General features: G+C 36.2%; 3 protein-coding genes across 4 annotated transcripts in view; 2 read left to right on the plus strand and 1 right to left on the minus strand.

The window, feature by feature from the left end:
• Positions 1 to 3,956, plus strand: part of LOC114314140 (uncharacterized) — a 13,656-nt gene extending 9,700 nt beyond the window's left edge. Inside the window, exons 5-6 of one of the 2 annotated variants that reach the window (XR_014327747.1) lie at positions 1,814 to 3,048; positions 3,469 to 3,956. Coding sequence is in view for 1 of the 2 variants with exons in the window: in XM_082866702.1 (XP_082722828.1) it covers positions 3,001 to 3,044 (44 nt within the window). In the remaining variant the exon portion in view is untranslated. The remainder of the gene's footprint in view (positions 1 to 1,813; positions 3,049 to 3,468) is intronic. The other variant, XM_082866702.1, reaches the window with a different exon arrangement.
• A 32,208-nt stretch (positions 3,957 to 36,164) lies between these two features.
• Positions 36,165 to 42,041, plus strand: LOC114314141 (rhamnogalacturonan I rhamnosyltransferase 1). Its single transcript, XM_028260593.2, has 8 exons — positions 36,165 to 37,187; positions 38,578 to 38,645; positions 38,766 to 38,854; positions 38,990 to 39,155; positions 39,243 to 39,532; positions 39,619 to 39,823; positions 39,919 to 40,076; positions 41,143 to 42,041. Exons 1-8 carry the CDS (start codon positions 36,929 to 36,931, stop codon positions 41,393 to 41,395), a joined length of 1,488 nt encoding a protein of 495 aa, XP_028116394.2. The 5' UTR covers positions 36,165 to 36,928; the 3' UTR covers positions 41,396 to 42,041.
• A 1,457-nt stretch (positions 42,042 to 43,498) lies between these two features.
• Positions 43,499 to 55,793, minus strand: LOC114314143 (transcription factor BIM2). The gene is made up of 10 exons (XM_028260594.2): positions 55,550 to 55,793; positions 55,031 to 55,423; positions 50,807 to 51,184; positions 50,604 to 50,718; positions 45,864 to 45,933; positions 45,667 to 45,759; positions 44,584 to 44,912; positions 44,134 to 44,266; positions 43,911 to 44,014; positions 43,499 to 43,762 (listed from the first exon to the last, which is right to left on the minus strand). Coding segments are annotated over exons 2-10 (1,260 nt in total). The 5' UTR covers positions 55,068 to 55,423; positions 55,550 to 55,793; the 3' UTR covers positions 43,499 to 43,761.
• Positions 55,794 to 58,700: the final 2,907 nt, after the last annotated feature.

The following is a 58,700-nucleotide window of genomic DNA, read 5'->3' on the forward strand; positions in this document are numbered from 1 at the left end:
CAGTTTACAGGCATGGTTTAATTATTACCCCAAATCTTTTATTATAATAGTCCGTCAGGATAAATTATAACTGATGACAAACTGTCTTCTTAATAAATCGGGGAATATTTTGAACATACCGTCTGCGAACATACTGGGTCTTAAAAGGTGCACGACTACAGTAACTACGCCTATATCCACTGGCCGCCAGTGTCCTTGACCTCCGGTACGCAAGGGGGGTCCGGTAATGGCTGCTTCCTATTCTTTCCATTTTTTATAAATAACTCCAAATCTTTTATACGAACACTTCTACAGGATCTGTTACCTCTGCTAACCCTTCTGTTCAGACACCTTAGCTTTGATATTTTTGCCCTCTGATCTTCGTACACCGGAACAAACTTCACCGGAGCTCTCCGCAGGCTCTCTTCCCACAGTCCTAGTTGCCACGTCAAAAAGCGATCTACACACATTTGAGTGAACTGCCCGTAATTCTCGGGATACTCTTTTAAGGAGTACAACATTGTATACCAAATAAATCGACAAAATTGGCAGAAAGAAAAGGAAGGACGAAACAAGGTACCAGAAAATCACCTCAGTGTAATAACTCTCCAACTGCAAAAGCATATCTCTCTTATCTCTCTCCACCGACAAATATCTGAGGCTGGACCCAGATATACAGACAGTCGTAAATACAGAGATTCGGAATTTAAAATTTGAATTCCCGCCCATTACTGTTCATTTACGCGGAATTCTGTGCACCTTTGCTTTATATCCAAGCAAAACCACCACGATCGTGACACGTGTGTGTACAGGAGATGGCCACGTCTACTCACACCACTCACACCAAATAGTGATTACTATTTGGTGTGAGTACGAATTTAATCTCCGCCTTACACGTCACCATCCGTACGTCCATCAACGGATGAAATTACCTAACGGGTACAATTTCAACAGGGGGCGCTAGTAATATTATATATAGCGCCCCCCCAGCTGGTGTGACCTCCCCCTATATAAAGCCTCGACAAACAACATTCACACATGTGTAAGTTAAGTGTTAATCACTAAATAAGCTAAATAATGCATCGTCAAGCCTCTTTCTGTTTTTATGCCAAGAATGTTTTCCCCACCTACCCACAATGCCCATGCCCAAAAGAACAATTCTTAGAACTCCTCCAATCTCTCCTCCAACTAGCCTGTCAGCCATACTATATACTTGTCGCAAGGGAGCTCCATGAAGATGGAAACCCTCACCTTCATGCCATGGTTCAATGCACGAAGAAGATCCAAACCTCCAACCCGATATTTTTCGATCTCACTGGAACCAATGGGAGGATCTACCATCCAAATATAGAAAAACTCCACTCGCCAACAGCAAGTCGACAGTATATACAGAAAGGGCGCGAGTTCGTCGAATGGGGAGAATTTTCATCTAAAGGGAGAAGTCCTTCAAAAAACAGAGACAAACTCTGAAAGAGAATACTTGGCGAAGCAGAAACGGAGGAACAATTCTTTGCTCTCTGTAAAGAAAGATATCCCACCGATTACGTCACAAAATACCCCCAATTAAAAACATTTTTCAGGGATCATTACAAAAGAGAGAGGCCTCCCCATATACTAGCCCTTTTAATTCATTTCCTTTCTTAAATGAAGAAGTAAAAAAATGTGCAGAAAATAATATTTTGTTTGTAAGTCGAAATTACGTTCAGTACGAGTTATGTCAAAATTGCTGTCTCTCCGTTTGGAGGGAAGACGATTTCCTTAGATTAGGGATACACAAAAATAATATAAACAATTTATATACTGACGAAGAATTCTCGTCCTCCTCTGATAACAGGAACCAGAGCAGAGGGCCATCCGCCCAATCTCCCTCTACCGCGAAGGACCCTCAAGAACTGGCAAAACCGCCTGGGCCAGAAGTCTCGGACGACACAATTACTTCTCTGGCAGAATAAGCTCCAAGGACTACGACCAAGACGCCGTCTACAACGTGATAGACGACATCAAATACTCGACAGTCCCTACCGAATTAATGATGAATTTAGTAGGCTGCCAGAGAGATTTCCATGTATTTGTTAAGTTCCAACCAGATCTCACTATTAGATGAGGAATTCCTTGTATTTTATTAACAAATGGGGACGATAGTTGGTTAGATGCAATGTCTCCAAAAATGAGAGAATGGTTTGATGTTAATGTAACCACTGTCATAATTAATGAAAAATTTTATTAATTTTATTTATGAAACCACTCAAAGTTTTATTTACTGACTACATTTCCCTTATCATCAACTATTACATCTTGAGTCACATCACTATTTTTTACACTGATGATTACATTTCGTAAAACATTAGAAAATTCTGCTGCATCCATAACAACTGATCCTCTACGATCAACTTCCTCTTTGCTAACACCAACCTCTGAAATCGACGGACCAGGATCAACATCAGTAGTGTCATCACCACCTTTGCGTACATCAATCTCTGACAAACTCAGACGACTTCTGCGTTCATGAATAACTGAATCACTTTTCCCAAAACCTCCTAACAACAAATCTCTTCGCCTCTCCAGTGCTGGTTGTTGCAGGTATTTGGGGGTTTACCTAGTAGGTGTGGGTCCAAAGTGGCCTAGCCGTGGTTCCTCGTCATTGTACAAAATCAAGAGTCTATCTAATCAGTCTTCATACTTTTTAACTGCTGTCAAGGGACGACTAAAAACAAACCTAATCGAAATAATGCAATGATCAACTATAATGTCATGGAGTCTTAATTCGTGTTCCAATCCAATTAATGACCGTCCTCTCAGTCTGTACTTTTAATTCATGGGTCACCTTCTACTGATTGTGCAAGGTTTGGTACACCCCATTTGTATTTCACGCTTGCAGTTGGGATTTTTGTTTCCTACACATCTACTTGTTTTATTTTCAATGTACTTTAAATAGCGAGGCAAGCTACAAATGAACAATTTTCTATTGTTTTATGAATGTTCTTAAGCTTCAGCATGTTGATAGCCTTTCTGGTCTTTCAGATGATGGAGACGGGAATTTAGATGATGATTTTGACAAGATCTAGTTTGGTAAGCACTATCTGTAGTCCTTTTTATCTTTTATTCATGTTGTTACACTCCAATTGGTTGTATCAATATCTTTTCATGAACCATATAAAATGGCCCCTATGGCAGTCAAATGACTTAATTTTCATTTATATTTTGACTTGTATATAGGAAATTAGGCTAAATAGCTATCCAATTGCCATCAGATCAAATTTGAAAATAACCCAATCTAATCTTGTAAGGATGTGATTATGAGCAAATATGTGTTGCCAAACATGGCCGCAGGAACATATTCATTACTTTCTGTCAAATTCAATGTGTTATTTTTCAATTGAACTCATATATATACAAATATGATCTGAATTTATGTCATCTATGAGTGATGGATTCTGTGTGTGGTGGCATTGGTATTGACTTCGTACTCACATTTGCTCAAATCTGCAGGAAGATGGAAAGAGAAATGGCTGAAGGTCACCCTAGTGGCTGCACACAATATTCAATGCTAAGATTTCCAAGAGTATAAAGCACTGCCGTCAGTGGAGAAGATGATTAACATGGATGACCAATGATGATCCAACTCTCCACACTTTCATTTATTTTAATATACCTCATTTAATAGCCCACCTTCCTTTTTTCTTTGGGGGAAAATGTGGGGTTTGGTGCTGTTAAGCTCAATGACCATCCGAAGTTAGGTTTTTAGTTTTTAATATTATTATTATTATTATTATTTTCTGTTTTCTTCTGGTTTTTATTTTTGTTATTTTATCAATACAACAAATTTTTTTTTTTTTTTTCTAAAGACCTAAATCATGTACATTAAATTTTTTGTCCTTGTTTTTCGAACACGGATGTACTTCAGTATTAACATATGCTCAAAACTGTAGAGATGTGCTCTTTGTTTTGCAGAAGCAGAGCTATATTTCTTCAGAAAATTGTCATTTTCGTAGAGCAGTTTTGGTTGCTTAAATTTGGAGAGTCCGGGTAACATTTCTGGTAAAGCTATATTATTTTAGAAAACAAACCCTTGTCCCCGTATGATTAATGGCTTATTGCTTGATTAGTTTTGGGCAAAGTACTACACCTCCCCTTGAAGTGAAGTTTAGTTAAATTACGGATTCCTCTTGAGATTTTAAAAATTATATTTCGTCTCCCGAAGTTTGTATTCGCATAACTATTTAATTTCTACGGTTAACTAAACATTAAGAATAGTTAATTGACATCACCAAAATATAAATTAATAGACGATGTTGTTCCTGTTGAAATCTCTTTAATAAATTAACAAAATTTACAAAAAAATCACATTAGATGGAAAAAAAAAATTAAGTTTTTGAAATCATGTTTGATTTGTTATTTAGAAAAAAAATTTAGAATTTAAAAAAAAATAAAAACTAATTTAATAAAAATAAATATGAAAAAATATATTTAATTTGTAAAAATTATTTCTAGCCATTCAAAAGATAAAATTATATAAAAATAATAATAGTGTTTTATTTTTTATTCTTAACCAAATTAATTTTTAATTTTTTTTAAAAAAAAATTAAAATTAATTTCTAAAAATCAAACTAAACACATTCTAAGAATTTTTTGACAAGTCATATCTTATGTTTTTTAACTTATTTAATTATTTGTTAATTTATGATATTTTCATCATCTGACACTATAACAAATAAGAGTTTTAGAAACTAATTTTTTTGATCTCTAAAAGTGAAATTTTGTTGCAAAAAATATTTAGGGATTAATTTTTATCGTTGTGAGGAAAGTTGCTAAAAGGTCGCTCTGAAAAGTCAAAAATAAGGCTTTTAACGATAAAATTTTGAAAACGTCAATAATAAATAGACTTTTAGGGACAAAATAATTTTCTCTCAAAATAGTTTATTTTTTTAGACAAAAAATTTGATACCAAAAAGATAATAATTAATCACTAATGTTTAATTTTTATTGCTAAAAATATAATAACGACACTTTTCATAACAAAATATTTGATCCCCTGAAAATAATTTTGTCCCTAGATTTTGGTCTCTAAAACCTTAATTTTTTTGTAGTGTGACAAGTGTTTTTCCATTTTAATTTTGCATTTCATAACTTATTTAAAAATGATAATTTAGCCAAATCTCATGGAGGAATCTAGAATTTAGCTAAACCTTGGGGGAATCTGTAATTTAGTTAAACCTCAAGGGGTGTAGGTAATTTGTCCTTATTTGCCAAAAAGGCATTTTAGTCAATTTATGATATCCGTTAACAGCGCTAATTGTAATGGGACGGAATGTAATTTTTAAAACCTTAAGAAAAACCTGTAATTTCGTTAAATCTCAAAGGAGGTGTCGGTAATTTACCCATTAGTTTTTGACAAAACTGATAACAATTTTTTAGACAGAGGTACGTTTCTCCAGATAATCGCTACTTTATCACGATAACAATTTTTCAGCCAGAGGTATGTTTCTCTAGACAATCGTGACTTCCTGACAATCTTGGTAATAATGAGTAATGTTAAGAATATTAAAATAAATGATTAAATGTCTCACATGTGTGTGGGATTCGTAATTTTGTTGACGTTTGTGGATCCCATATTCAGTAAGACATTTAGTCATTTATTTGGTAAAAAATTTAGAACTTATAGCATTTTTCTAATTTCTTAGATGGCACCAAGTTGTATTAACGTGGCATTATTTTGTCAATTTTTTGGCAGGAAAATGGGAACAATAGATATTCTAATAGAAAAATGGTAGAAATCCTAAACGTTTTACTAAATATTTCACATGAGTATGATCACACTCATGTGAGATATTTGGTAACACATTTGGGGTCTCTGACATTATTCATTTTAATAAACAAATTTGCAAACATAACTCAAGAGCTATAGTGAGAATTTATAATACTTTTATGTTGCGTTTGATTAGAAGATTTGAAAGAAATTTAAAAAAAGAAATGAAAAATGTGTGTAAAATTAAGTGAAATATAAATATATTTTATTCATATTTTATTTATTGTTTTTCTTTTTAAATTTTTTTTAAAATTTTTCAACCAAACACAGCGTAAAGAACAAAGTGTAATTTACACCAAAATGTAGTGCTGGCAGAATTTCATTTATCCTGACAAAATGTGAGCACCATTAAAATTAAATGAAGTAGTCAACATTGCGCCATGTTCTCAATTCTGGGAAAAAAAATTTGTTTGCATTATTGCGAATGGTCATGTCGCAAACAGATACGGGCCATCTATTTGTGTGGATTTTGTGGAAATCTGTACAAATGGATGGTCATGGCATTGCCCCATGTGGCTGGTAATAATTTTTCGGAAGGTTGCTAGCCATTTTACCTATCAAAGTACGGGAAAAAGTTTTACTTTGTATTTTAACTTGTTACCTTTCACAATTGCATTCTTCAATAATGCACTATATTTTAGGCTTTTTGCTAGTCACTGTCAACAATTATCCCTTTTTTTTTCATGTACACCATCTACCAAAAGAGAAAAAAATGAGGAGAGAAAGAAAGATGGAGAATAATGAATTATTAATGTTACTATTTCTGATGCTTAGCTAGTATAAATTAACTCTTTAATTAATCAAGAAGTGGAGAGTCAAAATGACTGGTGTATTGGAAATGCAGCAAGGATAATAAAGGGCCAAATTGAGTATTACAGAAAAATTATTTAGTGATCTTGTGACAAATGTAGGAAAATATTTTCAAAAAAAAAAATTAATGAAATAAATAATAAAATAAAAGACAAGACAAGAAATTCTTTATAGAATTTCTGTAAAATTTGGAACAGTTTGTGACTGAAGTTAGTATTTGAACATTATCTCTTTAAGACAAAATTTGCCCTTGCCTCAAGTGCTTGTAATTAATGGATGTACTGTCTTAAGGATACAACGATCACTACACGTAGAAATTGCACAACTTTCTGTGTGTACAACAAATTAATTTGTGTTATGCACTTTCTTTTTTATACTCTATTACGACATATGTATGAATCTTAAAATTCTCTCTTTTAACTATGAATGTCATGGGGTGAGATGGTATTTATAGAAGTGGTTGAAATCATTTTAAAGGGTCATGACTCTTGGATCGAACCTTTTTGTGTGAAGAGGCATCATGAAGAATTGCACCCTTCCATTTGAATGGAGTCAATTCTCATTCACTTTTAAAATTTTCCAACAACAAACACATGCGGTGTCCTAATTTATTTTTTATTAGTTTAATTAAATAGTGGGATTCATCGTTTTTATATTGCATTTTGAAAGACAACTGAACAAATATCAGAAGATAAATAATTTCATATTATTTTAAGACAAACAAATAATCTCTCGTGTTATAACCCTTGACCTTGTGACCCAAAACAAATTGATGATGTACATGATGAAGACTTGTAGATCAATTGACATTACTTTTAATACTATCATAAGAAAGATTGAAATTCAATTAATTGAAATCTTATAAATTGATCAGGTCTCAAGCTCCTTTCTCCTTTTTCCTTAGTTTTTTTAAAATTATTTATTGTTAAAATAGTTATTATTATGGGATTTCAAAGGTTAAGTTAAATTAGACGATTTAAATGACAATTTATACTCCAATATATATATATATATATATATGCATTAGAAAATGATAGCATGGGATTTTTAGGCTGAATTTTGTCTACACTTTGAATATTTTCTGGATTTTTAGATTGATTTTGTCTACACATTTGAATAGGCTTTGTATCTATCTGTAACAATGAATCTGTTGGTTTGTATAAGAGCAAGTTGTCATATACGTGTGCGTGTTGTCCCTGCTGCTCTTCTGTCTCTTTTTGCATGTCACGCCACCTTAAGTCACCCCCACCACCACCATCCCCGTGCATAATTCCAATCAATAATTTCTCAATAATTACAAGCATATATACATGGACTTCCTATCTTACATCAATCATGTTAAATTCTTCAGGTTTTTTTTTTTTTTTTTTTTGTTAAAACAATTTTAGCATAATTATATTGGCTTTTTTTAAGTTTAATGTACATAACAATTAATCCCTATTTTATGAATAATTTGTTAGTCATATGGAAGAAAAATGTTGTCATATTTTTTTAATATTTAAATGTATATTTTTTTTCTTATTTATCTTTGTGTTTTTGTACTATTTGTATAGTTTTAATCAAAAATATTTTGAATGTGACTCATATTATACCAAGTGTTTTATATCTTTTATTTAAATTCCAAACATATGTTGGATATTTTTTTCTGAACAGGTAGCATTTTTGTTAGACCGGTGCATAGATTTATTTAGGGGTAATTACAAAAAAAAAATTCTATAGAATTTTAGTCCTGTAACAAAATAAATTTTTAATTTTGTCAATTTACACTTTTATTTTTTTATTTTTTATTTTTCAATCTAAATCATTCTCATATTTTAGTTAAGTAAAAGAAGAAATATCATTTTGCCCTCAAAACTGTCACGCGTTTCTCAATTTGATTCCCAGATTTCGATTAATATCAATTTTACACATAAATTTTTAAAATTTTGATCAATTTGGCTCATGTCGTCACATTCCATCTACAATTGGACGGATTATACTGATGTGGTACCAAAGTTTATTTGGAATTTCATTTTATCTCCCAAACTGTATCTTAAAAATCAATTTGTCCCCCAAACATAAAAAAAATAATAATAAATTTAAATATTTAATAAATAAATTTTTATCTCAATAATGAAAAAATTAAATTTTAAATAATATATACTTTGTAAAAAAAATAATATAAAAAAAAATTTACCCATAAATCCTATATTGGGAAAAGTTTATCCATTCGGTCCTCATAGTTTTTTATGTACCAATTAGTCCTTTTTTTTAGAAAATTACATTTGGGTGATTTTAGTGCCATTTGAGTTGACACAAATACCCTTTTGTGATCCATTTTGTGATTCATTTTTACTTTTTTTTTTTTTTTTTTCTTTTTGAATTGGGTTGGAATGGATATCGAATATTGACGTTTTGCACGATTATTGGGTCAATAACTTTGGTTGTTTTGGGGGGAGGGAGTGGTGAGTTCTTGCTTTTGGGTGGTGTGATCTGTTTTTTTCGACAGGTTATTTGTTTGGAAGTGGTGTTGTTCCAATCAATTCTGTAACAAGTGCATGCTACATTGTACGATGCCGACTCTCTTCTATGGTGATTGTCTCCGCTTACTACCTGTAACAACGGACTTATAACATCAAACACACTTCTCCGTAACGTTAAACTATCAAACATAATGTTATGATAACTCAATAACCAAACCCTCCCTAGCTAAAAATAACAAGTTAAGCATTAAAACATGGATGGACACATAGTTTTAATTTATAAATGTCACATATAACACACTTCAAACATGTACTTCATACCCACATAACAAAAACTACTCTAAACCATTGTCGAATTTCACCAAACGACAACATAAGCACATCACCACACTATTTGAAACCCCAATTCCCGTGGTGGGTTTTTGATGTTAATGCTCAGGCTATGTTCGCTATGTTCACAAATCATAAATTATTAAAATGGAATGTCCAACACCACCAAACCAAATCACAAATGCATCATTATATTGTCCGAACATTTGTAGACATCACGTTTTTTAAGTGGTGCGATGCTTACGTTATGTGACATTGCCACTTGTTCAGTATATACCACCAACAAAACTCACGTTGTGACCCAAACATGAAGACCATGTTAACATCATTAAGCTAAACACATTGAGCATTCACATTAACTTATATATTAAAACAGAACATTATACAAACATATAAATGAAACCTATAAATGACAGCTTCATGTTAACATTGACTTAATCCAGACTAAAACTAACAAGTATTTCATTCCAACAATAACATTTGCAAGCTATCAAACCGACAACCATAACCAAAAACTCTACCACAATCCGTCCACAAACATCTATCAACATAGACATACCCAAACCTACCATCATTATCTCTAAACATAGCATAAACCTAGAGCCAATTATACATTCCACATTAACATCTGACCCACAAACATTGTGAGATACAAACATCATTTACACATACATAACAGACCCACATCCACATTCCCGCCCCAAACATCAAACACACCAACAAAAACACATAGATCGACCACAAATTACACACCAAAAGTCACGAATGAACACTAACCCCAAATTCCATTTTACAATCGACGAAATCACAAGAATACATACATTCATTTATCATTGTCATTCGTCCTCAACACCAACACCACGGTCGCTGGACCTTTTCACGATTAAATCCGATGTTACTGAACTCACTACTTGACGTCGCCGATCGTTTTTCGCCCCAATTTTTGCACCATTGTGAACCGATGTTACATCTGAGAATGTTTCTAAGCTTTGGTTAGTGTAGGGTTTGTGAATCACAAATTTGAGAATGTGGAGTTGCTAAATCAACGGCAGGAAATATGTCATTTCCATTTACATTTCACCCAAAACCACGATGTTGTTGATCAATGTTACACCAATCACCAGAATCTTTCCATTTCTGGATACTGAAATTCAAATCACAACATATAAGGCCATCTCCAACCGTTCATCAAATCCAATATTAAATTCAAATTTGATGAAAAAAAGCTATTTTTTGTGCTCCAACGGTTGCACCAAAACAATATCAAATTGAGAAAATATCAAACGTTTCGCCAAACTGAGGACGGCTTGCTCCTTTCACCAATACACTGTGCATAGCCGTTAAAGCAGAAATTTGTGAAAATTTTACACTATGAGGTCGACCACTCAGTTGACCACCTGGTCGAACACCCGGTTGACCAACCGGTCGACCGGTTCATGCAAAAATTGGCCTGCGAACTGGTTCAAATGGTTCAAATTATTGGTTCAAACAGTTCAAAAAAAATTTGAACCGGTTGACCGGTTGGTCGACCGGCCGGATGTCCCTTTCCTTTTTTGATGCACACTACAGTAACCATAACCATTGGAGTTACACGTATCAGATCAAGAAAATCAACTTTTTTTTACTTAGATTTGGTGAAAATTTTGCTAAACCGTTAGAGATGCTCTAAGCCCCAAATTTGTAATTTCACACTGGGTGAAATGCCACATTTATCCCTTAACATTGCAGAACCCCATACTTATTAGTGTCCTTTTGTGTCAAACACACTATAATGGGACATTTTGGTCTATAAATAAAAAAAAACACAAGACTAAATAAGTCATAAATTCTCAAGATTTATTGGTGTATCATCCTAAAAAAATATAAAAATTCTCATTTAGAATTATCTTGAGACTATGAAACATGGGTACTTCGATAAATATGTTGTACCCGTACCGGTACTTATCGAATTTTTTTTAAAAAAATTCCTACGCAATTTTGAAATTACTGTTAGTCGATCAATTCTATTAAAATTAATTTAGGTGATAAACTAGCTACAATTGCACGTGTACACACACATACAGTAATCAAGAAATTTTCAGCTCAATATATTTCTCCAGGATCGACTAGAGACAATTTGAGACCTATGAAGTACAGGTACGTGTATGAGTACTGGTACTGTTACAATACGAGTAAATCAATACGGTAAAATCCAAAAAAATAGGATATGAATACTTAATACATTTGTAAAAAAATATTTATTTTTAATTTGGAGTAATACAAAAATTGATTAAATGGTTTAATTTGTTAAGATCTAACATATCATTGACATTTAATGCCAAAAGTACATGTATAAGATAAACCAAAATTAAATGTCATTATATTAAATAACTTACAAACTATATCTCAATTTTAAAATTATGCTAAGTATAAAACTAAAAATGAAAAAGAAATCTAATAAAAGGAATTTTATTTATGTAGTAAAAGAAAATATTATTTCGATTAAGTTACAACACAGTTTGGATTTATACTAAGTATGTCTGGATACGCCAAAAATTAAGAAAAACTTTTAGTATGTGTTTTGTGTACCCGATATGTATGTAAAAATATCATACGTCGGTAAGTACCCGGTACGGGTATGACATGTTTGTTGAATTATATCCATACTTTATAGTCTCAAGATAATTCTTAATGAGAATTGTTATATTTTTTTATAAAATATATATTATTTAAAATTTAATTTTTTTCACTATTGAGATAAAAAAAAATATATTAAATATTTAAATTATTTTTTATTTTTTGGTAATATTTGGGGGCAAATTGATTTTTAAGGTATAATTTGGGGGTAAAATGAAATTCCAAATGAATTTTAGTGCCACATCAGCACAATTCGTCCAATTGTAGATGGAATGTGACAGCATGGGTCAAATTGATCAAAATTATGAAAGTTTGGATGTAAAATTGATATTAATCGAAGTCTGGGAGTCATTGAAAAACGAGTGAAAGTTTGGAGGGCAAAATGATATTTCCTCTAAGTAAAATAACAAAAAAAATAGTATTTTAGTCATTAAATTAAACTGAATATTATACATAAAATGTCTAAAATAACTTTTTTCATGAGTTTAATAACTAAAATATCCATTTTTCTATTGATTATACTTAACGAAAATAACAAAATAATTTAGATTGAAAACAAATTTAAAGTAGAAAAAATATCATTTTTAAACTTTCACGCGTTTTTCAATTTGACTCACAGATTTCGATTAATACCAATTTTACACTAAACTTTCAAAATTTTGATTAATTTGGTCTCTGCCGTCACATTCCATTTACAGTTGGACGGAATTTACTGACGTGGCACCAAAGTTTATTTGAAATTTCATTTTATCCTTTAAACTATACCTTAAAAATCATTTTGCTCCCAAAATTAATAATTAATTTGGCCTCCTAACTATATCTTAAAAATCAATTTGCTCCCCATGTCAACATATTTCGTCTAATTCTAGACGGAATGTGACGGTAGAGGCTAAATTGATCAAAATTTTGAAAGTTTTGGTGTAAAATTGATATTGGTCGAAGTTTAGAGGTCAAATTAAAAAAAAAAAAACATGAAAATTTGGGAGGCAAAATGATATTTTCTCTTTAAAGTATAATGTTTAAATTGATAAAATTAAAAATTTAGAATTTATTTTGCTACATAACTCAAACTTTAAGGCTTTTTTATAATTTGCCCATATATTTATTTTAGATAGGGCATGGATTTTTATTAAATAAGTTTTGATAAGACAAAGTCATGAGGTTCAAAAACAATATATCCATTCTGGTTGAAAAGTCAATTTGATACACCTTGAAAAATTATCGAAAACCCCAATTAGATATGCATGTTTTTTTTTAAAAAAAAAATATTTTAATTAAGCATTAGGGTATGAGCATTGGTTACATAATTACTATCAAATTGCCACAAACTTTTATTAAGGGTGACATACCTTGGTAAAAATAGGTGCATACAATGTCATATTAGACCCCGTTTATTATTATTTCATTGAGTCTATGTCAACATTTATAATGACGACAACAAGGTAGCTAGTTGGGTAGTGAAGACTCGTGCTTGCAATTTCTTACCTTTGAATTGGGTGGCTAATCCACCTGCACCTCTTGCTGCCCTTATTTGTGCTGACATACCCTCTTCTCTTCATTGATTTCAATACATACACCCATGGTTCAAAAAAAAACACATTTATGATGACAGTGATATTTAACCTCTACAAAAACAATAATGTTGTATTTGGTTGGGAGATTTGAGAAGGGATTTGAAAAGGGAAAGGGAAAAGGTGTGTGAAACTAAGTGAAATATAGGCATGTTTTATTCATATTTCACCTACCGTTTCCATTTTCCTTTTCAAATCCTTCTCCAAATCTCCCAACTAAACACAACATAAATAAAAACGAAAATAAGAAGGGGAACAAAATATGAGTGTGACTATTTATTCGAATTTCCCCTAACAAAATTGAGTTTGACCTTTTTGACATTTTTATTTTGTTTTGTTTTATTATCAAAATCTAGGACTAAAAGCTAGTAAACAGCTAAAATGCAAAATAATGAAAAGTTGATCCAAACAAGACGTCCAAGCCATCCTCTGTTGAAAATGCCAAAGGTTTTTTAGACCAATTAATTCTCCTTTTGTGTGTCCATTTTGGGGTTGTGAGAGCTTCCGTTTTGGGCTGAGTTTGATGATATAAACCAATCGTTACATAGAACTTATGGAGCAAAATTTATTAAATATTGTAATCATATGATTAAATTTTAATTGTTTAAAAAAATTAAAAGATTTATTATCAAAATCATTCGTGTCTTTTACTTTTTCAAAAATAAATGTGATTTGTTATGTTCGATAAACCATTCAGAACATTAAAATAAGTCAATTCGATACTGCCACTGCTAACCAATCCTCTCCTTCTCTCTTCAATTTAGTACACTTTTTGTTTCTATTGACTTCACTTCACTGGTAGAGCTCTAATTTTTAAGATTTGTGTCCCTGTTTTTGAAGTAATTTTTGTATGCACTAATTTTTAAGATTTGTGTCCCTGTTTTGGAAGTAATTTTTGTAGGTAGATAGGATATATGTCATGTCGTACCTTCTATTATTGTGATTGGTTTTGATAGTAGGGTCCATTACATTTATGTTAAGTGTTTGAGGAATAATAAAAGCATATTCATTTATAATTTGTGAAAGATAATGCCACATGATTCCTGTTTTAGTTTTTTCCATGTTTTCACTTTCATTGAAATCACATGTGTATATTTTACAAAAAAAACAAAAAAAATAAAAACAAAAAACAAAACAAAACAAAATAAAAATAAAAAAAGATGTCTATATTTTAATTAGTCATAGTAGTAATTAAATTATAGAGACAAAAAGGCGTCTCGGAAGCCGGCCCTCCAATGCCCAGAATAAAAGGGTGCCTGATAATCCAAGACTCACTCCAGCTTTGACAGACCACCTATTTACAATATTATTTTAGGGTCTTATGGGATTAGTGGCGAAAGGTTGAAAGTGACAATTGGCGAAAGGTTGAAAGTGACAATTTGTTTCTCTTAGGTGCCCAATTTGCAAAAAAAAAAAATAATAATAATAATAATAGAGACCATCGCCTGAATTCACCCAATTCGATTCTTTTTGGAAATCAGTAATTATCTAGATTTTTAAAAAATTTACGATGAACTAAGCTGTAAATTATAAAATATTATTTATTGAGCACATAATCAATATAATTTCTACTCGTTTAGTTTCATTTCTTATATTAGAAAGGAGCCCCTAAAGACAGAGTAGTTCTAAGAACATTGATGTGTTTATATATATTGAGAACATGCAATTTTAATAATTTTTTTAATTTTTTTATTAAAATATGAAAAAAAAAATTAATATATAAATTAAAAAATATTATTTATTTAGCACATAACCAATATAATTTCTACTTTAGATTGGTCTTTTTGGTAGTTAATGTACTGGATCTTTTCGTTTAGTTTGGTTTTGTATATTGGAAAGGAGCCCCTAAAGATAGAGTTAGCATGGATGTGTTCGTTCGTGTATATTGGGAACAAAGTCATTTCATTAACTTTTTGATTTTTTTACAAAAATATGGGATAAAAAAAAATTAATATATTTTTGAATAATTTTTAATTTTTTACGAAAAGATGTGTAAAAAGTAGAGAGAAAATAAAATATTTAATTTTTTGGTATAAGTTATTGACTTTTTAATTTTTTTAATAAATTTTTTACTTTTAGGCTAAAAGATTGAGTTGCCAAACAAGGCCTGGGAACGTGCTATTATAGTAATTTTTTGGTTTTTTAACTAAAATATGAGGTAAAAAAAATTAATATGTTTGGAATGATTTTTTTGCTTTTTCTGAAAATATGTGTAAAAATTAGAGAGAAAAATGAAACTTTGTCTTTTTTATATAGATTGTTGATTTTTTAATTTTTTTAGTGACTTTTTAATTTTTAACATAAAATATTGAGTTGTCAAGCATGACCTATACGGAAAATGCTAACCAAAAATAGGTTTTTTGTTGTTTGTTTGTTTGTTTGGATGTGTTTTATAATGGCTTTGTGGTATAATTTATTATAAGGTAAAAGTTAATAATTATAAAGTAAAAATTAAAAATACTCTTCTGGATGATGAACTTTTTTTCAAATAATCAACTTTCAGAGGCCTTAAACCCCAACTTTTAAATAATTAATTTTTTAAACTTATTTAATTTATTTCAACCTAGTATATAATTTTAGGCTAGGATTTGCCTCCAGTCCGACCCATTGAGTCCACTTTTAGGCCATTTTTCAATAATCCAAATTATTCACATTTTATAATTTGTTGAGTATATTATACTTGAAAAAAATCACATCTATTAGATAACAGATATTATGTATTCGGATCACTTTTTAATAAATCATTAATTTTCTGATCGTTTATTTTTTTTCCAAACAAAAGTGATCCGAACACATATAGTATCCGTTATCCGATCAACGTGATTTTTTATATAAATAATGTACTCAATAAATTTTAAAATGTGAATAATTTCAATTATTAAAAAGATATCTAAAAATGAGTCCAATAAACCAAACTAGATCAAAATATCCCAAATATGAATGCGAGACCATCGGGATCCATAATTTTAACCTTCCTAAAGTAAATTGTCTATTATGTTACATGAGGCCCGTTTGGTAGAGCTGTGGGAAAGTGATTATAACTTGTAACCTAACAGCTTATAGTTTATAACTGTGAACATAAGCTGATTTTTTACTTATAAATTAAGTTTTTCCTCCCCCACTCAAAGAATAAGTTGATTTTTGACTTACAAAAAGTTATAAGTTGTATTGTTAAGTTGAACCAAACACATTAAAATAGCTTAAATTAAGTTAAAAGTTGAAATAAATTGGAAATAAACCCTACCAAACAGGGTCGTGGTCGTGTTGGATAACATGTACCACTGTGAATTGATTTTTTAGACAAATTACATTTCAAAAAAATAATTATACATTGATAAAAAAAAATTATTATTTTAATTATTAATATTTACTCGTTTCATTTTAAAAGATTAGTTTTTTTTTTGAAAAAACTAACTTTTTTTATTAGTATAATTACTACATTTAAAAAATATTAATTTTTTAAAATTATCTTTTGATAATATAATTATTACACTTCAAAAATATTAATATTTGAATTTAAAAAAATAATATTTTAATTTTTAATTTTTAATTTTTAAAAAGAGACTAATATTTTAAGATAATAAAAATAAAATAAATGACTAATTGAAACGGAGGGGTATAAAATTTACCATTAATTAATAATTATTTTTTAAAAACATCACTGATGCAATATTTTTCCTTGTTTTTCACGGCCTTCACCTCTCGCCGTTACGCTTAGCCGACATACTGACGGAGTCTTTTAACCGTAAACAACCAAAAGGTGCCAGTTGTCTCTTATCGCCGCCCCAGTATCAGCCTTTGCCGGTTAATTTATCGCGATATATTGTCGGCGTATCGCAACAGCCGAATTTTAATTGCCACCCCGCAAAAAATTATATAGTGGTTTTAGGGCATAAGTGATGCTAGAGACTATAAATAAATTATCAAATTTTTTATTAAATCTCTTACATAAGTGAGAGATTTAATAAAAAAATTGATAAATTATTTAGGATTTATAGTATTTTCCTTTGAGGCATTGTTACATGATGTTCCAACTCAATAAGATTAATGGAAATTATAGAATTTAGGCCTCGTTTGGCAATCGAATTTTTTAGTTAAAAAGTCAAAAAATTATTAAATTAATAAAAAAGTCAACAATTCATACTAAAAAGTCAAAGATTATCTTTTCTTTTTACTTTTTGCATATCTTTTCGTAAAAAATTAAAAATTCATCCCAAATATACTATTTTTTTTAGCTCATATTTTAGCTAAATAATTAAAAAGTTACTAAATTAATCTGTTCTCAAACGAGGCCTTAGTACTTTTTTGTAAGGCTAGTAGATAATTTAGAGTAATGTTATATATTTAAAAAATTCTAAATAAATTTCTATTAAATATTTCATATGAACATGAGACCTACATTATTTAAGTATGAGTCTCATATTTATATGAGATATTTAATAAAAATTTTAATAAAATCTCTAATTTTTTTAAATCATTTTACAAGTGTCAAGTGTTTATTAGCGAGAAAATATCAACTAACAATTAACATTTACCGATAAATAAACAAATAGAAAAGAAAGTGTTTAGTAGTGAGAAACAAAACCCCTAATAACCTCTTTAACCCCGCGAATCCAACAGCCGTTAACGATTCCCACTGGTACGTACTATTCGACGGTTTGGATTGTGCTGTCGTGCCACGTGTGAGGCTATGGACGGCGTGGATGGATGACACGTCTGAGTCGGTCCTATTAATACTTGTGGGCAGAGTTTTAGGTGGCTTGCATTTATTGGCTCATTTTTTAACTGTGGTTTGAGCGGCTTAACTCTAGTTCACCTAGAGCATTCATTCTCTGTTGACATTCTCTCTACCCAAGTGCCTCTACTGTACTCTAGACAAATCAATCGGGAAAAGTGTTCCCAGGGCATGAAGTAATCACCATAAGGAAAATGTTATCTGCGAAATTTTTTACTAAATAAATAAGGAAAACATTCCGAATCTTTCTTCTCCGAATTTTCCGGCGGTTCAAAACGACGGCGTTTTGAATTCTCTTATTGGTAAGATATATTAAAATTCTTTTATTAGTAAGATAATTTTCATTAAATAACTTCTTTGTAAAACGAAATTACTGTTTAAAACGACATCGTTTTAAATTCGGGATAAATTTGAGCTTGAAAATTTCGAACTACGTATCATTATTGAATAAATAATTATAAATATTTTATGTGAGTGTAAGGTTTATAAAGTTACGAATTTCATACTTATATGAAACTTTGGTTAGTTATTTAGCAAAAAATTTGATATTCCTAGTATTATCCTTATCTTAATACCAAAAAAATAATAATAATAATTATCTTATCTGTAGAAATGTTAAATTGATGGTGCCCAACCAATAACAATGTGTTAAATAAATATAGGGATTTTTATTGATAAGTCCAATTTAGAAGTGTTTTAACCCAAGAAGTCCATGAAGTAATTTTTTAACCCATTTAGTCCCATGTATGTATAGTTTTATTCCATAAAGTCCATTTTCTTGATTTACACTATTTTCTTGGACACTTATGCCCTTATATTTAATTTTGATACCCTTATAAATATTTTTTGAACGATTAGCAATTTAATGATGTGAATATTCATATTTTAAAATTCACATTAGTAGGAATGTAAAATTGGCCCGTGGGCGGCCCGAAACCCTGCCGCGAGCCGGGGCGGGCCCGGGCCGTTGACAATGTGAATATTCACATTGACATATTAACATTCACATTAATAGAAGTGTAAAATTGACCCTCGTCCTGTGGCGGCGCGAAACCCGCCCGCGACCCATGGCCGGCCCGGGGCGGTCCCGGTCCGACCCGTCGACAATGTGAATATTCACATTGACATGTTAACATTCACATTGATAAGAGCATAAAATTGGGTCGCGGCCCACGGGCGGCCAAAAGCCCGCCCGCGGCCCGGGGCGGGCCCGGCCCGGCCCGTTGACAACGTGAATATTCACATTGACATGTTAACATTCACATTGATAGGAGTATAAAATTAGCCCGCGCCTCATGGCTGCCCAAAACCCGCCCACGGCCCGTGGGCGGGCCCGGCCTGGCCTGTTGACAATGTGAATGTTCACATTGACATGTTAACATTCACATTGATAAGAGTATAAAACTGGACAGCAGCCCAGGACGGGCCCGACCCGGCCCGGCCCGGCCCGTTGACAATGTGAATATTCACATTGACATGTTAACATTCACATTAATAGGAGTGTAAAATTGGCCCCCGTCCCGTGACGGCGCGAAACTCGCCCGCGGTCCATGAGCGGCCCGGGGCGGGTCCGGTCCGGCCCATTGACAATGTGAATATTCACATTGACATGTCAACATTCGCATTGATAAGAGTATAAAATTGGGCCGCGGCCCATGGGCGGCCAAAAGCTCGCCCGCGGCCCGGGGCGGGCCTGGCCCGGCCCGTTGTCAATGTGAATATTCACATTGACATGTTAACATTCACATTAATAAGAGTGTAAAATTGGCCCCCGTCCCGTGGTGGCGCGAAACCCGCCCGTGGCCCATGGGCGGCCCGGGGCGGGCCCGGTCCGGCCCGTTGACAATGTGAATATTCACATTGACATGTTAACATTCACATTGATAAGAATATAAAATTGGCCCGCGGCCCATGGACGGCCAAAAGCCCGCTCGTTGCCCGGAGCGGGCCCGACCCAGCCTGGCCTGTTGACAATGTGAATATTCACATTGACATGTTAACATTCACATTGATAAGAGTGTAAAATTGGCACACAGCCCGTGGGCGGCCCGAAGCCTGACCGCAGCCCGAGACGGGCTTGGCCCGACTCGTGACAATGTAAATATTCATATTGACATGTTAACATGCACATTAATAGGAGTGTAAAATTAGCCTGCGCCCCGTGGTTGCCCGAAACCTGCCCACGGCCCGTGGATGGCCCGGGGGGGCCCGGCACGGCCTGTTGACAATGTGAATATTCACATTGACATGTTAACATTCACATTGATAAGTGTGTACAATTGGCCCGTGACCCGTGTGCAGCCCGAAGCCTGACCTAAGGCCGGGGCGGGCCCGGCTCGTTGGCAATGTGAATATTCACATTGACATGTTAACATTCACATTGATAGGAGTGTAAAATTGGCCCGCAGCCGGTGGGCGGCTCGAAGCCTGATCGCAGCCCGAGGCGGGCTTAGCCCGACCCGTGACAATATGAATATTTACATTGACATGTTACCATTAACATTGATAGGAGTGTAAAATTTGTCCGCCGCCCGAAGCTCGCCCGCGGCCCGGGGTCTATCAATGTGAATGTTAATATTAATGTTACCATGTTACCATTAACATTAACATTGATAGGCCCGGACCCAAACCCGGGCTGCCCACGGGCTTCAGGCCGCCCGTGGGACGCGAGTCAATTTTACACTCTTATCAATGTGAATGTTAACATGTCAATGTGAATATTCACATTGTCAACAGGCCGGGCCGGGCCCGCCTCGGGACGTCCACGGGCCGTGGGCGTATTTCGGGCAGCCACGGGGCACGGGCTAATGTTACACTCTTATCAATGTGAATGTTAATATGTCAATGTGAATATTCACGTTGTCAACGGGTCGGGCCCGCCCGGCCCGGGGCAGGGCTTCGGGCTGCTCACGGGTCACTGGCCAATTTTACACTCTTATCAATGTTAATGTTAATATGTCAATGTGAATATTCACATTGTCAACGAGCCGGGCCGAGCCCGCCCTGGGCAGCGGGCGGGTTTCGGGCCGCCCACGGGCCACGGGCCAATTTTACACTCCTATCAATGTGAATGTTAATATGTTAATGTGAATATTCACATTGTCAACAGGCCGGACCGGGCTCGCCCTGCGCCGTCCACGGGCTTCGTGCCGCCCATGGGACGCGAGTCAATTTTACGCTCTTATCAATGTGAATGTTAACATGTCAATGTGAATATTCACATTGTCAACAGGCCGGGCCGAGCCCATCCCGGGCTGCCCACGGGCCGTGGGCTAGTTTCGAGCACCCACGGGGCGCGGGCTAATTTTATACTCTTATCAATGTGAATGTTAACATGTCAATGTGAATATTCACATTATCAACGGGTCGGGCCGGGCCCGCCCAGGGCAGCCCACGAGTCGCGGGCGGGTTTCGGGCCGGCCACATGCCGCGGGCTAATTTTACGCTCCTATCAATGTGAATGTTAACATATCAATGTGAATATTCACATTGTCAACAGGCCGGGCCGGGCCGGGCCCGCCCCGACCCGGGTCCGGGCTTCGGGCTGCCCACGGGTCATGGGCCAATTTTACACTCTTGTCAATGTTATTGTTAATGTTAATATGTCAATGTGAATATTCACATTGTGAACGGGCCGGTCCGGGTTCACCCCGGACGGCGGGCTGGTTTCGGGCCGCCCACGGGCCGCAGGCCAATTTTACACTCCTATCAATGTGAATGTTAACTTGTCAATGTAAATATTCATATTATCAACAGGCCGAGCCGGGCCTATTTTTTTGGCCTGTGGGCCGGCCCGGCCCGACTCGAATTTTTCCGGGCACCCACGAGGATCGACATGGGCCGGGCCCCTACACATTGACGATATGAACATTTACGTTGACGGTGTGAACATTCACATTAAGGGTATTTTGGTAATTATGTCACCCATAGGACTTATTGAAATATAAGAAAATAATGTGAACTAAATGGAACATAAGTAGATGAAAATGGTATTTTGGTCTTCTTATCTCAAATTGGACCTAATGGAATAGTCAAAAAGAATATGGGTTGGATGGAATAAAGCTCTTAGAAAATGGATTTATCAAAAAAGCTCCCATAAATATATGATCCTAATAATAAGAAGATCGTGAACAAATTATAACATTTTGTTGATCGGATGCATAAATACGTAATCTTCCTAACCTATTAGATAATATCTGTTAGGTATGATTTAATGTTAAAAAATGAGTAAGAAGTCTCTTGACAATATATAAAAATATTAAAATTTATATTGATTTCGGTAAATATATTAAAATTAATAAAAAATGTATTATGTTATACAAATATTTTGTCTTTTACGTATGCTCTAAAAATATTTGTTAGTAAGACCCACTAATAAATACTCACAATTCTAAGCTCTTAAATTCACACATAATAATGTGGTGAGTAGTGGGAGCTGTGGGGATAATGGTTTGGAAATACTCTTTTGATCCTGGAGAGCGCTCGTGATCCTCTTCTGGTCACCTGAAAAGAATAAACACTCCGGTCGGGGGTGCCGGAATTAGCACTCCGACGGACAAGTTAGTATCTACACTCGAGGAAGCTTGTATTCTAAGTTAAGCATAGTAATTCTCACATACCTTTCTCAATCGGTTATTCTTTTATTTATACTTGTTTCCTGGGCTTCGTGACTAGGCCCATTTGTTAACACGTTATTCTCCTATTCATCCGGCACCACAATTTAGTATCTACTCGGCCTATTCATTATATTCGGCACTCTCATCGTGCAGAGTAGAGCCGTGTAATATCTTCCTTCCAGAGTGCGCATATGATTATTCCAACTATCCGGCTCCTACAATTGCCACCCAAACACCTTGCTAGCATCAGTCAGTCGATGTGTTTGGCTGGAAGTCAAAAATTCGACGGTTAATTCTCTTCCCGATGCGTGTTAGAACGCGTATGTGATTTTTGGTTATCGTAATGCTTTCCCGCCCCATTTGTACTTCTCTCGCATTTAATACAATTTGAAGTTTAAGTCCCTTCGAAAACATGTTTTTTCGAATATTTGAACCTCCTGGGCTGCCAGTCGGTATCTCTTCTTCAACGCGTTTTCTGCAACTCCTAACCGTTCTTTCCTTGTCTCCTTTGCCTTTCGTAAGTTTTCTTCTCTTCTTCTTGCAATCCTATTTTCCGTTTTTATTTTTGATTCAAAGTATCTTTGAATCTTCACTGGAATGGCTAAGCATTTGAAAGACATCCTTTCCAAGGGTCAAATTTCTGGGTTCCGAAGACATTTTTCTATCCCTGAGGATGTCCATCTTTCTCTGGTGATGGACAATACCCTCGATATGGAGAGGGACGACCAAAATACAATCGTCTTCCCTCTCCTGTCTATTGCAGAGAGCGGGGTTCACTTTCCCCTACACCCATTTCTCAGGGCCGTCCTCCACTATTGGAGTCTGATTCCTTCGCAACCCAATGTGAACTTTTTTCGAATCATAATGGGAGTCGTAGAGTTGAACCGGCGTCTCAGGATCAGCCTTGGCATCCCTGCGATTCGGCACTGCTATGCTTTAGCCAAATCCTCCGGTCGGCTCGAGCGCTACTTTCTCAGGGCCAAGGACACCGAACATCACTTGGTAACGATGCTTGCCAGCTCTGGCGAACGAGTTGACGATGTGATGGTCAATGTCCGAGGTAACTGGGAGTTTGGCGAAGGCGAGGATCGCCTAGACTCTATTCCTAGACGGAGGGGTGAACCAGGTTGCCATGTAACTCTTTGTTTGTTGATCTTTCTTTTATGCGGCTCTTTCTCCAAGCCTTACCTTTTGTTCTTACAGGCAATAAGTTGAAAATGATTTTGACCTCGACTGACGACACAGTCCTTGCGAAAATCAAAACTGCGCTAAAATACGTTGGCCGTCCAAACGTACAGAAACAAGGGAGGGCTGCCCATATTCTTCTACGGTACGAGCCCACTTATACTACGTTTTCGGCGGCGGACGATATCCCAATCCCAATTGGCCATCAACACCTTACTGCTCTTGTTTTCCCCTGTTTCAAGATCCTGAGGCAAATTGGTCTCGAGGCCTCTGATTCGAAGCAGGGCTTAGAGCCGGTTGTCGAGGTAGATGCCGAACTAAAGAGGGAGTTTGCTGCCGAGGCCGAAGAGATCGACGAAGCTCTGAAATCAGCGTTTGAGGCAGCCAGTCTTAACCAGCCTAGCTCTCCGTCTACTTCGGGTCGGGCAGAGTTTTCCTTCGGAGATATTTTTACGAACTTGGGGGACTTTCCCGGCACTTTTTCAGAAGGCATGACTGGGGAAAATCTCACACAAATGGTGAGAAAGTGAAATGTCGAGCGAATGGCTGCTCAAAAGAAACCCGAGGCCGCTCGTTCTGAGCTTGCCTCGGTTGACTCTTCACATACGATTAGTGGAGAGAAAACGGCTCAGGTTGTTGTGGCCGAAACGGAGGGAGCTGAACAGCAGGCTACAGAAGAATCGCTGGTTTCAAAAGAGCGGGGTGAAAAACGTTCCGCCGAGGGAAAGACCGGCTCAGAGGATAGCCCTGCTGACAAACGGCCTCGCTTAGAGGAGTCCGACGTAGTTGTCCCATTTGTTGTTCAACCAAAGATCAAAGGCACGCCAATCTCTTCTAACGCATCTGCCATGAAGGATCCAGCCGTGGCGTTGAGCGTGGCCGCCTCGGTTTCGTTACCGGCTGATAAGGCCACCTTTCAAGAAGAGCCGAATTTGGTAGCTATAGTTTTCACTGCCCAGTCGACCCTTCTGGTATGTATACGATTCTTTCCTTTTTGTTTGTTTGGTTTGGTTTGGTTTGCATAACCTGTTGGTTGATATGGTGATCCAAACTTGTTTTGCAGACGGTTGGAAGGATAGCCGAATTAGGCCGTCGGCAGCGTGATGCTATTGAAAGAATTGGCCGCTTAAAGTCTAAAGCTGAAGGTGAAAGAAGCAGGGCCAAGTTCGAGGCGATGAGAGCCGCAATGGAAAGTGCTCAAGCCGAAGCTGAAAATGAGAGGGCTCGGACTGCTGACTAGCTTAGGTCCGAAGCTGAGGATAAGGCGAATGCGAGCGAGGAGTCGCTCAAGTTAGCCCAGGAGGCACTTTCCAAGGCCGAGGCCGAGGTAGAGAAATTGAAGGCGGCCAAGGAAAAAGCCGAATCTGTAGCTGCTATGCCGCTAGAAGTTGGGAAGACCGCCACCTTGAAGGAATACGTAGATGAAGTCCCCAAATTCGAGAATCAGGGATTCAAACATAGGTGTCACAAAGCCCTTGCTGCCGCTAGAGTTACATTGGCCTTGCCAATTCCATACGAGCAAGTTGACGTTGAGCCACTTGAGTCTGATCCCGAGGATTGATCTGGGAGACATTCTAGTTTTGTTAGGTATCTTTAATTTCAATGTACGTTTTTGTTTAGTGGATTCAAGGTAATTTTCATGTATGAATTAGTTATTATCTGTGCTCAATTTATTAATGAAAATTTTCTTCCTGTTTCACCATTAATTGTACGCAATTTTTTTTTAATGAAGGGTTTTGCCTTCCACTCCTTTGGGTAAAATGATTATTGTATGTTGTGCCTTCTAATTATCGATTGGATAACAGTGTAGTCTTGGCCATTGTATTGGTTTGACTTCAATGTATCTGAACAAGTAAATCGACTTTAGGTGTCGAATAGATTATTGAATCTGAAGTTGCCCCAGCTGCTTCATGAATTTGAAACGCCGATTATCACCATATTGACGAGTGCGTTCGTGAAGCGGCTGCGGTGCTGAAGCCGTCTAGATTGATAAATCTGCCCTTGCCCCAGTTGCTTCATGAATTTGAAATGCCGATTATCACCACATTGATGGTAAATCGACTTTAGGTGCCGAATAGGACTAGTAAATCGATTCATGAAGCGGTACTCACGGCTGTGGCACTCAAGCCGTTTAGATTGATGAATCTGCCCTTGCCCCTTTAGAAATGAAGATTGCCTAATAGCAGTATTTGATGGTGGCACGACTTGGTCGGCTTCGAGCTGTTGAGGTTTTGATATTAATGAGATTGCCTTGGAGGCGCTGCCCTCGTAGGGAATAAATGAATGAAGGTCCTATTTAAGTGCTCAGTGAGCAACTCAGTACAGGTCTTTGATGAAGGATAGACAAGCGCGAATGTCGAATAGGCTCTTCTTTAACAGCAAAGGGAAAGCGAGGACGCTAGCTGAGCTGAAAGGAAACATGAATCGAAATGGCGAACTTTCACGCTCGGGGGGTAGGACTTCGAGGGATCGGGAGAGATGTCAATCTCCTCGTCGTCGAAGTAGATCGCCTAGGAAGGACAAGGAGCCACAGGGCAAATCCTCGCAACCTTGTTCTGGAAGAGAGCTTGGGGTGAACCCACACCCATTGAGTTTTGCAGTTTTCGTAGGGAATAGGCCCATGACAGAGGCGGACTCGATCATTCGAGATTCAAGTGTGGTGGTCGAATTTGCTCGGCAGATTTTTCCTCCCGAGGTTCAGCAGTCGATGATAGATCGGTAGGACTTCGACGTGTTTCGTGAAGGCATTCACGGTACGGTGAAGGGGCTCTATACCGCCTACGAAATTGGTATGCGTCTCTGTGCTTCTCGCCGAGAAATAGAGAAGAGGGATGAACGCATCCGAAGTTTGGAGGCTCGTGTGGAAACGGATGAGCGTGAGCTAAGGTCGGTCAAGGCCGTTCAGGCACAGCCCATCGGACATGCTAATCTAATTATGGAAGAAAGGGTCACCCAGCGGCTTATCAGTACCGCACTTGTGGATCGCGATACAGCGAGCATGTTCGCGATAGAATCCGCAAAAGGGAGGGCCTATGAAAAAGGCTTCCACGAAGGCCGGATAGTAGGGATATAGAAGACCAAGAAGAAGCTCGCCGAGGAGGTTTGTCGACACGAAAATCGTGGATTTAAGCATGGTTGGATTAAGGTGCTTCAGGCCGAGGAAGCTCTCCGAGCAACGGGCGTCGATTCGACATTACCACTGTACCAACATGACCATTTTCTGTTTTCCGCCTTTGAAGTCAAGTAGAGTGAGGATGAGGGCGACGCCGTATAACTATGTAATACCACTGTAATGTTTGAACGCGAATCGCGTGCATAACTATGTAATTATTGCCTGATTGAATAAAACGTTCTATTTTAAATGTTTCATTATAACTTTCATTCGGCACACACGTGTTTGCATGTGTTTTATTATCTAAACATTGATCAGCTTGAGTCAACTAGGCATTTTCATTCGGAATGGTTATATGCCGGCTTGGCAGGAGCATCCTTCAATTGTGCTGATGAGTTTTTCGGATTCAGAGGCTTAACCGGCCCGAAGGTATTGTGCGCCAGGGGCTCCGAATTCGAAGACAATCGGCCCATCTATAATTTCTGTTTATATAATTAGGCCATTTTAACAAGCAAAAATTAGTGCATGGAGTGGTCGTGGCACATATCAATCGACATGGGGTCAAGATGCTCGCCCGGTTAGATTAATAAATCTGCCCTTGCCCCAGCCAATACATGGACTTCAAGGCATTTTCCTATAATTGGCGTTTATATAATTAGGTCGTTTTAACAAGGCAAAAATTAGTGCATGGAGTGGCTGTGGCACATATCAATCGGCATGGGGTCAAGATGCTCGGCCGGTTAGATTAATAAATCTGTCATTGCCCCAGCCAGTACATAGACTTCAAGGCATTCTCCCATAATTGTCGTTTATATAATTAGGTCGTTTTAACAAGGTAAAAATTAGTGCATGGAGTAGTTGTGACACATATCAATCGGCATGGAGTCAAGATGCTCAGCCGGTTAGATTAATAAATCCGCTATTGCCCCAGCCAGTACATGGACTTCAAGGCATTCTCCCATAATTGCCGTTTATATAATTAGGCCGTTTTAACAAGGCAAAAATTAGTGCATGGAGTGGCTGCGAAAGATGTCGCTCGGCGTCTGTCGTTTGGAGTTCGGTGTTAAATCGCCTCGGGGCCACTATAAAGATTTTAGAAATAAAATGCCTCGGATTTTTGGCTCCAGTGACTTCACTTTCTGTGCACAAACTCGTTTTAAAATGATTTTGTTGCGCGGCGTTACGTAAGTGTGATCGTCGAATGAAGTTTTTCTTCAACAGGGGAGAAACTCGAACTTTGGTTATGTCTGATATTGCGACGAATCGCAGCGGGGAAACCACTCGCACGGGAGGCAGGGCGTTCAAGAAACATCAGCCTCTAAGTTGTCAAAGCAGATCACCTCAAAAGGAGAAACAGCAATGGCGAAGTTGTCTGCAACCGCGGCCGAGAAATGGGGCCGACGTAGCTCCGCGGCCGTTGAGTATTTCTGTTTTCGTGGCGAATTCCTTTCTTGTCTTGGATCTTGGCCTTGACATTGTCTATGGTGCCAAAGGTTTCCGCCTCAAGGGCGATTATCTCGTTGGTGTGAATTGTCGATTCAAGCTCGGTTAGATCAAAGCATTTTCAAGTTGTGGGTGCCCTCTGATCAGCGGGCATTGATTTGGCGCTGCCGATTGTACAGCGCGATGTCGTATAAGAATAGATGTTGTAATGCTTCGAATGCGGATGGCGTTTTTTGTACTTACTGTTTAATTGAATAAAAATGTTTCATTCTAAAAGTTTATCTCGTTCTGAACTTTTGTATTTTTAATTTGAACATCTTATTTTGAATGTTGGTACGTTTTGTCTTGTTCATGCGATTGTGCTGGTTTCAGCCTACATATCCCTGCTTAGATGTATAAATGTTTTCATTTTAGAAGGGCGCTCCGAATCCGGAGACTTTATCGGGCCAAAGGCGTCATGCGCTGATGGGGCTCCGAATCTGAAGACTTGATTTTGCCAATCGTGACATCCACGAAGGGCGCTCCGAATCCGGAGTCTTTATCGGCCCAAAGACGTCATGCGTCGATGGGGCTCCGAATCCGGAGACTTTATTTTGTCAATCGTGACATCCACGAAGGGCTCTCCGAATCTGGAGTCCTGATTTGGCCAATCGTGACATCTACGAAGGGTGCTCCGAATCCGGAGTCTTTATCGGCCCAAAGACGTCATGCGTTGATGGGGCTCCGAATCCGGAGACTTTATTTTGCCAATCATAACATCCATGAAGGGCGCTCCGAATCCAGAGTCTTGATTTGGCCAATCGTGACATCAACGAATGGCGGTTTGAATCTGGAGACTTTATTTTGTCAATCGTGACATCCACGAAGGGCGCTCCGAATCCGGAGGCTTTATCGGCCCAAAGACGTCATGCGCCGATGGGGCTCCTAATCCGGAGACTATTTTGCCAATCGTGACAACCACGAAGGGCGCTCTGAATTCGGAGTCTTGATTTGGCCAATCGTGACATCCATAAAGGGCGCTCCGAATCCGGAGACTTTATCGGCCCAAAGACGTCATGCGCCAATGGGGCTCCGAATCCTGAGACTTGATTTTGGCTGATCGTGACATCCACGAAGGGCGCTCCGAATTCGGAGGCTTTATCGGCCCAAAGACGTCATGCGCCAATGAGGCTCCGAATCTGGAGACTTTATTTTGCTAATCGTGACATCCACGAAGGGTGCTCCAAATTCGGAGTCTTGATTTGGCCAATTGTGACATCCACGAAGGGCGCTTCAAATCCAGAGGCTTTATCGGCCCATAGACGTCATGCGCCGATGGGGCTCCGAATTCGGAGACTTTATTTTGCCAATCGTGACATCCACGAAAGGTGCTCCGAATCCGGAGTCTTGATTTGGCCAATCGTGACATCCACGAAGGGCGCTCAAATCCGGAGGCTTTATTGGCCCAAAAACGTCATGCGCCGATGGGGCTCCGAATCCGGAGACTTGATTTTGCCAATCGTGACATCCACGAAGGGCGCTCCGAATCCGGAGACTTTATCGGTCCAAAGATGTCATGCGCCGATGGGGCTCCGAATCCGAAGACTTTATTTGGAACATTTTTGAACTGGATTGCAGAGTCAGTAAATAGGTATCTTTGCATTACAGAAGTGGAAAGTGTACATGGTGAGCCGTTCAGAACCAATATCATTCCCACAAGTTGGGTTTTATGATAGAATTCACGCAAGTGCCTTAGGAGCAAGGCCACGTGCCTAATTTTCCATCAACCAGCCTTCTATCGTCCAAAAATGCCTTCAGGGGCAACTTTATCGGCGTGCAGCGGCGCAGCTGGATGCGTTGATCAGACGTCTTGAGAAGCTGCTACCGGTATCGCCCACAGCTTCCGTGGCTTCTTATCACGAAATCGTCTGACTTTGTCGAGACTCTCGATTTGACGTTTCAATGGAGTTGACCTGCGTCTCCGTTGGTGTCTTTCCAGAAAGGAGATAGCATACTTGTGCGAATTGCCGAGAACCCCGGATTTGCTCAACGCCGTGTTCGGTCGGGAAGCGTAGCAGCTGATGATAGGTGCTTGGTACGGCCTGAATAGTATGCAACCAAGTCTGCCCCATGATGAAGTTATACGGCGAAAGGAGCTTGATGACCAGGAATTCCACTTCCACCGTTTGGGAGCCCGCCCGAACGGGTAACGTGATTTTCCCCAACGGACACTCCGGATTCGTGTTGAAGCCGAACAATGGATGAGGAGCCGGAGACAGGTCTGATTCGTTGAAGCCGAGTTTGATGAAGGTCTCATAATACATGACCTCCAAAGTGCTCCCCTGGTCAACGAGGACGCGTTCAACGATAAACTGGTTTACGTGTAGTTCAATGACCAATGGATCAATATGGAGAAGTGTTATGCCGATAAGATTGGAATCGTCGAAGATAATGCTTGGCGCTTTGTGGGGCTGTTTCGTTTGTGCACGTTGCTTCTGGGAGGCTGAATGGATTGCATGTATGGTACGTGGCGTTGGAAGACTGTATATCATATGTATAACGCCGAGGGGAGGTGACTCCTGCCGAAGGGCGACAGTTTTGATTGGGCTTTTCCGGACGTGTTGTTGGAGCCGACCATCTTGGACCAATTCCTCAAGGTGGTCTTTCAAGGCATAGCAGCTGTCCGTATCATGACCGTGATCTTTGTGATATTCACAACGTCTGTCCCGCCTTCTCGTGTCAGGAGGTCCCACCATCTTGGACGGCCATTTGAAAATGGAAGATGTTGGATCTTGGGCATAATTGAGCTGATTGGCTCTGACAGCTCCGTATATTTCTTGTCGGCGCGCTTTGTGCGCTTGCTATCGACCTATAGTTGCTCATTGGCTTGGTGTGGGGCATCGATCGCTGGATCGGCGAGAATCCCGTCTCTTGTCTCGTTTAGCCCGTTGTCGTGGTTCAGGGCTTTGAGGTGGTGCGGAACTTATTAGCTGAGCGATTTCGGGAGGGGCCGTTTTGTTGGCCACGTGTCCGGCTTTAACCCGCAAGGCGTCATCTTCCACTTCGCAGCATTCCTCTACTTTCTTCATCAACCCCCAGACTGTTTTGAGGCGTCTTCTAGTCAAGGAACTGTGGAGGGCATTATCTGGGTGTAGTCCCACTTTGAAGGAAGTGATGGCCATGGAGTCGTTGCAAGCGTCATCGACAAGGTTAAAGCATTTCCAATATCACGCCGAATAAGCTCTTAGTGTTTCTCCTGGCAGAATTTGCATTGCCTAGAGGGAATTGGCTTGCTTTGGTTGGACTTCGTTGGTAATGAATTTGGCCCTAAAGGATTTCTGTAGTTGGTGGAATGTTTTGATCGAAGCTGGCTCCAGTTTATAATACCACCGGACCGCCAATGGTCCCAAACTGCTGGGAAATATTCGGCACATGAGGGCCTCGTCGCCTGCATGCAATGTCATGGCCTGCTTATAGTGGTGGATGTGATCGGTGGGGTCTGATTTCTCGTCGTACAGGGTGAACGACGGTGCTTTAAATTTCTTTGGTAGCACAGCCTTTACAATCCATCGTACGAAGGGATCATGTTGGTCTTCGTCCGAACTTTTCCTTCTTCGCTTCTGCATTATACAGGGACTTTCTTCGGAAGAGCTGATGGTTTCAAGTCGTCCCTTCTTCCTGGGCTCCGAGGATAATGAGTCGGAGTCGCTATCAATGTCTTGTTGTGCTCGAGGTTGTTGATCGCCTGCCTTCGGAGATCATTCCAGATTTAGGCGCGCAGCTTGTTTGGACTTCGCCATTTCCAAGGCCAAATCTTCATGAAGACGTTCGTTCTCAGCGATCATATTCTCCAGCCTCTGTTCATTTTGCTTTGCTTATTCCATGATCGCTTGCATTGTCTCGTGCTCCGAAGTCGAGGGTGAGGCGAAATTCAAGGCACGTCGTGCGGCGATAGTCTCTAGTCCAAGCAAGTTTTTGGAGTGGTTTCATCGTGAGGTATAGGGTCGACAGTGACTGTCGGAGGATCTTCCGTCATGCTCGCCATGGATGTACTTGAGTATTCCCACAGACGGCGCCAATTGTGGGGATAATGGTTTGGAAATACTCTTCTGATCCTGGGGAACGCTCGTGATCCTCTTCTGGTCACCTAAAAAAGAATAAACACTCCGGTCGGGGGTGCCGGAATTAGCACTTCGACGGGCAAGTTAGTATCTACACTCGAGGAAGCTTGTATTCTAAGTTAAGCATAGTAATTCTCACATACCTTTCTCAATCGGTTATTCCTTTATTTATACTTATTCCCTGGGTTTCGTGACCAGGCCCATTTGTCACTCATTCTTCTATTTATCCGGCTCCACAGTTTAGTATCTACTCGACCTATTCATTATATTCGGCACTCTCATCATGCAGAGTAGAGCCATGTAATATCTTCCTTCCAGAGTGCGCTTATGATTATTCCAACTATCCGGCTCCTACAGAAGCCTATATAATTAAATGTATGACAAATTAAAAATTGATAATCAAATTAAAATAAGACTTTTAAAAATCTCAAACATTTTTTTTTGTAATGAATAGATAGTAATGGACAAGATTTTATAATGTTTGTTACTAAAGTTTTATTTTTATTTTTTAATTTATCAATTCATGTATATTTTATGACTGGTCTTATAGTCAGTTTATGGGATTGTTTGGTGCAATTTAAATGAGTTTTTCATAGTTTATTTTAATTTGAAAATTTATTCTAGATCGATTGATGTAGCTTCTCTATATGACCTATTAGATAAAATAATTTAAACAAGTTAAAAAAATTTAATTATCTAAAAATTAAGGGAAAGATGTTTTTGATTTATGATTTATTTTTAACTCATAATAAATTGTAATTGTGCCTGTAAATTTAATCTTCAATGACTCCCAGTCCAATCAAACACTAGTATTTGTCTTGGACCAAATTTAACTACAATATATTAGATAAAAATTTCGGCACATGGGAAGTGTTAGACCATCTCCAACGCTGAACCAAAATTGATATCAGATTTAAATTTTGATGAAAAATGTACTTTTTCATGCTCCAACCATTGCATCAGATGAATATCAAAATGAGAAATCAGCAAAAAAAGTATCAAACTGAAAACAAGTTCTGCATTTTACCAAATCACTGTTACTGACTGTTGAAGGAGATACATCGGTTGCCCGGCCGGTTGACCAGCCGGTCAACCGGTTCGCTTTGAAATAACTAGGTTCAAACCGGTCAAAAAAAGGTTCAAACAGGTAAAAAAAAAAAAAAATTGCCCAAACCGGTCGACCGGTTGGTCAACCGGCCGGTCGACCACCCGGTCGACCACCTCCCCAATTCTGCTTTGATGCTCACCGTTGGAGCGCCTCGTATCAAATTGAAAAAAACGTCATTTTTTTCATCAGATTTGATGAAAAAAGAAGTTAAGCGTTGGAGATGCTCTTACAAAAGTTAATTTTTATTTATTTATTTATTACGAAAAAATGTGTGAAAATATAGAAATAATTTGATTTAAATAAGTCAAAAAGTTGATAAATTGACGTTTTGCACTTCTCAAAAAAGGCCATAAATTACATATGCTCACATTCATTCCAAATTAAAAAAAGAAAAGAAAAAGTATTTGTAGTTTTTGTGATTTGTTTCATTAATTGAATTATCTCACTTTTAATGTCTTATATTAATACGGTAATAACATGTCAAAGAATAATGTTATATATATCAATTAATATATTAACTAGTATACTAACAAATGATGTGACATAATTTTAAAAATTTTAGATATTTGTAATTTGTATAATAGGTTGAGTCGGTAATAATGACATAACATTAATTAGTATACTAGTATGTACATTAATTGGTGCATGTAGTACCACAGCATATCAAATGGTATGTTTCTTGAATAATGTTAAAATTTCTCAAGAAAAGTTATAATATATTTAATAATGAATGTTAATATCTACAATTTTACATAAATCAATTTAATTTTAAAATTATCTTCAAGCACCATTAAGCAATTTCCACAAGAAATAGTTTTTCATTTGATTTTGTCTTAGAAGATCCCTTGAACTTTTCTTTTGTTGAAATTTCCCATTAACATACTTTTCTTCTTCTTTATTTTCTTGAAGGTTGAAATTTTTTTAACCATGCCCTTGCATGATTTATTATAGTTCTCATTGAAATTGTCATTATTATTTTTCGTTGAAGAAATCAAACTAATCATAGTTGGTAGTAAATATTTTGAAGGGGAGATGAAAAGCCCTTCAAAATTCTATATTACATAAATAAAAACTGTAAAAATTAATTATAAATAAGCATAAATTTCACTTTACCTATATGGTTTGGGCCATATGTTATTTTCCTCCTTAACATTTGAAAATAACTACATAAGTGGTTTGTGAACTAAAGTATACCGTTAGGCCCGTTAACGATTTAACAAAAAGACTAAAATACTCCTATATTTTTGGCATTTGTTTTGAAGGTAAAGTGCACTTCAACCCTTGCGTGCTTTATTTCATGTGCGATTTACCCTATTGAAATTTGAAAATAAGTGTATAACCCCCTTAGCCTGCCACGTGTTTCACACTAACTGTTAAGTTTAATGGTACACTTCATTCCACAAACCACAAGGGAGTTATGTGGTCATTTCTGAATATTAAGGAGATAAACTGTACATAATACAAACCACAAGGGGATAAGGCGAAATTTGCCCCATAAATAAATATAATATAGTGTACACAAAAATTGTATCCTACAATTCACTGTTTTTACTTGTAGTTTATTATTCTGTAATTATTTTTTTAATTTGTAATTATTTTTATTTTAAATTTAAAATTTGATCGCTTGTGGGAAAAAAATTTAAATATTCAAATTTAACCACACAAAAAAAGGTAAATCACAAAAAAAAAAAAATTATGTTTTAAAAAAATTATAATTAGTCATATATTTTTGACATAATTATATTAAGGAAAATGGCTTGGATCCCCAGTGGGGGTGACCCCCACCACCCCCACTGTTTTTTGATTGGTGCAAAATATTTTTTTTTGTTAGCCTTCCTCTCACATCCCCACGTGGAGGTGGGGTGGTGGGGGTCTCCAGCAAGGTCCTTATAAAACTTTCCTGAAGTTTTAATTCACATAACATTTAGCCAATTTTTCAACAATAATTTATTAGTCATACATATGAAAAACGATGTCGTCATCTCTTTTTCAGTAAAACATATATTTATCTTTATTTATTTCAGTACTTGTTCACTATTGACATTAATTTATGTCATTTTAACCATACTAAAAAAAAGATTAATATAACTATGTCAAAATTGTGAAATTAATTATATTTTTTTCAAATTTTAAGAGAGGTGAGTGTAATTTAACAAAAATAAGGGGGGTGTTTAGAAATTGATTTTTTAGTGATTTTTAAAGTTTTTTTTTTTTTAAATGTGCAGAAAAGTAAAAAATAATTTAACAATTTATAAAATGTCTTTTTAGCTAAAAAATTCCCTTTCCCAAACAAGGCCTAAATGAAGGAAATGCCAAAAACACGGTAGTGGCGTGGAGCGTCGTACAGAAGAATATGGCTATCTAACTAGACCACGGTCGAGAAGAAGCGATCGAGTGAATGTACGACTATTCTCTTTCCTGCTACTCCGCACAACTCCGTGTTCTCTCATCTCTCTCTCCCCTCTCTGTAATCTCTCTCGCCACCGACGGCCGCCGGAGCCGTCAAAGTCCGGCGACTCCTTCACTTTCTGCCGGAAAATTTATCAGATCTCCGAACAGTTTCGGTCATTTTCGACTCGAATCGGTTCACAAATCGAACAATCTTCTCCAATTTTGTTTGCTATATATGTTGATTAAAATTGAATACTTTCGCGATCAGTACTTGGCTTGATCGATGAAGATTGAACATTACTGGTAATGTATGAGACAGCTGGAGTTTTTTGTGCGCTATTTGTGGAAGGAATCTTCGAGAAAAGGCAAATGTAATGTTTCCTTTTTTATGGTAATTTTTGGTAAGGTTTGAATTGAATTCGAGAGCGCGTTTGGTTTCGTTTCCATTTTTAGCAATTCTGGATCTCGAAACTTTCAGTATTTTTGATGGATTTGGTGTTAGTTTAGGGCGTTTTTGTTTTTGATCTCGCATTGATTGGAATCGAGGCGGTTTTGTAGATTTTGATCCAAATTGAATCGCTTCGAGTCTGTAATTAGGGTTCTTGGGGTGTGAATGGATGGGAGAGAGGGGATCGAGATAGAAGAGTGAGGAGAGAGAGTGGTGATGGGGTTGAAGAAGGTGGGAGAGAGCAGAGTGGCGAAGCTGAAGAGTTCGATGGTTTCGAGGCCTCGAATGAAGCTGTGGATGATCAGAGCTACGACGTCGGTGTTGTTGTGGACTTGTTTGGTGCAGTTGACGGCATTGGGGGAGATGTGGGGACCTAGGGTTTTGAAAGGTTGGCCTTCTTGTTTCTCTCACGATTCACCTGCTTTGGACCTCAAATTATCGAATTCACTTCCTGCAAGAGCTCTTCCACCCAAGAGTGAGTTTGCTATTCATATAACTATTTTTATGTTCTTTCTAATCTTATCCAAAAAAATAATAATAATAATTTATTTCTGTTCTTTCTTCAGATTGGAGAAACATTATATGGGTTTTTTTTTTTTTTTTGGTGCTATGTTTTTAATTTTATGATGTTAATTAATAGTTTTTGTTCTAATTAACTATATATATATATACCCAATTGTGAGTATATGTGGAGGTAAATTTGTTAAGAGTTTACTAAAATTACTTAGCCATGTATGTATCTATCATAGCTCTGATGGCTTTGTAGAAGAACCCATGTTTTCTAGAAATCATGTTTGCTCTTGCAGTGTTATCTGTGCTTAGACCATCTCCAACCGTGAATAAAAAATTTCATCAAATTTGAGTAAAATTTTGATGAAAAATTTGATTTGATACCGTTCACTCCAATGCTAAAACTAGAATTTTCATTAGATTTTTTCACATCTTCGATTGTCCAGGAGGATGTCTGGACATGAACAAAAAAGCTGTCAAAATCACTCTTGGTGGACATCCGGGAGGATGTCCAGCAGCCCAATGGTAAATTTAAATTTGATGAAAGATGAATGGCTCCCTTCATTTGATGAAAGCTTTGGTTTTGCCTCTATTTGATATGAATTTGGTGAAAGGGTTGGAGCGCCTCATTTTGCGCTTTTCATCAAATAAATTTGATGAAACATCTGATGTTAGATTGGAGATGCTCTTAGTAAGTTAGAAGTACAATGCTGGGTAATGAGAATTTTTTCTAAATCTTGAAATTAGAGAAGTTTTTTTGAGCTTTTTGTGTTTTGAAAATCCATTTCCCGATGATGCCCCCAGTTATTGCATGGCTGCAGGGTTCTATTATTACTAGAGTTTTTTTTTCTTCCAAATCTTGAATTGCAGCAGTTTTTTCAGGTTTTTGTGTTTTAAAAATCTGGTATCTCCAATGCCACCTAGTTCTTGTATGACTGCACAGTTCTATTACTCCTCTCTCTCCCATTGAAGTTTTTTTGGTTCTTTGTTAAAACATGATGTGGCATGCACTTTTTTTGCTTTAGCTCTTTCATAGTCTACAAGGAAGCTGAAAAGATCAGTGAATTATAGTCCAGTCATGTTGAAACGTATATCTTATCTTCAAATGGTTTGTTTCTGTTAGTTATCACATGATTCTTCTGTACTTGCCTTTCACTGTCTCCTATTCTATTTTCCCCCCAATTCTTTTCCTTTCTAATAATAGTGGCATTAAATCTTATACATTTTGTATTGTTTATGCGTATGCCAACAACTTTGCTTAACTACTGATATTCTTTTTGCAATATTTTTCTCTCTGAACAACATTCCAATATCCAATCTTTCTATTCAATCTGAATTTGTTTTGTTGTCTATAGGGGTTTATAAGAACAATGGGTACCTGATGGTTTCATGCAATGGAGGGCTTAATCAAATGAGGGCAGCGGTGAGTGGCTTGTTAGGTGGATTAAGCATAGGCTTGTCATTTCTTCTGCTTTGTATGAACATTTAGTTGCTTTTGGTATGTATAATGTTTAATTAATATTTTTCTTTATCTGCTGTGCAGATATGCGATATGGTTGCAATTGCAAGATATTTAAATGTTACACTTATAGTTCCCGAGCTAGATAAAACTTCTTTCTGGGCTGATCCCAGGTGTGTAAATTGACACTTCCCGTAATACACCTGAAACCTCTTAGCTTCTTGGCTTCTTAAGTTTAAAAAATGCCTAATTGCAAAATTTTTTTTTTCTTTATGTTAAAAATCAATGCTTTTTACTTGATATGACAGTGAGTTTCAAGACATATTTGATGTTGATCATTTTATTTCATCCTTGAGAGATGAGGTTCGGATATTGAAAGAGCTACCTCCTAGGCTCAAGAGGAGAGTTGAGCTAGGAATAATCCATACCATGCCGCCCATTAGTTGGTCTGACATTTCCTACTATCATGAGCAGGTTGGTATCTTATTGTTTCGTTACAATTTCTTTTACTTCATTCAGACTCGTTTACTAAGTATCATTTTATTCATTTATTGCATGCAGATTCTTCCTCTGATACAGAAATACAAAGTTGTGCATTTGAATAGAACTGATGCTCGGCTTGCCAATAATGGCCAGCCAGCTGAGATTCAGAAACTGCGTTGCCGAGTAAATTACAGTGCTCTCAGATTCACATCTCAGATAGAGGAGTTGGGTAGAAGGGTTATCAAGCTTCTAAGGCAACAAGGGCCTTTCCTAGTACTTCATCTCAGATATGAAATGGACATGTTAGCGTTTTCTGGCTGTACTCAGGGCTGCAACAGTGAGGAGGTAGACGAGTTGACAAGAATGAGGTGAGTGTATTTCTTTGTGCACGACAAGGTTGTCCGGAAATGAATTCTCATCCTCTATCCTGTTGCTAACTTCTTTATCTTGGCAGATATGCTTATCCATGGTGGAAAGAGAAAATTGTAAACTCCGACTTGAAGAGGAAAGATGGTTTATGCCCTTTGACACCTGAGGAAACTGCGCTTGCTTTAAAGGCACTAGATATTGATCATAATATCCAGATTTACATTGCAGCTGGAGAAATCTATGGTGGAAAAAGGAGAATGGCTAGTCTTGCAGCGGCGTATCCAAAATTGGTGAGTAAATGAAGCTGAAGTAAACTCCTCGAGCTTTGTACCTGATTTTCTGTTTTTTGTGTCTTTATTGGTTGATTTTGGGTCTGTTGTAATAGGTGAGGAAGGAGACACTGTTGGAGCCATCAGACCTTAGGTTTTTCCAGAATCATTCATCACAGATGGCGGCATTGGATTATCTTGTTTCCTTGGAGAGTGATATTTTTGTTCCTACATATGATGGAAACATGGCCAAAGTTGTTGAAGGCCACCGCAGGTATTGCTGCTCATCAATCTTGTTCTTAATTGCATATGGCAAATAATATATTGCGACTGTTGAGTATCCTATTAGTATTGTTTGGCAAAAAGGAATCTGGAACTATAAATTGAGCTTGACTCAATATTTCCTGTAGAATCTTTCAGAAGTTAATCTATACTATTGTATAAATCACACAGCCCTTTGAAGCTTTGTCTCCATTTTCCTATACCCTAAATAACCCTTTTCTGATCTAACTGCTTCATACACACTACGTGTGTACCCACACTTACTGGTAGTATGTAACATCACCCACAAACCAAGTAGAATCCATTTAAAATATCACTCTGAAACTTTTACTATTGAGCTTTATTTAGGTGAAGTTCAGTTCATATATCAGATAGATTTATTGATAATCTTCACCAGGTTCATTAAACCAGCGAGGCACAAACCAAATAGAATCCTATTTATATCACTGTCAAACTCGGACTATTGAACTTTATTTAGTTGAAGTTTAGTTTATTCAGTAGGACTTAAAAGCAATAAAAAAATTCATTTAGGTTGTATCTGGATCATAGATTTGGGTAGGAATTTGGAAAGGAAAATTCTAAATATACATAAAATTCATATAAAAAACTTGATAACAATGATGTGGCAATGTCATTATTGTAAATAAATTCATCTTTAGTGGTATTTTGTTTGAAAGTGAAAGGTCCACAATGAGCCACATAAGGAAAAAGGAAAGTGAAAGGTCCATAATGAGCCACATAAAGAAAAAAGGTGAGTGAAATGTAATTATATTTCTTTCACATTTCATCCACTTTTTTTTTTTTCTCTTTCCAAATTTTTACCCAAATCGATGATCCAAACATAGCCTTAGTAGATAGATTGATAGACTTTGGAAGGTTTGTGTCATTTTGGTTAAAGATTGTTAGTTCTAATTTTTTCATTTCTTGTTTTCGTTGATCTTTAGTATTTCTGGGTTCTTAGTTAATAACCTTTAATGTTATAGTCCTGTGGATATTTATTCATTTAGATAGAGCACTTTGTCTGAACTGAGTTAGCTTTGTGTTGCAATGCTTTTCAGATACGTAGGGTTCAAGAAGACAATTCTATTGGACAGAAAGCTTTTAGTTGATCTGATAGACCAATACAATAGTGGGGCACTAAGTTGGGATGAATTCTCATCTGCCGTAAAGGAAGTTCACGCAGATCGCATGGGAAACCCTACTAGAAGGTTAGTAATTCCCGACAGACCTAAAGAGGAGGATTATTTCTATGCCAACCCCGAGGAGTGTCTGCAACAACCATCAGATGAACTGTTGTTGAATAGTGCATGAACTTTTAGGAGGTTGGTGGTTGCATTTGATCAATATATCCTCCAGATTTAGAGATAGCAGTTCTTGACAGACATTTTGCCAGAGATGGATTTTGTTCTGAGCCAGCAAATCTTGAAAAGATCATGGTGGAAGGTACATCAATGTCTCTTCATATATTCCAATAAACAAATTCATGTATAGAAGCTGCCTTGCCATTGCAGGGTGAGATATTGATCGACTCAAACTGCAGTGTGTACACAAAGAGGGTTGCAACAGTTCTTCTAGGAACATGGAAACCAATCATAGAATTGGATCCGATTCTTTGATTGGTTTAATGTGTTCTTAGACTTCTTCTCGCAATTATAGATTCGGCTAATCTGGAAATGTGGGTTCTTGGAAGATTAGTCCATGGTCCTTCCATTTTTATGTTTTTGCTATATTTTTATATGGGTATACCTACCTACCTTTGATTGAAGACCTAGTCAAAGCATGTTTATATGACCAATAGACACATAGGGCATGTTGTGGGCTCTCTCAACCATATCAATAGTTGGGCTTCAATGGGATGTTTGTTAAGTGGTTTATTTATTGAATTGTGTGTATAGGGATCAAAATCTTTTGTAGAATATGCTTGGGCTATATGACAAATTTCCAATCATTCTATTGATTCGTCAAGGTTATTTCATGAATGTGCTTATGGCTGCCGCAAATAGATGTATTCCTTATGGTGCTACCTCATTTTATTTTTTTACAAGGGCACATCTTGAGGTTAAAATAATGTTATTCTATTTACTATTAGATAAAATTTTAATTTGTATAGAAATCCAAACTTTGTTAAATTCTAACCAGATTTCACTATAACCAGATTTCACTATTAGAAGAGGAATTCCTTATATTATATTAACTAATGAGGACAGTAGTTGGTTAGATGTAATGTCTCTAAAAATGAGAGAATGGTTTGATGTTAATGTAACCACTATCATGATTAATGAAAAAATTTATTAGTTTTATTTATGAAATCACTCAGTTTTATTTACTATCGACGGACTAAGATCAATATCACTAGTTCCATCACCAGCTCTGCGTCAGACAAACTCAGATGACCTTTGCGTTCATGAATAACTGATTCACTTTCTCCAAAACTTCCTAACAACAAATCTCTTCGCCTCGCCGATAAATCCGCAGACTTAATCCGTGTTAGAATTGAAATGGCCTTCGTTGGAGGATAATGTCAAACATCAACATTTTCATTGTTATATTTTTTAGATAAAACAACAGTGGAGGGGATCATAAATTATTGGGGTAATTTACAGATGCACCTTTTAAGGTTTGCTTAAAATACAAATTGTTTTCTGTGGTTCTGGAAATTACAAATATTTCTTATCAGAATTTGTCATTCAGTAGAGTTGATAGAAAAAATAAAAATTTTAACTATCTTCTCATACAACAATGAAATTATCTTAACTATTAATTGAAATATAGTTGATTTTATTAAAAATTATTAATTGATTTAATGGTTGATTAATAAGATGAGTTATTTGTTATGTGAATAGAAATTTTAAGGAGCATGATGTAATTTTTAAAATCATAAGAGATGATTAGTATTTTAAGTAAATTTTAAAAAGTGTATTTGTAATTTATCTAAATTTTTAATGAATCATTTGAACTCTATAGAATTCAAATCCTTTAATAAATTAAATAAATATCTCCAGCCTTCCTCCAACCGTCTTTTTTCTGGGGGCTAAATTTGGTTTTCTATAATTTTTACCTTTTTACAATTCCATGAAGAGTAATGATATATATAAACAAAAAATTTATATAAAATTTTAAACATAATGATGAGATTCAATATAAATCATTCACTTCAAAATAAATTATCTATAAAAATGACATTTATTTATTAAAATGATATTGTCAAATCATTCTTGCCATATTTGTTTGTATGAAATTTATGTAAGAATAGCATTATGAGTTAGTTCCACCACATTTTTACAATTTCTTATATACATTGCATGACCCAGATATAAATAAATAAGTAAACAAATAAAATTTGTAAATAAAAGTCAATTTGTCTTTATACCAATAGTGAAATTCTTCGAAATGGTGTGTGCAAGTGAAAACGTGTTGCTGCTCAAGAATTATTGAAAACACAAATCCAATCCAAATAAAATTCTTACATAACCACCAAACAAGGAGAAAGAATGTTCGAAAAAAAAAAAGAAGCTTCTCAATGTCATAATGGAAACTTCTATACTGGTAATGACAAACAAATACAAATAAAAAATAGGTGTTTGGTTGCTAGGAAAATATGTGCATCCGAACAGTCTGGAGAGAACACTAGATGTAAAAATAATGGGTCCTGGTCTCTCAACTGGGTAGTTTGTAAACCTGGACAACACGTCAATAAAATTCCAATGAAAAAACAAAAGGAATCCCAATAATAATAATAATAATAATAATAATAATAATAATAATAATAATAAATCAGACAATAGAGAAAACAAAAAAAATAATAATTATCATTGAAATGTCATACTATCTTGGCTTGAGCCTCTTTAGGGTTCGATCGGAGGACTCCCCTCTGCTTGCACCTCTAGAATGTGCTATCACTGCATTTCTTGAAGGAATCTCATTATCCTCCTGACACAAGAAACTTGCTCTTAATTACGTAGTTTTATTTTGTCAAAGCTTTAAAAAATCAATATAATGTAAAACTTAAATAAAGAACATTGGAGTCTCGGAAAAGGAAGTCCAAGTACCTTCACAGCAGACGTTGAAGCAGTGAATCCACTATGTAGTGGTGGCTTCTCGAGATCAATTTGCACCGAAATGCTGGCCTGCGACAAATCTACTCCAGAATTCTGGAGTGTCTGTCTTAGAGTATTTAACAACCTGTTCACAACATATCCTTAAAACTTGTCAGTTCAAGAAAAAGGCTTCAATAACACAGAGTAATCCCAGCATGACTCTTCCGTTAACAAAGAATGAAAAAGAGAATCGAATAATTGAGAATAAAACATGCAACAACATGAGCTAAACTAAGATTGTCCAAAGTACTCTGAAGGGTGAGTACTTTGACAACACACCGTGAACCGAACTCATAATTTCTTTCATACCCTTCTTTTAAGTTGTCGAAATGCACAAGATATCCATTGTTAGCCCGAGAACATGCATAAATTAAAGGAATACATGGGAACACAAATATTCACCGTTGAGAGTATACACTTGAGATGCTAATTGTACCACTTTCAATAGACATTTCCAGTTCCTTTTGCTTTTTGCTCGTAACAGCACAATCCACTGCACATGATCTGCTCTGCAAGGGCACATTAGGCACTGCCATATTTGTGAATTCGGAGTTCTGATCGATTGCTTTCATTTTATATTCTTTTGTATTCTGTCCATTCCTTGGATTGGTAGGGAAGATATTGATGTTGTTCTCCTCAAAGTTAGCAGCAAGCATTAATGCTGGACCAGAGCCACTATCTGTGGCTTGAGACTGATCAACAAAAGCTTCTATGGGCTTGTGATTGTTTCTCTGCTTGAACACATGAGAAAGAGTCATTAATCAAGTTAAAAGAGTGATTAGCTATCTGCATATGACACTGCAACATGGATTAGATTAAATGGAATTGTTCTCAATCAATTGTGATTTATATGTATAGTGAACATATGCAATGATGCTCACATTTCCTTAGTCTAATTCATTGCCACTATCCCAGGCCATGATGTGTGCCTACTGCACATGCAGAATTGAACCAAATTAAGCATTTGTCACCTACTGAGTTACACTACACCAAAGAACCACTGACACTCCTAAGGAGATGTCGAGTTTGTGATGGACATTCCTTGGCACTTGTTGGACACGTGTCCAAGCATTTCGTATTACTTTTTAAAAAATAAAATTAGAAATGGAGATGCTTCGTAAACTTGAGGGCACATCCATAGCTTAGATGCACAAAAAATGTCCCTGCTATGTTGGCATGTCAATATTGTGTCCTATCTGTGTCCCGTGTCCGCATCTACCCTCAATGAGGCTACACAAATAATTTTCTACTCTAGGGCCACACTTCAGTCATATACTTTCCTTAAGTCACCTCCCTTTTAGTCCATGGCCACTTACAAGGAACACCCCAACCATTAGATCAATAATTTGATACATGTTAGTAAAAATTTTAGGCCTTTTTTTTTTTTTTGCCTTTCAGCTATGTAACGCAAACTTATCCCTTTTCCAATAACTTGGCCGCACAAAACATGCAAAAAAATGACAAAACTCGAAGTATAGGACTTACCCATGGCATCAATTCTGGTTCTTGATTCCATCCCTGGTATGATCCCTCATACTTGTGCACTTTCTCTTGCAGATATTGAATGTACTCCGTAACCTACATAGGGATTCAAATTTTCCATCACTGTATTTTGACGTTTAGAGATTATTTTCATTAGAAGAGACAAATTGGACAAGTAATATCTGAAGGCATCCATGTACCTCCAATAAGAAGGATGCTTTATCTCTCTTTTGATCACTATGAGGAATGACGTCTTTCAACATCTGAAATCTGCTTTAACAACTTTCAAATTTCAATATCTTAAAATGTTGGCAACTATTCATCGGAAAGTTTTGGAATTTATGTACTCATTAAAACATATCACTTTAAGACCAAGGGTTGTCCCGGTCTTGAAGTGAGCTACTTAAAAATTAAAATAAAATAAAAAATAGAAAACACAGTTAAAATGTATAGATGATAATTATACCCAACTTTAACAGCCATGTGTAAGGGAGACTTTACATCATTATTGAGATAAAGAGAAACTTCTGTATCAACTTGGATTAACAAGCGAGCTACTTCTTTGAGACTATTCTCCACTAAAAGGTGCAGTGGAGTCTTCTTCTCTTCGTTTTCTTCTCTCAACAAGTGTTTAAAATCTCCATTTGCATAAGAAACAAACAAATTTACTTTTGACAATTTTATGGCACTTGCAGCCAAATGGAAGGGGAGGTCACCCTTTTAATTCTTCAATTGGACGAGATCATTAGGGCTGTTATAAAAAAAATTTAAAAAAAATGTGCAAGAAACCAATTGGTCATGGCCTTCTAGAAAACAGAGTAGAAGCATCCGATCAGTGGCTTCTTCTCTCTTTACACCTAGTACTCTTCTTCCCACTCACAAGCAGCTGAGTCCTAGAGACCCCCACTTCAAACCCACCATTCTCTCTCTCTCTCCCCTCTTCCATCCCATTGCATCGTCGCCGTCGCCGCCATCCCTGGCACCACTGCAACCACCATTGTTCTAGTGTCGCTGCTCCTTTGCCGTCCGTCGTTGAGTTTGGATCGATAGCCGCTTCAACCGACAAGGTCACGCTCGCTGGTCCTGTCCCGTCTCCGATGAGCTCGAGCCGTGCCGGTGGGAATCTGCGATCTCTGATCTGTTGAGATCTGAAATTCTGTGTCTCACTTCTCCTCTTCTTGGGTCTACACTCTCAAATGTTTTTCCTGAAATGGAATCGACAAAATTTCCATTGATGAATAGCTTTGTGAACTCGGGAATCTTAATGAAAGACTCTGAGTTTCCATCGGCTTCACCCTCCACCAGAAGAGTCTTCTCTTCTTTTCTTTCTTTTCTTTACTTTTTATTTATTTATTTATTGTTTTGCTTCCATCCACCGCCCAAAATTTTCTTTTTTTATTATAAAACTTAACTTTTGTCCCAGAGTCTTCTCTTTTTTTCTTTCTTTTCCTTTTATTTATTTATTTATTGTTTTACTTTCATCCACCGCCCAAACTTTTCTTTTTTTATTATAAAACTTAACTTTTGTCCCCCTCTTTTCATTCCTTTTTTTTTTTTTCTTTTACTCACCCATGTGACATTATCTTATATTAAAAAAAAAAAAAAAAAAAAAAATTACAATTTTTTACAAACCGTGGGCCACAACTCATTTTATTCATATCGGGCCTCACCCCGATCACCATTTTACCCCAAAAAAAAAAAAAAAAAAAAAAAACAAAACAAAACAAAACAAAACAAAAAAAAAAAAAAAAAACAAAAAACCCACAAACAACACAACCACACCCACAGTGGGATTTTTCTTTTCCCTTCTCTACTCTGCTGCAGGTCTCTTCTTCTTGCCTCCGTCATGGGCGGCCCTTGACGGTACTGCCTCCGTGCTTCCCACGCCACCGAGCACATTTACTCCCTGCTCCTCCACTGCCGCATATGGCGGCCCTCCAAATCGGAACATCACGGTGGCCTTCCGCTTCAGCTCCTTGTTTTCTGCCCTTAGCACGCTTATCTCTGCTCGCGCATCCTTATACATGCGTTGGAGCAGAGCCAGCTGGGAATTTAAATGCTGCACCTCATTTGTCCTACTCTGCAGCCGGTTCGACAAATTTGTGACCGCCGTCATGGTTTCCACGCATGACTTCAGAGTATACTGATTAGCCTCAATATCAGTTTGCACCGCCATTTTTTGCTCCACCGACCGCATCGGAAAGTTCAATGGAGCAAAACCAGAGGTGTTTGGTTGAGGTTCACTGGCCACCGCACCAGTTATTTCTCTTGTGGGCTCGTTCAGTTCTGGAAAGAGCGTGAGCAGGTTCTGGGTAGCTGGACGGGAAGAAGAGGCCATGTTTTTGGGTTGCTAAGTGTTTCGGAAGGGTTGGTGACAGAATGGCAACAAAGTGTTCCACAGTTTCTCTCTCCGCAGAGGTAGAGTTTTTTTCAGCAAAGGGTTGGTTTCAGAGGTTTCAGAATGGTATGCCTCAGCCTCAGCCTTCGTCTTGGATAAATAGCCGAGGCAGCCACGCGTATCGCGCGCCTCTTGCCGCCCGACAAACTGGCACGCCTTTTCATGGCACATCTTTTGACAAAGTGGACACGCCTTTTGATGAATTGGGCACGCCTTTTGATGGCACGCCTTTTTATGGATTGGGCACGCCTTTTGATGGCACGCCTTTTGAAAGATTGGGCACACATTTTGAGGATGCGACTTTTTAAGGGTCCGACAAGACTCTGTAAACTGTCCCGACATTGATTCCGGTTAGTTTCTACAAGGGTCCGACAAGACTCTGTAAACTGTCCCGACATTGATTCCGGTTAGCTCCTTTATGGGTCCGACAAGACTCTGTAAACTGTCCCGACATAGATTCCGGTTAGTTTCTACAAGGGTCCGACAAGACTTTGTAAACTGTCCCGACATTGATTCCGGTTAGTTTCTACAAGGGTCCAGCAAGACTCCGTAAACTGTCACAACATTGTCTTCTACAACGGTCCGACATGACCCCATAAACTGTCTTCTACAAACGGTCCGACATGACCCAATAAACTGTCTTCTACAACGGTCCGACATGACCCCATAAACTGTCTTCTACAACGGTCTGACACGACCATACAGTGTCTCCTATCCTTTTTTATTTTTATGTATTTTCTTGTTTTGTTCCTCTCTCCAAACTCAAGTTGGTTAGTTTCTATCCTCCTTGAGTTTGCGGGGGGCTGTTAGAATTTCCCATCTTTACCTTCACCTACTCCACTACACACTCCACTTCACCACACACTCCACTTCACCTAACCCACTATCACCTCCACTACACCTACTACCACATTTTCTTCTATATATAGATTGTATAGGAATTGTAATCAACATCAATCAGATATCAATCAATAATACATAAATTACATAAATTCTTACAGTTTAACTAGAGGCAATTTGGCCGGCCTTTATGAGTTGCAACAAGATTGCTACTTTATGAGTACTGGCCCAAGTTTTCACCCACTTAAACTCTATTCTGCACATTGTTGCAAAGGAAGGCCATGAATGATTAGTTTCTTGCATTTTTTATAACAATCCTAATGATCTCGTCCAATTGAATAATTAAAGGGTGACCTCCCCTTTCATTTGGCCACTAATGGCGAAAAACTATCAACAGTAAATTTGCTTGTTTATCTTTCAAATGGAGATTTTAAGCCTTGGTTTGGTTTTTGAGCTGGCACTAAATAAGCACATAAGGACAAAAAAAGGCCACAAAATCACAAAATGACAAAACACTTAACTTTTGATGCAAAATTACTAAATTGACCCATATACAAACAAAAAGTCAAAAAAATATCATTTCAAATGGAGGGCAATTTTGTCATTCCAATGCAAAAAAGTCAAAAAATCCAAACAAAAAAACCAAATGAACAAAAAAGTCCCAGGCTAAAAAAGTCAAAAAAACCAAAAAGCCAAGTTTGCCAAACGACACCTAAGTATCTATTGAGAGACGAAAACAAAGAGAAGAAGACTCCACTGCACCTTGTAGTGGAGAATGGTCAAAAAGAAGTAGCTCAATTGTTGATCGAAGCTAATTTGGAAGTTTGTCTTTATCTCAACAATTATGGAAAATCTCCCTTACACATGGCTGTTAAAGCCAGGTACAATTATCAGATACATTTTAACTATGAGTTTTTTTTTTTTTTTGACATTCTCTATGAATTTGTTAAGAGTTATAGAAGGAATGGAGAGGATGAGTGAAAGGGAAGAGGGTGACAATGGTTGCTGGAGGAGAAATGATGATGGACTGGGTGGTGGTGGTTGGTGGAATTGAAGGGTGGTAATGGGTGATGGGAAGAAAGAGTCACCAATGTAAATAGAAATTATATTAGTATATAATTCTACAAAGGGATAAGATTGTGACAAAAAAGTATTTTAAAAAGTGTGCAAGGAGATAAAACCGTGGTGTAAACAGAAGCATCTCAAATCTTGTCATAACAATTTTATGTGAATAGCTGCAATTTAATTTCTATCTATTCACCAAAACATTGCCCCAACAACTAGGGGAGATTCTAAATACACTCCAAAATTTCTCTCTACACTCAACTCCCTCAGTGTAGGAGTGGAAAGAAGTTTGAGGAGCTGGGTCTATTTCGAAGCACTCACAATAGGCCACCCTAAACTAACATGGTTGCTGAGTTTTTCCTTTTCTTTTATTTGGCAAACAGAATGTCCCCTCTTTTTAAGTCTAAGCAACTTTATCCCAAGAATCCCAAGAATAAACCTATTAGTTGAAATCCCATGCAAAGGGGGGACTATTTTTTAACTCAAAATATGGAATCCAAATGCAATACCAAAGCTAAAGCAGATATCATAATACAACAAAGTTGAAGACTTGGAAGGCACTAATGATGAAATTGAACCAAAAAACCACAATGAAATTGATTTAGGAAATTTCTGAGTTGGGTTTGGTTTAACATGCCTGTCATTGATTTTGCACCTCCTACGCTGCTCTGTTGCTGAGTGTTTTGATCGTGGGTTGTTAGGCTTCTGATCAGTGCTCTTCCCACCCACCACTTTCACCATCAAATCATCACCTGTTAAAACTAGTAACTTTTGAGTTCCTGGAAGATAGGGAAGTAGAAAAGCAGGAATTCCATTATATATAGAACATATTCTTCTTACCTCTTGTTGTAACTTGTCGGCCTCCGGCAATATTCTCCTTCCTCGTCTTTCCCTTCTTCAATGCAGATTCTTCCCGGAGTGTGAAATCACTTCCGGTGTAAGAACTGCAGTTTGAGTTTTCTTCATTTCCCTCTGTACTACTTGTCTGAGCCACAACCAGTATGTCCCCTTCTGGCTTTGGAACCCTTTGGTTAAAATAAGAAATGTGGCTCATACTGTGAGTCCCTATTCCCCCGGGAAGAATCAGCTGCTCACCTGAAGGAGGCAGAGATGGTGGTGGAGGCTTCCCCGCTGTTGTGATCTCAACTGTGTTTTCTTCCTTGCCACCATTCTTCCCCTCCAGTGGTTGCAAGAAGTCATGTGTTTTAAGGTAATTACCTGTTTTTTTAAATATATATAAAAATAAAAATAAAAAACCTGGATGATCAGAATAATATGGTGTTTTCAATAGAAAATTTAACTTAAAATTATTAATTTACTTTTTTTTTAAAAATGGGATGATTATAGTAATCGGTGAAACTCAAATGGAGGTAGTTTCCCCCCCCCCCCCTTATTTTTTCAGAACCAGCAATTTTAGACGAGGCATCTTTAAGTGTATTATGAGCAAAACATAGTTACTAGATGGGAGTTCAGATCAGATCGGAGAAGTATGACGACAGTATTTCGAAATTAGTCACTTTCATACCTAATTCTTTAACTAATTTGAAATAAAACCAAAAAATTCAGAGAAATTGAAGAAACTTCCATAGATATATATAAAGAGTGATTTCAGAATTTTTGTTCATTTTAAACATTGTTTAATAGGTAACTCCGATTTAATAGGAGTTTCTTGCACTACTATACCCGCCTAACACTTAAAAGTGGAGGACATTTAAAATTTCCAAATAATCATATGCTAAGATGACTAAATTTTCTCACCATATTTAATATTTACTATTTGACATGACACACTCACAATAATTTAATACAATGTGTTCCATGTGACTGATTAATATCCTATCACTATAAACATTCTACATCAAATAATTGTTTCCCTTTCCTTCATACGAATCTAAAACTCCAAAGTCCAAGCCGAATGATGAATCATGTCCGGTTCCTTAAGTAAGCCCGCTTAACTCAGATGCTAGAGCAATTGTGAAGAATTGTGAGGGGCCACACATTGCACGTATCTCATTGTCTAACTTAAACACCAATAGCAGTAACAATTTAAGAATTTTTTAAAATCTTAAGCCAAACATTATAATAAGGTCCTGAGAGGGAGATTTATGATCTGGAATTGGGCCGAGGTAACGGCCGAGCAAGTTGAGAGCCTAATGGTGTATGGGGCCGAGATGACCGGCGATCCGCCCGGAGATGGGCTGCCAGAACTTGGGCCGGGCAGGAGTTGGGCCTAGTATGTGCCGCCCCAAACCGTAAAGAAGCTGCTCGGCAAGGCAGTGCTCGGTTGGACCGAGCTGCTTGATTAGGCGATGGTGGAGCCTGTCAAGCTGAGTGACCGGCGCCCGAAAAGGCGTGGCCAGCCGAGGTAATCATTTGATCGGCAGGAAGGCCGACCACAGGAGGTGCCCCGGGTTAGGTTTTGCCGAGATGCTGCCTAGCCCGGTCCTCCTTGGACTTAGCTAGTGAAGTGCTTGGGTATGAAGCACAGCACGGCCGTGGATAGGGCAGCTCGGCTGCCGAGCTCCAGTTGAGAAGGTAGGCAGTTGAGATTAGGTGTTGTTCAGCAAGGTTTATGCTGACAGATGGGATAGCGGAGCCACGTGTCAGGAGATGACTAGGAGTGGATATGGGGCGCAGAGGGTATATAAGCATGTCTGCGCCCCCCATACGCGGGACGGACACTTTGTAAGGAATTCTTACACTCAAACACTCCCCTCTCTCTCTATCCTAAGGTGTGTGCTAACTTGATCATCGGAGGGTTTTTCCGGCCACACACCGCCGGGTAGCTCACCGTTATTTGCTCGCAGGTGATCGGACAGAAACGGAGCTCGGAAGAAAGGAGTACGGACTTGCCAGAATATTTGCTCCCCGTACAAGTCCTATCTTATTAAAATTTTAAAAAATTGAAGCCTTCAACAATAAGAACTGAGGAATACTCTACAGTAGAGTGTAGAGGATCCATCTAACCTTGTAAAATGTTTAGACACAAGGCGACAACAACTAAGGACCTATCTTTACCAAAATAGGTCCTGAGGTATCCTAAAACTATCTCATGATCACGTGCCTCTGCTGGACTCTAATTTGGGAAATTTGAATACGATGCATGCATACTCGCATAGGGATTATGATGATGTGTGTCGTGTTAACTACTGCTGGTCCCACCCCAAAAAAAAAAACAAATAAAGCCATCCCAAAATGCCACACACCAACCTTGATGGTCCTAGAGTAAAAATTTAGTGTAACGTTACGGTCCTAAGCCCCAATCCCTCTCTCTTTTCTGTTTGGCATTGTCAACCTATCCAAACACATGGCCCATCCAAACACATGGTCCAGATCCATATGATTCAAATAGGGTACGTTAATTGATGATGACTAATGGGCAAATTAGATATTAGTCTCTATTTTGATCATTGTGTCATTTTGATTCATATAATTTTTATTTTGATTTTTCAATTGTCTCAAATTAGTCTAGTTGATTCCAATTGTTAATATTTTTTATAGCAAATGTGCACATAAGCGACATGTGTCATGCTTTTAGGCTCAAAGTCATAAATTTGATCAATTCAGCGATTTAATCACAACTAACTCACTGATAATTTTCCATAAAAAACCCTAAAGATGTTATTAATTAAACCAAATTGATGCAAAATTTAAAATTAAGAGTCAAATTAAGCCAATTAAAACTGTAGAAACTAAAATGACACAAACAACTACAGTCTAAACGTGTAATTTGCCCATGACTAATTATTATTGAAGTATTGTATGATATGTTTCAATCAACATCGTAAATATATATATATATATATATATATATATATATATATATATATATATATGTCTACTTTAATAAGTAGGTTAAAAGTTTTTTTTTTTACTTTTAAAAAAAAAAGAAAAAAAAATAAAGAGATAATGTGATTAAAAAAAAAATCAAAAAACTAACAAATTGACTTTTAACTTAATTGACAAAACAGGCCATATATATACATGTATATTTACAAAATGGGATAGTTCCGTTAATTGATAACGTAATATTTATGATCAAATTTTTATATATTGAGCAATGATTCATAACTCTAAATTTAGAACTCTAACAATGACTCTAATAATGTGACATGAAGAAAAAAAAAAAAAAAAAAAAAAAAAAAAAACAAGACACATACACCAAATCATTCATGAATAGAGTCCACTACCACATAAGTAGAGTTCTTGTTAGAATTCTATTTTTAATGTTCTTAAACATTTTTGTACTAAATTATGTCTTTTATGAATTGATACAACATATGAAAAGTGTAGTCCATTGCACTAATTCAATGATAAATTTAATATTTACAGCATTAATCAATATTAGATACTCAGTGGTATAGATATTTCCAACACAGAACATGCATACAAAAATCAGCAGATTGTTCTCGAAAAATGATTGAGATTTTTTTTTTTTTTTTTTTTGTGAAGATCTCTATAATCTCTTTTGAATTTTAATTATTGATGCACGTATAAAATCTATTTATATATGTGTGAAACTCACACCATCAATAATTGAGATCTAAAAAAAATTATAAAAATTCCAAAAAAAGAGTCACAATCATTCTTGGATTGTTCTCATTTGCTTTCCTTTTATGATGCGTTTAAATAATAAATTTAAGTAAAATTTTTAAAATATAAAGTAAAAGTCAAACGAAATGAAAAAAAAAAAAAATCTATCTAAATTCACGAGCCAAACATAATTTTACAGCCTAACATGAATGAAAAATACATATTTAGCTGGAGGTCTTGGATCTTTTTGAAAAATTAGTTAAAGATTAATTTTTTATAAAAAAAATATGTAATAAATAAGAAAATAATCTGACTCAAAATATGTTAAAGTAACTTTTATGTTCTCAAATTGGCCCACAGTGAAAGAAAGTCATGTGTTGACACCTTTCCTGCAAAAGGAGAGATATATATATATATACACACACATACATTACAATAAATTGTAACATATATCAATTCTCTTTCATACCTGATAATGGATAAATTGTAATTTGTATGCATATATCAGTATCATTTGCATTTATAAATTACCTTGGGTTCCAAGGGGACGGGGTTGAGGAAACTCCATCCGGAGGTGGAGCGATTTTCGAGTACTCTCAGTTTCCAGAGAATCAACCACTCCCAAGTTCTGAATTGTTTGAATTTCACAACTCAAAATGCAAATTAAAAACGCTTCTAGTTCTCAGATCCGATGTCATGTAGAGAGAGAGAGGAAACTTCTGAGAGAAGTTTTAGGCTCATCTTCACTTCTTCTATCCAAACACGAAGTTTCTATACCCAAATCAATCGAAATTCTTCAGTTACGGAAGCGAATTATGAAAACATGCAGTGGTTAACCTTCTTGAATGTTTCCCGAGAAAGTTAAATCCTGTGATTTCCGAGAAAATCTGTGCACAGGCAATTCAACTTCGTTGGCTCAAATTTCTGCAAAAACATAACCAAAAATTTTGAATTATTCATAATTTAATACAAACGACTCATAAAAAATAATAAAAATTGTCGGATGCAGAGAATGAAGATGGAAGGAACAGAGATCTAAACTATGAATACCTTCGATCTGAATTACGACCAAGTTTTGAGCAATTCAACTCTCATACTCCTCAGAAAACTGGAATGTCAAAGTGAAAAAGAAGGAATCGATCCAAAGATACTTGAAGATGTATATATAGTAGCTCTCACAGGACCAAATGTTGCAGAATTTCCTTCAAATTCTACAAACTCTCTCTCTCTCTCTCTCTCTCTCTCTCTCTCTCGTTCATGGATCATTTTATTGAGAGTTCGATTTTGTTTATTCGAATTTTCTTTTTTGTGTTTGGTTTTCCCGTTATCCAGAAACGCCGTTTGGGAAACGTCGTTGCAGCCCAGCTTACGGCGTTAAAAATCTCTCTCTACCGGCTCTGTGTTGTTTGTTGGGCAAGAGCATCCGCATCAAGCTCTTTAAATTTTTAGACTAATTTAATTTAAAATTTATTTTTTTTATTTTAATTAGTCACTTTTTTAGTATTTATTATATCAAATTTTCTATTCTAACTCAATTTTATTAAAATATTAATTTGTTATTATATTTGTTATTCTTTCTTTTTTTTATTAAATTGATGAGGCTATCCAAACAATTCTTACAAAATACCAAAAAAAAAAATTTCTTGTTGACCGGTCAATCGGCGGGTCGACCGATTAGGCTAATTTTCAGCATTTTTCCTTCTTTCCTTCTCAATTTTCCTACAGAAAATATAATAAAAAATAATATGACGAATGAGCAATGTCTCAACGAAATTGTTGAGGTACTGTAACAAATCTAAAAAAATGTTAATTTAGAAAAAATTTACTGAGACTAATAGAGGGAGAATTTGATGAACAATACCTCTATATTTTAATTTTTATTATTTTGGTGATCTTGATGCGGAAGCTCTCATGCTCTTATATTTTATTTATGGTAAACTGCTGACAACTGTCCAATGGACATTGTTTAAGGTTTAGAAGTATGTAAAAGGGCTTTCAAAGATATGTAAAAATATTATAAAAATATATTTAGCTTGGTTTTATTTTTTTAAAAATATTTTTCAAAAAATTCTAATTTTTTATTTTTTATATTTTTTGTTTTTATTGATTTTTTAAAATATTTTAAGTAATTTTTTTACTTTTTAAACACACCTAACATAAATATACCTAAAAAGTAAAAAAATTGTAAAAAAAATCTTTTAAAAATTCACTAAATACCAAAAATACAAAAAAAAAAGAATTTAGTACATTTTTTTATATTTTTATGTATTTATTAATTTTTTAAAATATTTTTTTACAAATTTTTTACTTTTTAGATACATCTAAGTAAGGTGCATTTAAAAAAGTAAAAAAAAATGTTTAAAATTTTAAAAATATTCACTAAAAACAAAAAAAAAATACGAAAACCAAAAAACTCAATTTTTAAAAAACTTAATCAAAAAAACTCAAATTAAACACACTGATTGATTTCAGTAAAAATATATTGAATTTAATAAAAAAAAATTACATTATTTAAATATTGTCTTTTATTTTTATCGTGAAACACTTATTAACAAAATCTTTTATTTATTTATTTATTTTTAATATTTTGTCTTTGAAGATCCCAATTAATAATATTATTATTCTAGCCATAATCATTTTTAGCCTCTATAATATTCATATTAGTATATCTTTAACCTCTCACATTTTACTTTCAAGATTTTTTTAATATTTTTCTCAAACATTTAATAGCACGTTTGAAGGAAGATTAAAAAAAAAAAAAAGTACTAATTGGCTTAACAATTTATGTAGTTTTTTAAGGTTATGTTTAGCATGAATTTTTTAAGTTAAAATAGTCACACACAAAAAAAAAAAAAAAGTTAAAAAGTCAATAAAAAAAATATCACATTCAAATCATAATTGCAACACTTTTATTTTAATCCAATTTAGGCCTATTGTAGCAAGTTAATTAAAAATCAACTTTATGATTTTTTAATATTTTTTAATCATATCACCTTTCTTTTTGACAAGTTAGTTAAAAGTCAACTTTACATGTGGCTAGTGGAGGATGCCTGAGCACCAGATGACCGGCTGGTTATCCCCCTATCGACCACTTCCTTGGAAAAGTTTGTTTCAAAATTTGAAAAATTTACACTAGTTGATCGCCCAGTTAGACATCCCCGATCATTATCTTGGTTGACCGGTGATTTGATGAAATCTCTAATTACTCTGTTGGAATACACGATATTAAATGAAAACTTTTACTCAAATATTTACTTAAATTTGATGAATAAATAAATAAATAAATAAATAAATGTCAGAGGTGCTCTAGCTACAACTTTCATTTGAAGCGAAATCTATCTAACGTCATAAGAGCATTCATGTCAAACTCTTCACATTTTTAGTCAAATTAAAACTATTTTATTATTTTAGCTAGTCACATTTTAGCACCTACTACATCAAACTCTTTATTCTAACTTATTCTTATTAAATATTATTTTCTTATTATGTTTGTTAGTCTTTCTTTTTTTTATTAAATTGATAAGTTACCAATCAAACAATTCTTTAAAAAAAAAAAAATACCGTTGACCGGCCAGACTTCCGGCCAGACATTCAGTAACACACAAGTAGCAATGAACAATGCCTCGCTTGTTGTAACGAGTTACTGTAGCGATTGTAAATTTTGACGAACTGAAAACAAGTTTGATACAGTTGATTTTTTGAAATTTTTAACTATAAACTGATTTCGAAGAGTTTGATGAAGATGCTCGATTGAAGCTATAATGCATTTTGATTTTTATCACATCATTTTTTATAAATTTTATACCTTTCTTAATAACATTACTTGAACCATTGATATACTCTCTCTATTTTAAAATATTAATTTCTTATTTTATTTCTTATTAATTTCTTATTTTATTTTTTACAATAAAATATCAAATCATCTCAAACTTCAATATTCCAGAACAATTTTCAAAATACACAACCAAACAAATCAAAAAAAATTTCTAAACTCTTTCTCTAATTTTTTTTTAGAAATTTATTTCTCAAAATCAATCCAAACACACCCAATGTAATCCAAATAAATTAAAAACTGAGTTTTAAATTTATTTATTTTTTATATGTTCCCAAATGGCTCCGTCATCCTTTCCAAAAAAAAAAAAAAAAAAAAAAAAAAAAAAAAAAGGGGCTCCGTCAGCATCATTAATCAAACAACCAACAA

This window comes from Camellia sinensis, chromosome 4 (assembly GCF_055761805.1).
Source record: "Camellia sinensis isolate YWXY chromosome 4, ASM5576180v1, whole genome shotgun sequence".
Lineage (NCBI taxonomy): Eukaryota > Viridiplantae > Streptophyta > Magnoliopsida > Ericales > Theaceae > Camellia > Camellia sinensis.

Coding starts and splice junctions, on each gene's coding strand:
- LOC114314141 (XM_028260593.2), top strand. CDS start 36,929: ATGGGGTTGAAGAAGGTGGGAGAGAGCAGAGTGGCGAAGCTGAAGAGT. Junction 38,646..38,765: donor TTAATCAAATGAGGGCAGCG/GTGAGTGGCTTG, acceptor TCTGCTGTGCAG/ATATGCGATATGGTTGCAAT. Junction 38,855..38,989: donor TCTTTCTGGGCTGATCCCAG/GTGTGTAAATTG, acceptor TTGATATGACAG/TGAGTTTCAAGACATATTTG.
- LOC114314143 (XM_028260594.2), bottom strand. CDS start 55,067: ATGGAGTTTCCTCAACCCCGTCCCCTTGGAACCCAAG. Junction 50,719..50,806: donor CCGACAAGTTACAACAAGAG/GTAAGAAGAATA, acceptor TAGTTTTAACAG/GTGATGATTTGATGGTGAAA. Junction 44,913..45,666: donor AACCAGAATTGATGCCATGG/GTAAGTCCTATA, acceptor GTGTTCAAGCAG/AGAAACAATCACAAGCCCAT.